This window comes from Anser anser, assembly GCF_964211835.1.
Source record: "Anser anser genome assembly, chromosome: 3".
Taxonomy (NCBI): Eukaryota; Metazoa; Chordata; class Aves; order Anseriformes; family Anatidae; genus Anser; species Anser anser.
The window spans coordinates 36,688,398-36,760,486 of record NC_139722.1 but is presented as its reverse complement, the minus strand read 5'-3'; the positions used below and the strand labels follow the sequence as shown (position 1 = coordinate 36,760,486).

The 72,089-nt window shown below is 38.8% G+C and overlaps 1 long non-coding RNA gene across 3 annotated transcripts; it reads right to left on the bottom strand.

The window, feature by feature from the left end:
- Positions 1 to 20,314: 20,314 nt before the first annotated feature.
- On the bottom strand, positions 20,315 to 49,068 carry LOC310897146. Of its 3 annotated transcripts, none has more exons than XR_014582098.1 (5): positions 47,052 to 49,068; positions 40,081 to 40,172; positions 25,442 to 25,553; positions 20,773 to 20,827; positions 20,315 to 20,587 (listed from the first exon to the last, which is right to left on the bottom strand). It is a non-coding gene; the product is annotated as an uncharacterized lncRNA (long non-coding RNA). The 3 variants fall into 3 exon arrangements; XR_014582099.1 differs by lacking the exon at positions 47,052 to 49,068 and adding an exon at positions 42,881 to 45,509; XR_014582100.1 differs by lacking the exon at positions 47,052 to 49,068 and adding an exon at positions 40,611 to 41,122.
- Between the last annotated feature and the right edge of the window lie 23,021 nt (positions 49,069 to 72,089).

Below are 72,089 nucleotides of genomic sequence, written 5' to 3'. Positions count from 1 at the left end.
ACTGAAGTTTGACAGTAAGATGCAGTAATTGTTGTTAAAATCCTGAACTTCTAGTTTTCTCTTCAAAAGGTTCATCTTAAAAACATTTTAAATGAATATTTTGAATGATAATTGATTAAAAAAAAAAAGAGTTAATTTGACATTTATTATTTTTTTATATATATATTTTTGGCTAGCAATGATAACATAATGAAGTGCTCAATACCTGTGTATATCAACCTGTAAATACTTCCTTATGAATCTGCCTTGGTGAAATGTCATTTCTGGAACTATTGCCTACCTTGTATTCAGAGTAAAATTGTCCACTGCAGGTGCACAAAAAAATAGTGTTTTTCTTTTTTCCTCTGGTCTGACACATCTCTTTCATCATTCATTTCCTTATTAATTAATCACACAATAACATTATCTTGTGGCATTGCTTTGAATCAGGCTTAGCATGGACAGGTGCTGTTTAAACATTCCCTGCCCACACATCATGACTGTCAATAAGTGATGATCCTTATCTTCTGCATCCCTCTGTTTTTACAGCTCAGGCCAAAATCTGGAGTATAAATCATCAATCATACTTATGTGTATCACAGAATATTTTTAAGGTAGGGATTAACAGAGATTAGTGTGTCCATTTTTTAGGTTGTCAGTCAAAGACTGTCATTAAACTTCTTCCTCTGGCATGTGCTGTTCGCAGGACCTTGGAAATGTCACACTGGCATGAGCTGTCAAAAGCAGCCTGATGCTTAGCACCCACACAGCTAATCCTCTTCAGGGCACTTTGGGGCTATGGACAAATAAACATTTCTAGAATGCAGATAACATCATCCTAAAGAAGACATCTAGAATGGATTGTGGTGGTATAATGCCAGTGGGCATCTAAACTGCACCATGCTGCTCTCTTACTCCCCCTCCTTGAAATGACAGGGAGAGAAAATATGATGAAAAAAGCTCAAAGGTTGAGATAAGAACAGGGAGATAACTCACCAGTTATTGTCATGGGCAAAACAGATATGGTATAAGATTAATTTATTGTCTACTAATAGACTACAGATTAGGGCAGTGAGAAACTAAAAACAAACAAAAAACACCTTCCCCCCATCCACCCTCTTCCCTCTGCCGCTCCCTCACAGTCCCTCTCTGCCCCTGCTCCACGCGGGGTCCCTCCCACGGGATGCCGTCCTGCCCGAACTGAGCCTGCGGGGGCTGCCCACAGGCAGCAGCTCTTCAACAACTGCTCCCACACGGCTCCGTACCACGGGGTCCATCCCCCAGGAGCAAACTGCTCCAGCACGGGTCCCCCACGGGCGGCAGCTCCCCCCAGACCCCCTGCTCCTGCGTGGGCTCCTCTCCACGGGCTGCAGCTCCGGCCCGGGGCCTGCTCCTGCGGGGGCTCTCCATGGGCCGCAGCCTCCTCCAGGCCACATCCACCTGCTCCACCGGGGGCTCCTCCACGGGCTGCAGCGTGGAGATCTGCTCCGTGTGGGACCCGTGGGCTGCAGGTGGACAGCCTGCTCCACCAGGGGCCTCTCCACAGGCCGCAGGGGAACTGCTGCTGCGAGCCCGGAGCACCTCCTGCCCTCCTCCTGCACTGACCTGGGTGCCTGCAGGGCTGGTTCTCACTCCTCACTCTCCCAGATGCACAGTTTTTTTTCCCTTCCTTAAATGTGCTCTCACAGAGGCGCAAACAACATAATTTATTGGATCAGCTCTGCCCAGCAGCGGGTCCCATTTGGAGCTGTCTGGAGCTGGCTCTATTCTGACATGGGGCAGCTGCTGAGCACTTCTCACAGAAGCCACCCCTGCAGCCCTCTGCTACCAAAACCGTGCCATGGAAGCCTCATACATAGACTGTCGAATTCCACCGTCAAAATGCCTGCTTAGCTCTATTGTCTATTGCAGCATTCCTCAGTGAAGGGGTTTGCTGCAGACATGACATCTTACAAGAGTTGGGGTGGATTGACCCATTGGGGGTATTTTCCTAACCTAACCTGTCACTGTGTCTGCCTTCCTGGTTCTGATTCCTGAGCATGGGCAGAGCTGGCCTGAGAGTCAGCAGAGCAGAAACACTCTCCAACAGACTCAAACCAAGCTATTTGTAATCTCCACAAACAAGGGGGCAATGCATTATTTTGTTTTCTGTTCTCTTTGTAATTGATGTCCTCATTCACAAAACTCCCATTAATTTCATCTGCATCATTGCTTAAGGAAGAATTTCAATGGCAGCCTTTTCTGCTATTGAAGAACCTTAACCCTAAACCTTATCAAGTAAATGGAAAAGACCCCCACTAACATAAACAAGCTTTGGATCAGTCCACGTTTTGTATATTTGCTATCTGAAATGGATATCAGAAAAATATTTCATGGAAGAATAACATCATGAAATTCATGAAAGACAGCAGAAGACCACAAGGATACATTCTGAAGAAATCTTGATAAAACTACAGAACAGGTGAGAAATTAAAGAAAAAGAAAGAAGAAGGAGAAGGAGAAGGAGAAGGAGAAGGAGAAGGAGAAGGAGAAGGAGAAGGAGAAGGAGAAGGAGAAGGAGAAGGAGAAGGAGAAGGAGAAGGAGAAGGAGAAGAAGGAGAAGAAGAAGGAGAAGAAAAGAAAAAGAAAAAGAAAAAGAAAAAGAAAAAGAAAAAGAAAAAGAAAAAGAAAAAGAAAAAGAAAAAGAAAAAGAAAAGGAAAAGGAAAAGGAAAAGGAAAAGGAAAAGGAAAAGGAAAAGAAAGAAAAAGAAAAAGAAAAAGAAAAAGAAAAAGAAAAAGAAAAAGAAAAAGAAAAAGAAAAAGAAAAAGAAAAAGAAAAAGAAAAAGAAAAAGAAAAAGAAAAAGAAAAAGAAAAAGAAAAAGAAAAAAAAGGAAAAGGAAAAGAAAAAGAAAAAGAAAAAGAAAAAGAAAAAGAAAAAGAAAAAGAAAAAGAAAAAGAAAAAGAAAAGAAAAAAGAAAAAGAAAAAGAAAAGAAGAAAAAGAAAAAAAAGAAAAAGAAAGAAAAGGAAAAGGAAAAGGAAAAGGTAAAGGAAAAGAAAGAAAAAGAAAAAGAAAAAGAAAAAGAAAAAGAAAAAGAAAAAGAAAAAGAAAGAAAGAAAAAGAAAAAAGAAAAAGAAAAAAAGAAAAAGAAAAAGAAAAAGAGAAAAAGAGAAAGAGAAAGAAAAAGAAAAAGAAAAAGAAAAAAAAGAAAAAGAAAAAGAAAAAGAAAAAGAAAAAGAAAAAGAAAAAGAAAAAGAAAAAGAAAAAGAAAAAGAAAAAGAAAAAGAAAAAGAAAAAGAAAAAGAAGAAAAAGAAAAAAAAGAAAAAGAAAAAAAAAAGAAAAAGAAAAAAAAAAGAAAAAGAAAAAGAAAAAGAAAAAGAAAAAGAAAAAGAAAAAGAAAAAAAAGGAAAAAGGAAAAAGAAAAAGAAAAAGAAAAAGAAAAAGAAAAAAAAGGAAAAGGAAAAGGAAAAAAGGAAAAGGAAAAGGAAAAGGAAAAGGAAAAGGAAAAGGAAAAGGAAAAGGAAAAGGAAAAGGAAAAGGAAAAGGAAAAGGAAAAGGAAAAAAAAGAAAAAGAAAACAGCATGGAAGTAGGAAAATCTCCTGTTCTGCAAAAGACAATGAGAATTTTGCCACAGATTTGAAGCTTATTTGTGTTTTACTCTTTCTGAAATCAAAGTGATATAAGAATTCCCTCTCTGCTTTCTATAGTCATAACTTAAAAATTATGGAGAGGTTTTGGCAAGTTCAAGAACTCTTTACAAGATGTACATGAACTGCACTCTCATTTCACTTTGATAATGGTCTGTTGTCTTATCCCAGGATGTGTTACAGAATAGGTCTGTTAAAGATGAATGTGTTTAATTTAAGCTCTCATGCCCTCATTTTCTCTATTTAGCACTGATTGGGAGCTCTGTTTTTTCAAATGTGACTTTCACGTTTCAAGACCAGATCTAACCTTCTAGTATGCATAAAATTAGACCTGTGATTCTTCTTTTTTGTATCTTGCGAAGTCATGGAAAGATTGCCAACAGGAAAGCTTACTTACACACACACAGACACAAAAAAAAAAAAAAAAAGTTTCTTGGACCTTGCATTTAAGAATTACGTTGTGAATAGTGTTAGTCAGCTATCTGTGAGCCTGATAAGGTCAGCTGAGCTGTCCCATTGCATGAAGCAGAGACAGACTCTAAAATTCAGTGACTGAAACCTTGCTAGTATGTCAGCAGCACAGCCTCCCTCTCCGAGCACCTGCAGCACACTGCAGTCTCAACTGAAACAGGGACAGCCCATTAAAAGCACAGGAATCCACTGCTAGTCTGATACACAGATGCGTCAAATTATAGACATTTACTGTTCAACTTTGATATTTATTATGTTGACTGAAGAGGTGGACTAGCTTACAGAAATGATAAATAAAAAGTGAGGTAGACTTGTCTTCTGTGGAATTTTTTCCAGTTTAGTCAAATGGAGCTTCCTGACTCTTCTTGGCATCTGTCAGAAAATTACAAGCCAGGGTAAATTGGGACTCTGTTTTAGCACTTCATTGTGATGCATCATTTAAAAGGTATGACAGCTTTGCAGTTTTCCAGTAATACCAGGAAAAAATGGGGGAAGGTTATACTTAGGCTTAGTAAACAGGATTTTGGTTGACCATTTGTTCTTGAAACCAAAACAGAAAAAAAAAAAAAAAAAGGAATTTTGTACAGTACTCCAATTTAAGAAGTTGTTTAACTTCTACGGATGACTTTCAGGTGTTTCGACCCACAATGTGTGGAGTAGAGGGGGGAAACAGAGAAAAAGAAATGATTTATCATTGTGTGAGACCCAGATCACTGAAGAAAACCACAAAATGTAGGAAAAATGCAAGTGCTTATATACAGAGACACGAGTCCTCAGTAAAGCCTTTTATAGCAATGGTGCTCATGAGAGCAATTCTCCCTATTGAGAGCTCGATGCCATTTGAGAGGTAGGCAATAGTAACAGCCAAGCTATTCAAGTACACTTTTAATAAAGAAACTGAAAGACAAAGCAGAAACTTCCCTCCACTTATGAGAGGACCTAGGGTGTTACTGGAAGGTAGTGGAGTTACCACCTTGCTTAGCCAGCAGCACACCTCTATTACATGATGAGCACACATCCTGCAGCAGATGTGTCCTCAGTGTCATCTACTATGAGGCCCATCTCACAGTGAGAAACACAAGCCCACAAACGCTGGGTTAAGAAAACTTCAAGAGGCAGACTGTGTCAAGGATAAGCAGGGCAGGTGGAGCAGACTTGGAACGTATGTCTGAGACTTGCATGAAATGGCCTGGTTGACTGTATTTGTCACTGAGGCTGAAGTTTTCCACCATTTCAGTGAGCATCACTGCACAATACATAATCTTACTAACGGGTCTACAGCATATATAGAACTCATGGAATCCTTGTTTCACAAAATCTTTTAATCCCACATTTGAGCAAATGAAAGATTATATTGCTTACATAGATTAATATTTCATTATAGCATAGAAAAACAGATTGTTACATATGAACAGACTAATTACATGTGTAATCCTTATCAAGTCTGAGAAATAATCCCTGTGTTCATAGTTCTACTTACTGAATGATCAGTGTATGCTTTCGTTCTGACACTTATCCCACTCCATGATACCAGGCAAATTTGTTAAACCATTGGACCGTTCCTTCAAATAATTGTATTTTTTAAGTAGAAGAACATAAACAACAAAGGTCATTTGAAACCCACTTTACTGCTGCATTGAATTTGAATTTCTTGTCTTCTTACTCAAATTCCCACACAAATCCTTCCTTTTCTGTTTATCTAGCTCTGCTCCTTGTCATGATGCTGATATCTCTACTAAAATAAATGTTATGCTTGATGCCCTACTGTCTGCTTTCTACAGCCATTCTGTTCGCCATCAACACACTTTAACTCAACAGATGATATGCTCTTACTTTTGCCAAGTTAATGTTCCTTCCTCATAATTCTCCCTTCTTGAGATTCACTTCCATCATGAAGACTATGAGAAATGACTCTATTTTCACATACGCAAGCACCTTTAAAGAACGGAACTAAATACTAGAATCTTTATATATGATGCTAGAGTCCGTATATTGTTGAATCAACATGAGCCGGCAAAGTGCGCTTGCAGCCCAGAAAGCCAAATGTATCCTGGCCTGCATCAAAAGCACGACCATCAGGTCAAGGGAGGTGATTCTCCCCTTCTACTCTGTTCTTGTGAGACCTCACCTGGAGTCCTGCGTTCAGCTCTGAGGTCCCCAATATAAAAAGGACATGGATCTATTAGAACCAGTCCAGAGGAGGGCCATGAAGATGATCAAGGGGCTGGAGCACCCTTCCTATGAAAACAGGCTGAGAGAGTTGGGGTTGTTCAGCCTGGAGAAGAGAAGACTCTGTGGAGACCTTATAGAGGCATTCCAGTACCTAAAGGGGGCCTACAGGAAAGCTGGGGAGGGACGCTTTGTCAGGGACAAAGGTAGGACAGGGAGTAATGGCTTTAAACTAAAAGAGGGGACATTTAGATAAGATATTCAGAAGAAATTCTTCACTATGAGGGTGACGAGGCACTGGAACTGGTTGCCCAGAGAAGCCGTGGATGCTGCCTCCCTGGAAGTGTTAAGGCCAGGTTGTATGGGGCTTTGAGCAACCTGATCTGCTAGGTGTCCCTGCCCATGGCAGGGGGATTGGAATTAGATGATCTTTAAGGTCCCTTCCAACCAAAATCATTCTATGATTCTATGATATGTTTTAAAACCCTAGTATATAGAAAGAATTACCTAGAAAAATAATAAAATTAATTTAAAAACTGTAAAATTCTCCGCTGCTCACTGAGCAATAAAGTGCATTTCTAAGGTAGATAAGGTTTCCATACAAGTTTTCAAACCTCTCTAGACCGATCTGAACATTTGGATACTGAATGAGGACGTCAGGAGATACTACCTATCCTTCTGCAATACCATTTTCATTTGTCCTCTCTTTGATCCAGATACTTACCATTCATCTAACAGATGACAAAGATTACTCATTAAATGAGTAATCCATGAACAAAGTCTACAGATCTGCATCTGTGATCCTATTCCCTTTCAAGTCCACTAGTGTCTTCCAGAAGATTTCAGTAAATAATGGATTCAGGCTGCAAAATGGGACTACACCAATTAGAAATGTGCATATTTTGATTTGTTTATGAAGCAACAAATCACATAGTGCATCTATAACATTTCTTATGGGCTAAAGCTTATTTATGAGATTAAAATCTATAGTGAACTGATGGGTTACTGTAACTCAGTAAGCTTGAGCATGAATTTTTAAAATTGAATGCCAAAAGTTACTGTATGGGTGTTGTTTTCATACACATTGACACAACAGCACCTATTGACTTTAACAGTATTTTCAGGGCAGAACAGTTCTCAGATTAAACTGTGTGAATTAGCATCCAATGACATATAATTTCCTGTGTTGTTGTCAATAAGAATATAAATAAGGCACAATGTGAGTAAAAACAAGTGTCTGTCTGTTCAACTACTCAGTGACCAACTTGCAAGTTTTTTTTAAATATTGAGTTGGTCAAACATTGATGCTGTACTTGTTATGATGGTCCTCTCAAAAACTGAAGTCTCAATGAGACAAGTGATTTTATGTTCTCCATGCAGGGAATTATCACACTTGCCTTTCCCCAGTGAAACACAGTGCCCAATTTGCAGACTCTGCTTTACAACTGGTTCATAATATTTAGGACTTCTTAGTTGTTCATTTTTTCTCCTGAGAATTGTGGAGAAGAAATATAGCTAATCTAAGGGCTTTCACAGAATACTTAATAAAGCTACTAAAGCTGAACTGAATAAAAAATAGAAGGCAAGGATGCCAAAATATATTCTAAACATTATACAGTGGATTTAAAGCACATTTTGTTACATTGAAATGTGTCAATATTATCTATAGGACAATATGTAAATCTCTAGTGATCCTTTTTTTTCTTTTTTAATCTAAATTTCCTGTATTATATTTGTTGTGCTGGTGAGAAAAATGTTAATACTTATTAAAAATTTTAATAATTATTAAACCACTGAGCAGCCAGTAATTCCAAAAATGTGAATGGCATGCTATAGCATACATGGGGATTTAAGGCTTCCAGTAGGATTAGGCACTGAAAGGAAAAAGCAATGGAACCTAGAAATCTTAATTTCCAAGAGCATGTCTACATCAGTGCAATGCTGTGTTAAACATCCCAAACATATTTCCACGTGTGCTGTTTTCGCAAGACATGGGTTATCAAGCATGATGGGCTCTACTGTTTTCAGGCAACTATTCTGCAACCTGTTTTGCTTGTTGCTTCTCCAGTACTAACTTGTAAATTTCTTCATGATCAAAGCAGGCATACCCTAAAATACATACCTGTGCCTAACTCAGATCAGTGGTTTAATGCCATTACACTCCAATAACATATTCAATATAAATTTGCAGCCTCTTATCCTCATTAGGAAATGCTCAAGTGATGTAGTGATGAAGAACTCTCCATGACACAATTAAGACAGCAAGGCTGAGGTTTATAAGACAAGGCTGAGAAAAATATACATTTAGGAATTTCTCTCCTTGTATTTTACTCTATTGAAAACTTAGGGCAGATCATCATTTTCCTTCTGTGTGGCTCCTGTATAACAAATATAGAAAGGTATTGCTGAAAGATATCTTTTGGATAACATTAAAAGAAAGTTTTCTTGAGTATCCAGTTTTCTGACTAATGTCAGTTTCTATTTCCTTTGTGTTCAGTTTAACATTTTGATGAACACTGCACTTTTAAAGGTAACTGCAGTGTCCTCAAACAATGATAAATATCTGGGGAAATATATTGATAAGTCTAATTCCAATTATTTGTGGTTGCTAAGTTCAGGAAAGCAGAGTAGCAACATTCACCTGAGTATGTACAAAGCACTGTTTTACTTAAACCTACAAAATAGGAGAGTAGCAATATCATTCCCTGTTAGGAAAAAAATAGAAGGTCCACTCTACTTCAAAAATACCTGTATTCACTTTCTATTCTTAATTCGTACTCTCCCTCACTCACTTTTGTTGGATAATTCACTGAGCTTACTGAATATAAGGTTTGTAAGCAAGAGAATGCAGCAAAAAATAAAATTTTAAAATGCCAAAATTAAAATTATTTTAATCGAAAACTTTTGAAAAGATTTTGTATATAACTGTGCCTGGCTACACAACGTTTCTAAAGCATTCAGATGGAACAGAGAAAGACAAATGGTATTTATTCACAGCAATGAGGGAAGTATTCAGGGACAGGCTTGCATAATTTCTATGGTTAGCTTTAGCCCATAAGTGGTGGAAAATCAGAGGGACAGAACACAGAGCAGACTGCCAAAGTCAGCACTAGGGCCTTAGTGTTAATATGCGGGGGAGAGAGGATTAGAAATTAAAGGGAGATGTGGATAATACACTTTTAAAAACAAAGAAACCTAAAGAACAGAGATGTGAGCCGGAATTTGGAGGAACAGCAAGATGATTTGTGTTTCCTTATTTACTGTGGTGTATTCTTAAACATTTCTGTATTTAAGAAACAAAGGAATCATGTAAACTGGTGGCCAGATTCATCTCCCAGAAGTGTTAAAAAAATCTCTCATTATAAATCAATACATATGCCTTTACTTGCAAGTCATTTGTTAACCAAGAAGGATAAAAAGGACGACAAAATAACTCAAGAGCAAATAGCAGTGATCACCAGAAGCCTTGCAGAAGGTATAGAAGGTTTGCTCTTCCAAAATCCCTCTAGATTTTCTACCAGGCACCAAGAAGAAGACCATCTTTCTGGGCCTTACCACATTCCATGGTGGCTCTAGAATTAGTCTATTTTGGTCTTTTAGACAGCCTGTACACGCAAACATAAGAACCAGCCAACTGAACTGTTCAAGAAGAGCTGGATGGTTGGGGGGTGATGGTGTTAGGGTTAGGGTTCAAAGAAAAAAAAAAAATGAAGCTGGAACACCATCAGAGATTATGCAACATGATAGTATGTGGAGACAACAGTTGCCAGGCGCCATTCAGCTCTGTATTCTATACTCTTTCTCAGCCTGTACAGGTCCCATGTTTAAACGTGTTATTTCTCATGGGCATGTCTGTTCTCACATTTCATGAGAAACTTCACTGTGTTTTGCACTGGCAACAAACTCACTCCACTGACTATTCCCTTTTCCTCCCATTTTCTCATTTTCCTCCACAACTACTCCAGAAACAAACAAACAAAAAGATGAGATTTTCTCTGCAGATATAAAGATATATTTAGATATACGAGAGCACACAAATTGTCATGTGAAGGAGGTGACCTGGAGGTAAGTCTTATGTATTCAGCCTTAACAACAGGTAGAAGTTGTGTCCTTCTATATCCTACCGAAGCCAGTTTTTACTGTGAAACTGAACAAAGTGCTCATAGTAATGCTGTGAAGTGCCTCAGTTCTCCCTGTGCAACTCAACAGAAAATCACAGCTCCTACTACAATTACCCTGAAGAGAGGAGCAGAAAATTATACAGGGGTCATAAAAAAAGAAACTGCCAGAGTACAACAGATTTATTGTTCTTAATTTTACTAGGCCTATAATATATTTGTTTGAAATTAATATATATATATATTATATTTTTTCAGCTAACGTAAAAATGAGAGAAATTGTGTTTGGCTAGGACAATCAGTACTCGGATATAGATCTTTTGTTATTTTTGTCTACATTCAAAGCTGGCTCAATCTGCCAGGGACTGGAACTTGCTACCGTTTGGCATTCCTTTTGCAGTTCATCTGGAAAGAAATTGTGGTCTCAGTCTGGTTCCTGGTGGACAATTGTCCCCACCAGTGGAACCATAGCCACAGTTAGAATTAACTGAGTTAGTTTCAGACAGTTTCTGAGGGCACATAGCATGCTGAACAGGCACTGAAATTAAAGTCTCCTTGTGCTTGTTAGGACAGTCCTTCCATACCTCTTCTGTGTATTTGGACAAGGTAGATTAAACTACCGGTTCTCACTAAGGACATCATCATCATCATCATCATCAAATAGTAGGGGTATGCTGGTGGGATAATAAAAAAGTTTAACTGCAGATACTATTATTTTCTAAATATGCTGGAGTCTGTCTTTTCCACCTACCTGTAATATGCAATGAACAGAATAATACACTAGAAGTATTTTATTTATTTATTTATTTGTCTATTTTAATTCAGTGCTGCTGTATGCAGTCAAACAATCACAGAATCGCACAGTGGTTTGGGTTGGAAAGGACCTTAAACATCATCCAGCCTGACCCTCCTGCCACAGACAGGGACATCTTCTAGTAGATCAGGTTGATAAAAGCCCCATCCAACCTGGCCTTGAACAATTCCAGAGGTGGGGCATCCATAACCTGTTCCGATATGTAACTACTCTCATAGTAAAGTTCTTCTTAATATCTAATATAAATCTCCCCTCTTTTAGTTTAAAACCATTAGCCCTTGTCCTATCACTGCATCCCCTGAAAAAAAGTCTCCAAAATTGCCCAGGAGTGTCAGTATTAATTTTGGTTTTGATTTTTGTCATTATGAGCACCTGGAAGATTCTTCTTTTGTCGCTCTGCATTCCTATTGTGCCACATCTTTTATGACAGCCAATCCAAAATTTCTTTTGTGTTATTCTGGTTTCATAGCTTTGAAAGAAGGAACACCTCCATTAATTTAATGGGAACTCTCCTGGAAAAGCCAGCAGGATCTGTTCTTTTGTGTCCACAGTTCAATTAGGCATTCCAAGATTATGTAAAAATTCTTCCTTATCTGAAGTTGTAAGATCAAATGTATAAAAATTATGGTGTTCCTGAAATACCACTTTTTCTCAGAAACACCAAACAAAAGGTCTGTGAAATGAAAAATAACTATCTTAAACTGTCTGAGCATGGGCCTGTTGTCATGTCCTTAAAGGAATAATTGATAAAATACTATAAAGAACATGTAGAATTAAAAAAAAAAAAAATAGATTAAGGCACACATTAGAACTATGGTAGCCAAAAGTAATATATATATATTATATATATATATGCTGTTTCCCAATCTATTTGCAAAAGTGAACAAATTTGGCACAGTCATCCAAATTCTCTCTAGTTTATGTTTTAGTCAGTAATTGTAGTAACAATTCTGACAATATCAAAGAGAACCTGGGATCTACACTTTAATAATAAGAACAAATCCCAGAACAAGGTACAACACACTTGTCTACCAATTTATACGTCCCCACCTGAGCTTGAAGCGCTATGCTCCCTTTACAGCTGGTACTGCATATCTGCTTTAGGATGACTTGCACTGTTCCCTACACTAAATGATCAAATTGACTCCTTTATAATAAAGAGATACAGAGCTTTCAGTGCACTGGAAGAAGAATTTGGCAACTGGGAGGATTAAAACCTCATAATTTACAGGAAAAATAATAGGAGTCACATAAAAGGTGAATGAAAAAGTATGTGTATATGTTAGCTGAACATTTAGGTCTCTGTCCTTTTTTCCTTCATTAGCTATTAACAGATCACTTTAATTCATGTTTATCACTTATTCCTTGAACATTGATTCCTGCTTTCTTTAATACCAAATGTAACAAATTTAGGCAGTACTAAAGAGAATAAGTGTTCTTTTTGTATTGTGTCACATGTCTCTAGCTCTTTCCAAACTAAATCATATAAAAGTATGCATTTCTGGAGGAGGTGGTCAAATACTGACTAGCTCACATAATCAAACAATGTTATTTTTTCTCTTGCTGTTATCATGTTTCCTCCAAATGCAATTAAACACGGATATAAGCATGTAATCCAATATGACCTAGCAGACTATTTCCTCAAACAGAACTGCAGACAGTTTGAGAGAAGAGCATTCAGATTAATTAATAAATCAAATGCTTTTAGCTTCTCAAAGGATGTTTTCATTTCATTATAAATGGCTTGACTGTCAAGTAGTCAAGAAATACTATATTCTCCCTCCACCATTAAGGATTTGGTACAAATTGCTCACAAGTGCATTGGTGGGAATAAAATCCATTGTGTCTGAAAAAGGAATATATATCATTTAACATGCAAAAAACATGAGGTGGTATTAGCTTGTAATATAAATAATAATTATTTTTACTGATATTATGAAAATAATTCATTTTCCTTTGCAACAGAGCATGAATTTTATAGACTGGTAACTTGGAAAGCACAATGGTAGTGTGTGGTTGGATTCATTCAATCTAGTTTGGATGGGCTGAAGTTATATACATAAAAATGTGGTTGGATTCATTCAATCTAGTTTGGATGGGCTGAAGTTATATACATAAAAATCCAGCTCTTTTTCATAGGGATTCTGTGCATAAACTTTGGTTAAACAGACCAATTTCTTCCTAAGCCTGAAGAAGCCAAGTAGTCCAAGGTTCTTGGGAAGATCCTGGACAAAATCAGCTGTAGAATAGGCAGTGTTATAAGCTTGATTCCATGGATAAGTTATTTACGTGACAACTGCAGGGCAGAATAACATAACTCCCACATAAATATTAGGCATTTCCTACTTTGCAAGTAGCTCAGAAACATTTCTAGCTGAGGGCCACATGCAGTCTGTGATTAGACCACCCAACAAAAGAAGAGAAAGGCACATTTACTAAGTTTGGATGTTGATCTAAATAGTAACAGTGATCATCAGTATTTGGCTGAGAAAGAACAGTGATCTACAGTCACTGTGATATAAGGGGAATTTGAGGAAATCTTTCAAATAAAAAATATGCACTTTTTTGATTGAGAGCTCTTCACAAATATAGGAAACAGACAATTACAACACATCTGGCCATTGTAGCTTTGACAGCACGTTGATTGCCCAGGGGTTTAAAATTAAAACAAATTACGTTCCATGAAGGAGAAAACAGGGGACGGGGTAAAACAAAGCAACTCAGGTGATAGGTACATTGGTTAAATATCTTCCCTTCTTCCTGTGCTACTGTCAACAAGATCAGGGCAAAATGCAGTTAAACTATTGAAAACCTACTGTGAAAAGCACATCCTAAACCTGTGAAATGTTCTGTCTTTAGCTGCCTTAATGTTGCCTCTGCTTAGTACATCTAGAACAGCCACTGATGTGTTCCCCAAATGCAAAACGTTATGATGGACAAGTATATTTAGGAAGTAAATATATGCAGTAAATGCAACATTTTTTTCCACCTTTCAGTGTAGTTCCTATAGAGGGTTTGAAAATACACACACACAAAAAAAAAAAATTCTGACTAGACTTCTTCCTCCCGATTGCCTGATGGCACGTTCACATTGGGTCACCCACAGGTACTGGCTGGCAGGAAAAATATCAATCTGAAAAAAAAATTCAATCTGAAAGATTGAATAGCTAGAAGGAGTGATGCAGTCTAGAAATCCTGGTGCTTCCAAAAAGTCCACATTTTGTTACAATTTTTCAGATTTTTTTTCTTGTTTCTAAGTATTTTTATTCCCCCTGATCTGTTAATTAGAGAAGACAGTGGTTAAACCCACAGCTTAGTCAAATCTTCACAATTCCAAAAAGCCCTTTGGTCTTATAATGTGAGAAGATGTTAGCTGATATTCTGTGGGGGTTCCCAGGAGTTTCTCATGGTTTTTTGATCTTTTGTGGGAATGACTCCAAAAATATTTTATCTGGTCTTTTTATTTATTGATTATTCTGCCTAGTACAATATTGCTCTGTTTCCACTAATCCATTAATTTTTAAAATCTTAGTTCTGAGGGATGCTCTGGACAATGGATTAATCCCAAATTTTAATTACTTTTTAAACATAAATGTTTTACTTCATTCACTAAGTTAAAAAATGGTTTCTATCTTGCTTCATCTTTGTCCTTAAAATGTGAGGCAAAATGAACTTCCAAGTTTATTGACACCCATAAATTGTCTCCTTTCTTCATTAAAAATCATGCAAAAACAGTAGACCTGGTAGTACTGTTTCTCCATTCATAGCTCAGCAACAGCCTAAGCTCTAAAGGGTCTTCTGGGTCAGATGGTCTAGGCAGGCTCTCAAGGTACATCTAAATCATGCAACTGTTAAATACTCCCAGCTCTAAAGTCCATGACATATAGATATTAGATATGACATACAAATATTAGACTTATAGATAGTACCATATTAGGTACTGACTTCATTTCAGGACAAGATCTGAGTGGACCCTCTTGCTTTGGTGCACTCTGGATTCCACCAGAAGGCCAGACTCGGAAGTAGTGAGAAGGGCAGCAGAGTACGCTGACGAACCCCAGCATCCAGATGCTCTCAGGGGCAAGATTGCTAGACTCCTTTTTGTTTCGCAAAAGCTTACAAAAATGTTGGAGATGTAGTTGTACTCTAATTGCCACATGAAGTACTGCAGTTTAAGTATTTTCCTCTACTCATTTTCAGTCAGGATCACCATTTAAGATCAATTTCAGATTAAAAAAAAATGAAAAGAAAAAAGAAAGCTTTCAACAGAAATCCAAAGAGCCCCTCAGCATGGCTGAGGAACGATTAACTATTTTATGAAATATCCTGTCTCATTTTCCTTTATGAAAAGCCTGTAAAAACAGTGCATCCTTATCCATGATAGCCTGGCAACCATGGTTACATTCTCCCACATTTACCTCATTAACAATCAGTAGCAGTGTACAACGCTCTTATTTACAACTAATATTTCCAACGCGATGTGAAGGAAACCACAAGATCTGACAGACCTCTGTGTCTTCATGTTTTTTACTGGAGCTGGCTGAGCAAACTGGAGGGTTTTGGAGTGTCCAATAAAGTTTATAAATAGCTCCCCAAAATCCTAGCTGCTGCAGAGATTTGAAAAAACAAAAACTGTAGACCAAATTGGGTTGGAAGAAAACTTATCAAATAATAGGATTTTTCAGTTTAAAAATCTAAACCATCACTGATTCCTTGAGTTGAAAAAGGTAACCAGCTTTGATTTCAGCATCATTGACCCAAAGATCAAACAAGTAGCTCCAGTGTTTGATACCAGTTCATTCTGCTTCAGCTGAACCAAGGTATATCACAACACCACAAGTAAAGCAACCACATAGTTCAGGTACTTCCATGCTCTTATGCATTCTGACCTTTCCTACCCCCAACACCACCATCGATGTCATTTTGCCCAAGATCTTTCTTATTATTTTTTTTTCCCTTGAGTGAATAATTAGTTAACTATTGGAAATGGAACTTTTGAGTGTAGTGCATGGAGGAATAGCAGCGGTAGTTGTGATCACAGCATGGCAGCTGGAATATTTCCCAAAGAAAAGAGCAGCCCACATAAATAAGACACCAAGCAAGCACACCAGCGCCAGCCTGAAGCACTGTTCACTGAGTTCTGGAAGGAGGGGAGTTGTTAGGTTTGGTTAGTTTGGTTTTCCAGAAACTAAGCACAATGGGCTAAATTCAATCCTCTTATAAGCTGATATGTTCTGCAGCTGAGTTTCCTTAAGCTTCATTTAGTTGGTGGGTTTTTTGTTAGTTTGTTTGTTTGTTTTCCCCAAAAAAACAGGAAAATATAGCTCTGGAATTTATCCCAGCAGTTAGACCACTGTATGGTATGGATAGAGCACCGCTTTTGCTCAGAGTGTGTTTTTCAATAATAAAAGCAGCAACAGGATAAATCTAACTGCTATTATGTCTCTATTTAAAGAGAAAACTTAGGTAACCAGGATTATAGGAATAGAAAGGAGAAGTGGAATCAGTGAGATAATTCCACAGTAAAAAGCAAAGCAGTATCTCATGAAAGGTGGGATGATATCCCTATTTATTAGTTTTAGAGTGATTTCTTGCAAAGCTATCTGTTGCTAACAAAGGAGAGAATCTCTGGAAATTTGAACTAAATACTTCATTTTTATCTATGCCTGCACTAACTCACAACTGAAATATCTTGAGTAGTGAAACTAGAGTAAAACTGACTTCATGTGTTTTGTCAATTTAATAACAGATTTAAAAAAAAAAAAAAAAGTCTATTTAATAACAGAAATTTAAAAAATAAATGTGATTAGGTAAATAGAAAATGACAACCTCCCTAAAAATTCGAGCCAACACTTAAGATCCTTTCTAAGAATTTATGTAGTTCTGTTTATGAGAGGGAAATGTATGCCAGAGTTTTGAACCAAAAGCTCCTGGTTTCAAGGTCTGGTAAAGCTCACTTTAGTGAAAGACAAAACTTACCTTTATATTCCTTTCATTTTGAATATATATTGCCCCAGGGAGGTTTGCAGTGGCAGGAAAAAACTGAGAGGCCTTGCAGACCACTCACAGTGGTAGTTTTCTGTCATCTGCTGATCTCTGATCAGATGGGTGTGAGCGTGGAGAGGCTGGAGATGCTCTGATGATCCCCCCTGGGGACAGGTATGCCTCTAATCCCTCTGAGTGCCAATGGTGAAGCCCTGAGGAGTACTGGAGTGGCTGGAGCCAGAGGGCTCTGGGGGACCCCAAAACATATCATTGAGGGACCCATCACAGCTTCTGTCCTTACCCACCTTCCTCTAGTGGGGACATGGGCTGAGCAATGGGTGGGAGCTGGAACTGCTTCTCACAGTTTCCTTTTCATACCCACATGGGCCTCTAGTGAAACCCAAATGTGGTGATTTACCACCACAGTAAATAGCAAAGTCTAAATTAATACCTCATAAAGAAAGGCAGTATTGTTTTTTAATGAAGGAATCATTTTGGCTACATCACTGGTAGTTCTAGCAGCTAGGTTTATTCTTCTAAAGAAGTGCTTAGTGGAGTATCAGTTCATCCATTTCCCTTCAGTTTTCAACAAGAAGCCAAGCTTGTTGGGAGAAGCAATATCTTCTGATGGAAAAAATAGATAAAAAATCAGCTGGTCTGCTGGTAGTTATTCTCCCTGAAGGTCTTGTCTCCCCCATACCTATTGGTATTCCCATTTACAGATCCCAATCATACTACAACTCTTTGTGTTAGGCATTTCTGTGCTTCCTGAATTTCACTTCTGGTGGAGGGGAGAAAGGCGTTAGTTGTTACAGGTTAAAATCTTTACATATTTAAATGTATCATTTTTTTGCTTTTGAATATGACTGAGGCAATGTTTAAAATCACAATCAAAAGGATAAGAGCAAGAAGTGTTTCCTCATTTTTGCAAAGAATTCTTGCAGTAATCTTTTCCACACAGAAGCCACTTATCTGTTTGAGCACTAAAGGAGAGGAGGGATAGAAATAGTCAAAGCAGAATGAAGGAAACTGAAAGGAATGGTCTGACAGTACCACCTTATTTTTTTAATGTCTTTAACATCTTTAATTACCTTTGTCATTTGGTGCCTATCAGTGTAAAGTGGAAGAGTTACATTCCCACAGAACATATTTTCTTAACCCAGCCCTCTGTTTGTACGTGTGCACACAGATGTGCTCCTCTCCCTCACACTTGCCATTTAAAGCAGATTATGCACATGTATTAGATAGCTATTGACTGAATGCTGAAACAATCTTCTGGTCCTTGAGTTATATATTTATCAAGGAGTGTGGAGCCTGAACTGGAATTAGAAGTAATTACTTAGTCACAGACTGAGAGAATTCACAAGACAAATTGTTGCTGACAGTCCCATGATTCAGACAGTGTTTTATAATTATTGATTTAAGATAGCTTTTAACTTGTTTTTAAAATATAATGGTTTGAGAATGAAATAAATGGAATTATATTATATTTATTAAGTCTAGAAGACTCTTGATTAAAATGTCATTTCTTCTTTTGTCTATGGCCAATAAAACACCCACTTCTTTATTCAATTGCTGGTGGTAAGCATCAGTGAGTATAGAGGAAAACAGTTGTGGCTTTCTGCTTCATTTTCCAAATCCTGGGCTCACGTGAGATTAATGTAGGCTACAGACCAGTGTGTTTTGCACTCGTGCTTGTTCTTTAAACATTTTCTTCCACACTACAAGACCATTCTGGGCTTTTGAAGCAGCCTGTTCAACAACCAGCATGACACATCTTTCTCTGCCTGACCTTCATGTAAGAGGAAAAAGGGACAGTTTGAGAAAATGAAAGAGACAGTTTACAGGCATATTTGGCCTTATTTGCACATTATGACACTGGAAGTGGATAATTGTGGAGTAGACACTATTTTTTTTCAAGCCATTTCAATTCCCTAAAAAATGCTACTCTATTTGTTCCTACTCCAGTAGAGTTCATTTCTAACCAGTTGTGACATACAGAGGAAAAAAAAAAAAAAAGTTTTTTTATCATCTGAGATTAGTTTTTTTTGTTTGTTTGTTTGTTTGTTTTTGACTGGGATTTGGAAAACACAAATTTCATCCTATCTGGGGAAGTTTAGCACTTTAGGCCCAAAGCTCAGGGGTAGCTTTCTTCATTTACAATAAACAGGGGAAAGCTTGAGATGTAATGTCAGAAGTGAACAGAATAAAATCACAGTAGGAAGGATAATGTTTTGTTTTGTTTTCAGAAGGTGATGCCAGAATTCTTTGCCTGCTGCACCAGTTTCTTAACTCATGAAATAAACTGAGTTCTGACATAAGTGAATATAGCACACACTGGAGTCAATAGGATGTCTGCCATTTATACCAGAACTTCACTGATGACTTATGCGTGTTATCATTTACATTTTTCCCCTGTAGTAGATTGAAATAGGACAAAAGGAAAGGAAAAAATGTGGGAAAATGTGAGGAAAATCATGAGAATAACATGAAATTATAAAAAAAATGAATAAAATACAGCAAAACTTATTTTGAACCTGAGAATTCAGGATAAAGCTGAAATGGCCTATCTATTTTGATTTTAAAAATGCACATTTCCCAAACAATTTCAGACAGGAATCTATGGACTCTACCTGTTTACTTCTTAATTACTACTAATAAAACATCTTTCCATTTGCTAAAGCCCATTCAGTTTATACTGGACTGCTACAGTGTACAAGAATTTCCTGAATATCGTGATCTGCTCTTATTCCCTTTTTATGAAAGCCTACACTCAGCTTGGCTGTAGTTCTTTATCACATAATGGTCAAATTAAAAAGTAAAAAAACAAGCAGAAAAAAATGTAAAACTTTATTTGCAGATCTATCCTTTACCAGAGGAACATAGGAGTTTGGTTATTTTCATTTTATTTCCATTACCAACTAATTTGCAATTTGTTTATTCCTTTGAGAAATTCTGAGTACAAATATTATGCAAATCAAATTTGGTTTTGGATGTACTTTTGTATGTTTGCCAGAAAATGGGAGTAGGGAATTCCTTAACCTTGAGCACTTCTTGCCACAGGAATTCTCATCTGTTTATGGTTTTGAAGTCCATTCTAAAATCTAATTAAAAAAAAAAAAATACACTACTAATATTAAACTCCAAGAAAACCTTTAAAACAGAGAAAAATTTAATGATCTAGTACGTATTCATCCTGAGGCCACCTTTTCACATCTTGGGAAGGCATTCCTGTCAGCAGGATGTGCTATCATTTCACGTGTAGAAACAACACAGAACATCAATTCAGAAGAGGAACATTTCTTCCCTTGCTATACCATGGAAAAAGTTACACCACAAGCCACTCCTCCACTCAGATTTCCTCAAAACAATGTCCATATCTTGTCCCTCCGTCACCCAATTCAGGACTGCTGTTCTTGATTTCTTGATTGAAGAATTATGAACCACAAAAATAAAAAAAAAAAAAGTACAGAGAAGGTAAGGGTAGTTTTCTTGCTCCTATGAACTCATGCCAGAGCACAGGAGTCACCCAAACATCTCCATCTTTTCTCCCACCTCCCACTCCTCTAGTCTTTGTCTGTCATGAGGCCAAAATTAGATCCAACTACCTTCAGTTCCCTTGCAAAGTTCATCTGTAATACTCCTCCAGGGACCAGCATGTTCCTATAGTAAAGAATAAATGAATGAATGAATAAATAAATAAATAAAAATACATTCAAAAAGCAAGTCTACAGAAGCTAACTTGGCTGGATCCTGTTAGTATGGCAAAATCTGCACGTAATTTTCATAGAGGAAGACCAAATACAAGAGGCACATAATTTGGCTTTGTTTTTTATGTCTGAATATAAGTTGAAAAGGCTTGTTTCCTTTGTTTCATAGGTACATGTTACTTATGTCTGTCATGGCACACTGACACTGTTGCAGATTTAGACCCCAGCTGACTTTATTTGAACTGGAGATTTGGACGCTCCACCTCTGCTAGTTTAGTCTGTTTTGCTCCACAAGTGCCTTGCAAATATGGCATGAAAGTTTTCAGAAAAGAAAAGCAAATCTGGTAATGGCTGATTCCAGAGGCTGATCCTTGCTCTTGCTTACTCATAGACTTATCATCTAAGTTCTGTTTCTTTACCAACTAAAAGACAGTGCATTGCACGAGTTTCAGTAAAAGTAGATACAACTGCATAATGTATAGTCCATCCCGTAATATATTATTTTTTGACTACTCCCAGAGAGAAGAAAGAATAGTTAGTGCAGAAACAAATTTATTTTTTCTTTCAGGATAGAAATAAAAATATCTTTCCACTGCCACCAGGCTTATAAAAAATATTTTGCAAAAGAAAACTTAGCCAAAATAACATACAAGAGAAGGTTTTACAATGATGGTATCTAATTAACTCCTAACTATAAAAAGAGTACAAAAGTCTCCCACAGTCCATCGTGTTCCAGTAGGAACCCATTCTGGTCCAGAAATGTACTCATGACAACTTCATTCACTGAGAGGTTAAGAGGTACTTGGTTTTGTGACTCTTGGTTACTGATAAACTAGAGGTCCCAAGCATGTATTACTTCATTTTTTAAAACCACTGTGCTCAGCCAAGCTCTATGCTCTCCACCCAGGGTGGATCTCCCTGGGTGCAGTTGAGAGCATGCTATATAATACAGGATAATGCTATATTATTACAATCCTTACTATATACAGACAAATCAAATTAGAAATATATTTATCCATACCACATTTTCTAGTAAGCCATGTAACCAATTCCTTATATGTTTAAGGTTTGAAGGAAAAGAGTGGGAGAACTTGGTGTACAGCAGACTACCACTTTGCACCACATATTGAGCCAAATTTTCAGGGGGCTCAAATCTCCTGAAGACTGATTTTTTCCACCTTTCCAGACCATTGCAGGTATGTCTGGATGCCAGATGGGTTCATAGAGATGAAACATAGGCATCCATCTGGGGGAGATTTTCTCATAGTTTTGCCAGAACACAAAATAATAAAACATCCAGATTCAACAACATTTGTAACTGACTGTTCCTCCCAAATATTCTCTAGAGCTGTAGAGACCACTAAAGCTGAAAAAAGCAAAACAAGTCTTGAGCTTCATTGTGCAACATGCTAGACATACCCAAGAAAGAAATTTGACTATAACATGCCTGGAAGGAAAAATAACAGAGACGGGTGAGCCTCCACAGCACCCTGGCTGTTTTATGTTCCTAAAATGCATACAGTCTCAGAGAATGTAGATTTCAAGCACATATTCCATTCCTGATGAAAGGATTTTCCTGATACTAAGCAGCAACTATGCTTCTGGACAGATAGTGATTGAGGTTCATATTCATAACTTTTAACATCCACAAGCAGAATCTCACAGTCCTGGTCTGGGGCTTCACTAGGCTCAGCTGTTAAGTTATGGATCTTGATTTCAATCTTAATATTACTTATTTACTTGGGCCAGATATCTAGGTTGTGAATATACCAAGTTCCCTGTGAAACGCTGTAAAGACCAGACTGGTCACCTCATGAGATCTCCCTCTTGTATAGACTACTCAGAGTAAGTGGTGTTTGTCCCCAGTTGCATGCAGTACAATATTTGGTTCTCAGTTTGCTTGCTCTGGTCATTTCCAGGGTGGGTGAGTTGAAGGGCTTTTTTTTGTTGTTGTTTTGTTTTGTTTTTTAATTTTATTTTATTATTACTTTATATTATTTTTTATTACTTTATTTTATTTTGTTTCATACATCTTGTGAAGTCAGTGTGAGACTACCCCCTAGTTTTGCCAAACTTCCTGTCTGGTTTGCTGTCTATTCTGTTCCACAGTTTTATATGTCAGCAGTTTATACGTCCACGGTTCATATATTTACAAGCCAGCCTCATGGGTTACATGGTAGTCCTTCTGCTCAAAATCTTAGATACAGAGCATGTTCTTTCTCACCTTTTGTCTGTCTTAGCAATAATGAACTTCAAATGGTTCTGTCCAGTTAATGAAGCATAGCTTCCTTTTCCTGAAAATGAAGTTGTCAGAGCCGCTGCAGACACTGCTTTTACAAATGTTTCTCCATTTGCCCTCTTTAAAATACTTCTTTACACTTCTCTTATACATGATATCAACTAGTCTTTGTCCTATTTCCTGTATTTCTATGTTCTTTGCAGGTTAGTCTGTTCTTGTGACCAGTCCTCAGGAATGTCTCCTGAACTGAGTGAACTCATGAAAATATCTGTGAAAACTTCTCCTATTTCTGTATCCATTTCCTTGAGATCTTGGAAATATTTTCTCTGGACAGAATGCCATGTCAAATTTACAATCTTACAATGTTCATAAGTATTTTTGCTGTTGCCCACACAATTTTGAATCCCTCATCCCAGAAAAAGCACAGACTTAGGAAAATATTTACTACTCTTCCCTGCAAAGTCCGGTGCCAAATTATTTTTGCTGTGATTTCTTTTCATTACAATCTCTGTTTCTGTAAAGTAGCATATTTTAAAACTGCATATTTTATTTAACAGCTGAGTTACTTAAAATTATTCTAAAGATATCAAAGACTGTTCAGTTTGCACTTGTCATTTTTCATCTTCTGTTTTATTTTTTAGTAATCTCCTCATTCATGTGTGCAAAACTCTTTATACCTTTAAATCATATCACTGTTTATATTTGATCCACAATAATAATGGGATGTTGTTATTTTTCTGTTACCATTTTTGTATTAAAAAGTATGCAGCAGAAAATAACACCTATTGGTTCATGTGAAAGCAGAAATTTCCTGATTATTCCATCAAGTTAAAAACTACTTTCACTGTTAAGGACCAAAAGAAACAAAGCAATTAGAATCTAATCTCATCTCTCATCTGAAAAAGAACAAAGAACCTAGATCAACTATTTCTACAATGACCCTAATTACCCCTTCAACTATAATATACCTTATAGGGAAAAAAAAAAAAAAAAAAAAAAGATAATTCTCTATTTAGACCAGGACAGATATGTTGATTTAAAAGCAGAGAATCCATCATTTTTCAAGATATAATTTTTGATAATTTAATCACCTTCACTTCCAAGTCTACCTTCAGTCTCTAGCCTAAGGAGCATGATAAGCCTTCTGCTATGGAATTAAATAGTTTTCTATTTTCAGAAAATACTTCCCTGTGTAGCTTTTTCTAAATTGTGATCACATTATCTCTCACAGTATTTTAGAAAAAACAGCTTCTTCAGAGCTTTAATATTCAAGCACCTTTTTCAAACTCAGGATAACTCAGGGTCCATACTCTGTGCCCTGCTTAATGTCTCTATATCTTTTGTGAAGGGCGGACAATAGAAAAACACATAACAGGTCCGTGTGTACTATCATTTTGGTTCAGTCCATTTCATTCTGGAGCACTCTTTGGTTGGTTCTGAACACAATTTAGTTCATTTCTGCCCTACAGTCTGCAGAGAACCGCAAATTTCTGTCCTCAGGGAATTTAGAATAAAGAAAAAGACATGTTTTTCATATGTCACCATATTTAGTGAAATTGCAGACTTCGCTACATTTTGCTTCTTCTATTCAAGACTGTCCTCCAGCAAAACCGCAGTGGGATGTGTAGCACAGTACATACTAAAACATCACACTGGGCTGCTGTGCAACAAGAATGCACTCCCAGCTGTACACTAGCAAAGCAAAAGGCATCTGGGCTGTGAAACTGTCTTTGCTTTAATTTGCCTCAAATTCTAAGGTGGGGGGAGAATAACAGTTCTGCAGATCTGGAAGTGACAACATGAGGCACAACAGAAATTATCATTCTGGCCATTGAGGGGGAAACTAGCCCACAACCATCATCCTTCTCCCTGAAAGGCATCCTGTAAACAATACTAAGGAGATAAAGGCCTAAGACTGATTTTTATAAAGCTGCATTTGTATATATAGCCCAGTACATCACTCTTGTATGGGTTAAATAGTATGTCACCACTGTCAAAATAGCACCAGATACCCAAGGAACACGCAGTGTCACTGCACATCCACAGAAACAACAGCTTGTAGGGCTGTATCTTATCTCCTGCCCTCTGCTCTCTGCTATTCCCTTGTATACTTTTTCCATTCACCCTGCATCTACCTTCACCGTCTAGTCCCAGCAAACATTCACACATGGCCCAGCAGGTTCTCTCTCTGCCCACATCAGACTTCAGAGGGTACTTGCACAGCAGGCACGGGCATGAGGAAATTAAGGGAATTCAATTACACCCCTGAAATTGTTTCTGGATATAAGTATCATGACAACATTCATGAAATGGGGCTCCTCTACTTACCATCTTCAGGACTTTTGCACTTCCTTGGGTCCCTTCTTCCATGGTGTGCTGGGTACGGATGCACCCAGGATGGGTGTTGTAGCCAAACATCTGCAGCAGGCACTCCAACTAGCTGTGCATTTGTAGGAGCAAGCCAAGTTTTCCAGTGAGATGACATCAGATCATTCCTGCTTGCAAACTAGTATAATGTATGTAGTAGCAGCATATTGTGCCTTCCAAGGCTACCTCTGCCTCTCAGGAGGCCACACAGAGAGACCCACAACTCTCACTATGCTCACAGCTAGATGTAAAGATGTTTCACAAAAACACTGTTGTCGTGGTACAGAGAAGCCATTTTCCTCCATTTCCCAGCTGTTATGCACACCAGCAGAATTTTCCTCCTCCCATGAGCTCCTACAGGGGTTATCAGATCAGAAGTATGCCACCATGATGCCATATCTTGTGACGTTTGAGGCATTTCCAGTAGCAGGTGTGCTCTGAGCTACCTTCTGGGAATATAGTCTGCTACCAGTGAGGTTAGCCCAGGTGCCTTCACATCAAACTCAGCCTTGGGGTTCAGTCAAGCAACACCAACGAATATTACCTTCTCCATACATCACCATCCAGTGATATGCTTGCTAACTCAGCCCCCAGACATACCCCTGAGGAACAGCAAACATCTTTGTACCCACCAGTCAGCCACGTGGCTGCAGAAGATGCTGGAGGCAGTCCTGGACTGACTGCCCTGCAGCCATTTACCCGGGATAGGAGCTGAGATGCTATCGCGAGGGCAGCTCCACAGGGCGTTTCAGAGCAGGGAGTTCAGAGCTTTTACTGCTATGGTCACAGGACTGCTGCCATCCGTCTGCCACCCAGTGCTGCAGCTCCCACCTGAGACATCTGAGACATCTGCCTCAGCCTGCTTTGGCACTGCCAAAACGCATGTTGTTCAGAGGAGCCCATGAGATGCAAACCTCTAACGAAACAAAAGCCACCTTTGTGATTCCTTTGATTCATTTCATGTGTTGCTAAGCTTTTGGGAAGAATATCATTTGTGGTTCAATTAAACCTCTTTCAGGAGCCCCCCCGCCGTTAGGGATATGTGCTTGACTGTGACTGAACACAGTTTAAGTTACCACCCATCAGCTTAGCTGCCATAACCACTTCACACTTTACATACTCTTTTCACTTTTGTAAAGTTCTCTCAGATATCCTAAACTTTAGGCTGAGATGCTTTACCTCAAAACTGGAATAGACAGAGACCACAAATCTTCCCAGCAGCAAAACGATCACACAAGTTAATAAAGGAAAATGATGAGCTTATATTTTAAGCACATTTTAACCACTACTTTTTCAATCACCTCATAAAAACTTTTATCTCCAAAAAAAAATCAGAAATTAATTATCCATGCTTTCTCTTTAATTTTTTATTACTTTATTCTTTATTCTTATTGCTTTATTGCTTTTATTCTTTATTATTTTATTGCTTTATTGTTTCTAGAGGTCCATCAAGGGTAAATTTAAAGTTGTCCATTCTCTGTTTATATGGGTGATATCATTTATCTACCTTACATAAGGACATATTATTAACTTTTTTTCCTAATTTTTCAAAACTCCCACAATATCCCATGGTATGTTAATGGAGAGCTTCCAGCTCTGTTCTTCCATAAATTTTAAAAGTAATTTGTCTACTCCTAGACACACACAAATATCCTAAAATATTTTATATATTTAACTTATCTACATATTCACATTCAGATCTTTTTCATCTCTTTGGAGTTGTCCAGGCTATTTTGTCACTTGGTGATCCACAGCTTTTTAATCCTTTACCTCAACATATTGATTTCCTGGTTCTAATTCCAATTTGATTTATACCAAAGTCAAAGCAGCCTAAGCACATTAGCCCCTTTGGTTTTGTCCCTATCTGAACACATATGCACTGGAGGAAAAATTCTGTTTCATATTCATGTTTGCTTTCACCCAACCCATCTTACTTTTATGGATAAAAACAATTTTATCACTGTTAATAATGCAAATCCAATATACTTAGGAAAGAGCAATTGGTATGTTATTCCGCCTCATATATTATTGAAAAAATTGTCAGTCAAAGTTCTCATTACAGGTTATTTATCATCACCAGTGAAGATAATAAGAAGTAGCTCATATGTTTTCATCTCATTTCCTAAATGGGCTTTGCAGTTCTGGTAGCTGGAAAAATATTAAATTTTAATTTGTGAATTCAGCACAAGTTAGAAACTTGATTTTTGACAGCTTTGCACAGCTCAAAATGGATGTAAAATTGGCATGATGATGGTTTATTGGTGTTCTTCATTCTCTTTGCATGCAGATCACAGGTTATATAAGGGCAGAGTACTTAACAGAATATAGTTGTGTGTATATATATATGTAAGTATATTTATGTGTAGGTGTCTTACTTGATTTGTGATGCATGTCAGTACAAGGCCAGCTGAAATAGACATTTTTCCCTAAATTTTCTTCTCATCTGAAAGTCAATGTAGGTCTTCTACGGTAATATATAAACAACTGTGTTACGATGTTTTAAAATTTTAGCAATTTTATCAACAGGAAAAATTCAAACAGTCTCTCTCCTTCTGAACCTTCTCCCTAGCTTTTTAATTCTTCCCCTTTGTGAAAGCCTGGAACACCTTTAGACTACACTTATGTTCTACTGAGTGACATTTTAAGCAAATATACAGCTGTCAAATACTTTCTTGATCTTGACAAAATGAGCATTTTATGAGGTTTCAAGGCAGATGTGTTTCTTCTTGTAATTTTCTTTGAAAGAAAAAAAAAACACAATGGTTTTGTAGGACAGGTTAAGAGGTTGATTTCCCACGCTAGCAAATGGCTTCACATTTATAGCTTTGTTAAGCTAGTGTGAAGTGAATGTAAAATGTCACCATTAAAAAAACCAGCAGCTCCTGTGCAAGGTTGTTGATGAAAAAAAATCAAAAAGATATAAGACATTGGCAGCTGTTTTTATCACTCCATCAACTGGAAGCATTGTGGAAATTCATTGTCCTCCCTCCAAAAAGTATATATATTTTCCCTGTTCAAATAAAGCAGCTGTAAGTCCATAACCTGTCTGTACAAAACAGAGACCAGCCTGTAGTAGAGAACTATTTCTATTTATTTGTTGAAGAACACATTGGTGCCGTGTGTGATTCGAAGCAGTACATCTTTGTGAACTGGGATAAAGAGATTTGCAGGTGAATAATACCTTTCTCCTTGTCTTTATCTTTTTCTTCTTAATTGTAAGGAAGACAACTAAAGAATTTAAAGTCTTCAGCCTTGTCCAGGCAAGTCCTGTTCTAGCCATTACAGAGATGCTTTCAGTTAAGTCCTTTGAATAAAGGATTCATGACATTACTTGAAGTGGCTTGTATACAATTCTTACATGACTTAAGCAAGCTTATTCCTCTGCCTCAGCTTAGGTGTATCTTCTGGAGAGAGAAATTTTTGCCCAAAATCTGTGGTCAGTCACCTAAACTCAAAGCATATTTAAAAACAGTTCATGAGGCTACAAAATGGCATATTCAAGGGTACGAGTCTGATTCTACCATGTTTGTCTTGCACCCTTCTTCATTAACATATCTAATGCCACTGGATCTTACTGCTAACAACAGTGAATAATAATAATAGTAATAACTCTAGTCAGTTCTTCAAAGAAATGTCCAAATTGAGCTACAAAGACTGAAGAATCACTGTATACCTTGCTTTCACTAGTTACTGAGTACTGGCCATTGTCAGAAAGAGGACCCTAAATTCACTAGAGCTCTTTTGTTCTGAGTTTTAACCAGACATTCAAACTCATTATTACTCGCAGTGTCCTGAGTAACACATTATCTTACTACAGAATCCAGCAAACCACCATCTCCACCAAACACTGACACTTTATTTGACCCCACTTCTTTTGAAATGAAGTAAGTCTGAGGATACTCTCCCAGTTCACAGGAACAGACATCAGAAGAGAAGTAGCTTCTGCTGATACCTCTGCTTGTGATCTAATCTAAGTCTTTTCTAATCTAACTTTCTGACTGAACTTCATTTTAGTATAAAAGATTATTTGTTCTACATGTCTGAACAGTGCAGTGACTGAAGAGCCACTGAAGGAAGCCATGTGTTGGTTAGTCAAAGGCTATTGGCACAAGGCAGGAGGGTGGATGATTACAGTGCTCCTAATTTAACATATATTGTTGCTGAATTGGAAAAGGATAAGCATGTTCCCGTCTCCAGACAAAGATGAAACCCACAAGCAGACATTAGGAGTGCCAGAGAATGTGCTTAGAAACTAGAGGTTGAATTCTACTTGATACATGGACAGAAAAAAATATATATTTCAGTTCAAACCTCTTTTGGGGGAGCTTGATGTATGTTTCTGGCTCCCTTGAGCCATGCTGGAGGGATGTCACTCAGCAAGTCCCAGCAGCTGCCTTCCACAAGCTGCCCAGAGGTCCCTGCCAAGTGTCTCAGGACAGAGCGGGCATGGTGTATATGAGGCTTGGAGACAATATGTGCATAGTGCTGGGCTTCCCGCTGCTCCTGTACAGACTGTTCTGGTGCTAATGCGATGTCTCATAGCTCCAGGTTAATTCAGTCAGATGACAGGCAGCCTTATCACCACCTCACTCATGCAGCAGCTTTTTTCCATTTTTTTTTGGAGCCTGAACTATTACCAGAATTCAGTTGTGCCTGGAGTTATATAAACAGATAAGAAAAAAATGACATCAGAAGGTTTTACCAATAATCAGAGGAGAAAGATAGATATCTCCAGAGGATCATTCATTTAATCTTAAAACAGGGAGAATTAGTCACCCTGTGAAATGTTGTTTTCATTCACCTTGCCATTAGACACTGTGCTGAAGTTCTGCCATCTACAGGAGGCCATGATCCACTTCCAGCTACAAGTGGAATAAAATAAACTATAATAACAGGGTTTGATTTTAGAGTGATATGCAAACAACCTACATGGCCTCTTTTTCCAGATTTTTTCCTACACTGTTCATCTATCTAAAAAGCAACCTCTGCAGTTCTTTCTTTAGCTCCCTCCAGCAGTTAAAATGCAACCTGTCCTCCAGAAAATTCTCCTTCAATTTAAATCTACACTGCAGTTTTACCATATGTTCTGAGATATGAAGTAGTCAGCAGTGTTTTCCTTGACAGCTTCACTTCATTCCATATAAATCAAAAATACTATAGCCTAATAATCTGTTTTACATTAATTGCTATTAATCACTATGTTACGTATTGTGCAAAGCAGTTGTTTAATGTCTGTATTAGGTTATTTGAATGGATGTTGCAGCACTGTGCATAGTCTGTAGTTTGCTACGACTTTACAAATTCGTGCAAAGCTCTTCCTCTTGTGAGAACAACTGCTTTAGAAGCCACGGTCTTTAAATGCATGTGGAACTACTTCAGGATTTTGCTGCACATATTCTATAGCTGCTATTTGTCAGGTTGTTTAGCTTGAGGGCTCACAGGAATCTGTAGATGAGATAACTTCACGGAACAAAATTCAAAATCTAGTTTACTATAGCAAACTTTATTCTGTAATTGAGGTAGGGTGAGCCATTGGAGTAGTGTTGTGGAGAATATACATCAGTCTACAACATCAGAGGATGTTTTTTCATGTCTTTAGAAAATATTAAACAACATACATGTGTCAAAAAAGCATTTGTTGTATTTATTACATCCTAGATTTAGGAAATTTTCATTTTTTCTCTCTCTCTCTCTCTTTTTTTTTTTCTTTTTTTGTTGTTGTTGTTGTTATCAGGTGAACTGAGCTGTACAGGGCTGCCTGAATTAAAGCTGAACCAAAGCAAACAGTAAAAGTCGATAAGTGTCCATAAATGTTATTTCAGTGGAAAATTTTCATCCATTTTAAAATACTGAGATCCCTTTCATAGTTGAATAGCACTCTGAAATGTAACCAATCACACTGTTGAATGGGGGGCTGTTATTGGAGGAAGAGGCAGAGAAAAGGAAAACATTTCTTTTGCTGTGTTTGGCATTTCATAGTCCAGGCCATGTTTTCATTTAGGGTTGGATATTCCTTTCTTCACAAAGGTAAGATCAGAGAAAACAGAAGCTCCAAAACCAGAATTCTTGGGATCGAGGTTTAGAAACAGCCATTTTTATGGTAACTTACTTGTCCTCTTTTCTTTTTTGTTAAATACCACTACTTTGGGTAGAAAAGAGTGCAGACGAGTGACCTCGCTGTTATCTGCCAAGACAGCTTGCAGGGGACCAAATTAATCTCTGCTGAAGAAATCCTCTAACATGAAAGCACATTTTCCTTGCAGTACAATGTGACAAAGTGATATGATTCAGTAAGTGTTCATGAGCAAGAGGTGAGTCTCATAGTCTTTCCTGATTATGGAGATACAAGGCCAAGGAAGAAATCTTACAGCAGAACTCCCAAGAGCTCATACAAAACTGAAGGCAATACATGACTGAAAACAACTTGTTCAAAGGCACAGCAAAGGATGCAGACACTTTTTCACTAACCTAATTCTGAAATATGTATTTCTTAACTCATTCTTTGACCTAAGTGATGGTTTTATTTGAGTAAACACTTCCTGTCCTAAGTTTAATAAGTTAGGAGTAATAGCCAAAACCTGATCTTACTAATATAACTGAAAGATCAAATCAAAAAATAGCATTAAAACATGGACAACTGAAGCTAAATCTGGACAGCCTACAAGGCATGGATGACCTGGGTGTCATGGACACTTCTGTCCTCTAGCTCTGTAAGAGATCAGGGTCTCCGGTAGGTGGATGATCTGAGACACTCATCACCAAACCCAGCTCTGCTTGGTGTTGTACCTACAGGTACTTTGTGTATAGCCTACCTCTTCCCAGCTCTACCTAGCTAGCTTTTTCACTTGTCACATGGCTGGTTTTTTAGGCAACTTCTGCCCAATAATTCTCACAAGAACATTTTTGAAGTTCAATCTTTTACATTGTCAAACTTTCAGGGACAAATGGATGAGCCAGAAAATGATTAAAAAAAAAAAAAAAAAAGGGATATGGAGATCCAGGCTGTTTTGTAAGTGACCCTATGTGGTTAAGTATATCACATGCATGTACCTATGCTGAAAGGAAATTTCTACTTTAAAGAAAATGTTGTAGGAATGCTTTGTTCAGGAGATGAATTCAATAAGACTATTGTAACTCTTCCACCCAGCCCAGTAGACCTGCTTACCACTGCAAACACTATTTCTTTGACATTGAAAGTTATTTTCCTCTTTTATTTTCAGTACAAAAGAGCAGTTCTGTGGTTTTCCTGAAATATATGAATGAGTTGAGTCATCTATGATTCTGATAAAGACTGAAGGTAATATGTGAAGAAGCAGCATACTGAATAGATATTTATGCTAGTTATGAATGATGCATGAAGGTTCTCTTCTAAAAGAAAAATGTAAAGCTGCTGTCAAGTCTCTACTTAATACTAGAGTAGGTTCAAACATTTTTCTAAAGTTGTCTTTATCTTTTCTTTCATTATTAACGGTTAAGCTATTTATTCACCCCCTCAAAAAAAAAATTACATGTCATTATGGATAAAGCATATTTTTATTTCTCTTCAGTGATCTCAGAAAAAGATATAATCCAAACCAAAACAAAAACAATTCTTTTTATTTTCATCAGAAACTGGTTAGTATCTCAAAATCACTGTTATGTATGGGTCATCAGTGAAGTAATTTCCAACACTACAAATTGTTTATCTGTCTGATAACATAAAACTCACACATTACAAGAAAGTAATACAAGATCCAAACACTCCCAATTTCTGTATTTCTTCACTTAATATCTAAAACCATTTTAAGAGAATCCTAGATGTCGAAGCAAATAAACACTGGTCTCTTACTTTGGGCCTCTTCCACTAGCCATGCTGATTAATTAAAAAAGCAACAAAAAATGTCTGCAGCTGGCACTTTTGCAGTAGCAAGGATGATTTACAAATGTAATCAGACTTCCTGCTTCCAGACATAAAGCAGTCACCAACATGCTTCTTTACACACACAACATGAGGATTAATATCCAGACAAAATAAATAGGCCAAACTAGGAAGTTTCGCCCCCTGCAATGAGAGGTGATAGAAAACGGGGTTAGAACAACCATGTGAGATGTCCTGGTTCTAAGACAGACTGCCCTTGCTCCTAGTCATCCTTAGCAAGCTCTTTTCCTTATGCAAAATAGCATATTCTGCTGGTAAGTAGCAGATTCATCAATACTCATGCTAACCATTTACTGTGTTTATGATACAGAAGAAACCCCCTGGAAACTGCCTTTTTTAGAACTAACAGTTGGCAATAAACCCCTGTTCTGAACATGGCTTATAAACATATAAACATATAAACTTATCTATAGGAACTTTCTATCAAATAAATCTTTCATCAAATAAATATATGAGAGAAAGATATTTTTCCTGAATCAATAGGAAATGTCTGGCTAAAGCCATTCCAGTTTTGAAATACAGTTTCAAGCAACAGAAGTGAGGAGAAAACCCTGCTGTAAGCTTTGCTCTTTTCATTCAACAGGACTAGAAAGCCCTGCAGGACTGCTCAGGTTCCCTTGCAGCACAAAGTGACAAAGCCTGGTGAGTTATGTCACATAATGCTTAATCTTCTGTCAGGTCACTAAATTATCATGCGTCTCATGAAAAGGATGTTAGCACAATTCCAGGCAATCCCATAAGTATCCAGAGTATAGTAGGTGTGATCAGGTCAGAAATATTCTCCCTCTCAGTTCCCTGACCCAAAAAAAAAAACCCACTGAGCATTCACTTTCTGCCAGAAATAAACTTTAATGCCCTCCTGGGTTCAGCCTCTCTTGTAAATCAGGGTCAAGCTGTCTAGGCCAGCTTCTGCTAGGGCTGCAGGGCAGTCTTCAATGGGAGGCGATGGCAGTAGGAGTGAATTAGGGCTCTAGTCGGAGGGAGAACTCTGTAAGCACTGCATTAACATTCACAGCAAAGAGCTGTGGGCAAGACAGTCTCCATCTGAGATAATAGGCTTTTTCCAGTGATTACTCCTCATCACTTAGGAACACATCAGTCCTGCACATTAATCCCACCTTCTGCTACCATAGGCTGTCGTGTCATATATTGCTTTTCATGGGCTCTATTCTGTGAGAAATAGTTAATGTCTACTTCTCCTACCAGCAGGCTTCTCCAGAGCCTCACTGTGATAGTGAGAAAATTGTTTCTGTCTTCCAGTTTCAATTTATTCATGTCCAGTTTATAACCATTTCCTTCTGAGCCAATATTGTCCTTTAACTTAACTAGCTCTTTTCCCTTCCTGATGTTTATCCTCCTGATATATTTACACAGGACTGACGTATTCCCTGTTAGCCTTTGCTGAACAAGGTAAACTCTGGCAGTTCCACTCATGGGATTAGCTGAATCACTTCTCCTGCTGCCCAGCACTCAGCTTTCTTAAATATGTCTATTTGCTGTTCTGTATTTGCTTTTCTTCAGGCACGTCATACCACCCCTGTCTTGACAGAGTTATTGCAATCTGGGTACTAGATGATCCCCACCTGATTGTATCTTCTTCCAGTTCTTCCAAAACACAGTTTTTCTGTGCTAGTCATTGATGGATTTGGGAATCCGTGCATGGTACAGAACCTTGGAGCCCAGAAGCTCATGTCCCTATATCAGTTAACCCCAGGAAAAGCAGAAATCCTGAGTCTTTGGATGAATTTAGTTGCCCTGAAGTTCTCTTTTTCCTCCTAATCTGACCATAGCCTATAATATTTGAATCTCTCTCCTTTATATGTTAAAAAAAGTAAATAAATAAATAAATAAGAATGGGTTTCTTAGTCCTCTCAAGAAATGTAGTGACATTATGAATTTAAGAATGGGGATCCTCACCCTCCTTTATGCCTATATCCTACATGGATGCTTCAAATTCAGCTTGTCCTTCTGAAACATGAAGACACCTGTACTTACTGGGATTCTAGCTGAACCAAGCCAGAACTGTTCAACAAACATAACAATTTTCAGTTAAATGAAAACCCAAGTCATGCTGTAGTTGCAAGCTGCTATTTGAGGGTCTTTGAAGCTCAACATATCCATCAGAAAATTGTGAGCTGCCAGGACCAACAGGTGACTCAGGATGTTAATTACTGCTGCCCGGATGGCAAAGTGAAATGAGCTGATTAATGTTCTCACGAGTGGGATGAAGGACCCTTCCCTGTGCTCCTCTGCAGCTGCTTGGCCAGTGCTGCAGTTCCCTCCTGCTGGCCAGCACTCACTGGCATGGGCTGTGCCCACAGAAGCCCAGGAGGCAGATTTGTGACTCTGCTTCTCCCACCCCCAGCCACCATCCATGAGGCATGCCAGGGCTGCAGCACTGGAAAAGGTGCAGTGCTCCACTTGCTTATTCTGGCTGGTTTGGGAAAATGATGGTAGTGAGGAGCTACTGCTTTCCAGGAGGCCCCTGGGAGAGACTAATCCTGCCCTCTGCATCCAGACTTCTTCCCACGTTTCCCACGGAAGAATTGGTTGGCAGTCAGGGAAACTACTGTGCAGGGGGACCAGGCTCTGCCTGGATAACTCGCTGTTCAGCTCCTCTGCCACAAATTGTCCAAAGGAAAGGCAATGCAATGTTAACATCCTGTCTGGAAGAATAAAAATAGAGGATAAAATGTCTGTTTTGGATGAGAAATGCTTCAAGAAGCATTTGCCTGTTACTCACAGTGCTTTGCCACCATACCATTATTAAATCCACAGCCAAAGCATGTCAGTATCAGAAGTAGGAGCCAGGGGACTGCCAAACTGAGGTGCTCAGTCCTTTCCTGACCACTGTGGTTTCAGGTACCTCAGTCCTTTCATTAGCTGTTTAATTGTCCTGCAAATGTCTTGAGTCAATATTTTTATTTCCTGACTCTACCTGCCAGTGGTGAACAATCTGCTCCCCTTTTCAGAGCATCTGACTAAATTTAACAGGCAGGACGAGGAGGACACGCCTATGCTTGCTGGACTGGAAAACTGTAAGTATATTTAACAATTTAAAGTATGCATGCAGACCTTGAAAACAACTACTTTGTTCTGAATTGGACTACTGTTCTGCTGACTTTTTTTTTTTTTTTAATGTTGTGGAAATAAAAGAGTTCAGATTATATTGGAAATATGTAAAAAGAAGAACGTTGTAGCTCCATAAACAGATTGAAGTATCAAAATGAATATTTGGAGGGTCTCATATTTTATATTTTCTGAAGTGGGAAATCAAATTGGTTCTTCATTGCTGACCAATGACAGCTGGAAATGAGTGATTTATTTTTACTTCTATCTTTCATCCTGTTCTGTATAACCTACACAAAGTTGATGTGAACTAGCAGTTCATCTGAAAAATCCTGAGTGACTTCAAAAGGCCCATCAGCTCTGCTGAGCTTACTCAGAAGAACACAAATCAGTTCCTCAAAACTTCATAATACAAAAAAATACAGTATAGCAGAACCGTATTGTAACTAGCATGTACTCCATGTGATGTCCAGGTAATCATCCTTGTCTTTCTGACGAAATTTTTGAAAATGTGAGATAATGCAATGTTGAAATCTGGTTTGTAACAGCAAACTTCAGGTATAGAGCTTGCCCTGTTGGATACCAAATAGTACCAAACTAAAATACTTTTCCTTAAAACTCCCTGTCCAAAATCTAGGCATTAATGCACTTTCTTTTTTTTTGGTCATTTGGCATTGTTATTAGTGAAGAAAGGGAAAGAAGAGGCTCGTAAGCATGCTCTACTGCACTGATTCAACACTTGTATCAACAAAATTGATCCGTTATTCTTTTTTGGTGGAAATCAAGTCTTTTAGAAAGCAGTGCTGCAGAAAACAGCTGGATTTATACTCAAAGGAAAAAGATGATTTACTGTATCTTTGTTTTGGAGGGTTTAGAGGAATTCAGTGGGCAGGCTCTGTGGTTCCATAGGGACAAGCCAGCCCTGCCAGTTCTGAATTAAACCCAACAAAAATGGGAGCTGCACATATTAGTGAGACAGCCATCACATAAAAATATGGATCGGATGGGTTTCCCTTGTTGTACATCCAATTTTAACAATCCCAGCTTTTTATTATTGTTATTTTAAAAATCCCAGCTGAACTGTGTTTTCAGGAAAAGAGGAACAGAAACGGCAGAAACAGGTATGGCTGGGGCCTTTGCCTTTTAAATCTTGCCTATGGTATGTCGGCACCTCCACGCTGTGCAGCCACTGACATTAATATCTTCTGAAGCTGCTGGAATCTCCCTTTCATAATCCAAGGAAGCCAGAGAGCATGCTGTTGACCTACAGACATGATAGTAGTGGACAAAGTCTGGACCTTGGATGTTTGAACGTGTAAGTGGGCTCTCAGGAACAGAGCCCTGCATTCGATCAGTGGCACAGACTACAAATGCCTATGAACAGTGCTTGTCTGACTGCTGTTTTTCACCAAGCCAAACAAAACACTATTGGCAGACTACAAAACAGATGAACATGCTCCTATTTTTTGGCACATGAAAGGAAACCTGCTTTACCCAGCCACATCTGTTTCTTTGATTTAACTCCATGCTCATTCCTGTTAGCTTTGGACGAGTGGTTTGGCAAATACACTGCAGCCTGCTCCACTGAAAAAAAAAAAAAAAAAGAAAAAAAAAAAAAGAAAAAGGGCTTCCCGGGGAAATAACCCCTGTATGAGACTTTGATGTGAATATATTTAACAAATTGTTTGATTAACCCCTCCTCCTCACCAGTGACTGCATTCTGGGGTGGAGCACAAACCTTACTTTAAGGAACCTGGTTCTTCACAAATAAATTGAAGAGGAGACCTTTCTCTCCAGTCACCCTAGATGCTCTCACAGCAGGATCATGATTGTTCACAAGATGCTTGCAGAGAAGTAGCAAATATATCCTGCTGGTTTGTAATGTAATTCCAGTGCAAGAGGTAAGACTCAAATGTAGCACAATTCATTAATCTCTAAACCGTGCAATTGCACAAGCTGCAGGAAAATTATAACTTCTGGAGAGGGCACTCAGAAAGGGAGAAGAGAGAAGCAGAGAGAAAATTAGAGTTTCAGAACACAGAGGTTACTAACTTAGAGCAGAAAACCAAAACTAAAAGTAGAACTGGACACAGGGTGCACATACCACACACACTTTTTAAAGATAAATTGAGCAGATCATAAGAGATGCTCATAAACTCTGCATTTATCCTGTGCTCACAAGCTGGAACTAGTCAAACAATCAGCTAGCAGCTAAACATATGCAGCACTGCTCACATCACTTTGATGCTAAATGAACCCTCGATAGAGACCATTTAATGCACAAATTGCTGGGTGTGTCTGAAGTCACAACAACAGACATTTGAAAAATCACTTTAAGAACACCCAGCATCAAGCTGGGAGCTGGGGGGAGGATTTTTCCATGATTAAAAAAAGTGACTACAATTATTCTGTCAGCAAATATTTAGCCCAATGCTTTCCCCGAGAGCCAGCGGCCAGACCCCACAGTACTGTGCTCGTACACCAGAACTGGGCTGAACTGTGGGAAAATAAAGCATGCCAAGAAGGGGCAGGCAGTTATCTTGAATTCACGCTGATCTGGGTTGACAAGAGTACCATCCCTTCTGTACATGGCCCGTAAACACCCATAGGAATGCAGTTTTGGTGACAGAAACAGAGAATCCCGCAAATGTGACTATAAATATGATGTGGGTCAGGGAACTTGTTTAAACATACTTTATGGCTTGAGGTGTCATCCAGACAGAAAGCACAAACAAGCTGCAAATAGCAGGCCCCTGAGCCTGAAGACTTTTGAATGAGCAAATTCTTCAAAACAGGGTTTCAGCATAATTTTGATGACATGCAGGCCTCGAACTAGAGATCTGCATGAGGGTAAATTCTACAATTCCCTCAAAAACTAATGGTAATGCCAGTCTCTGGGTAACAGGCTATGACTGATGCAAACTCCTTTAGATGGATGATAGATAGATAGAAAGATAAAAAGAGTGGCCAACTAGTAAACACTGGAGCCGACAGTGTCTAAAATGTGAGCTTGAAACATCATTTCCTTGGGTTCACACCCACTCCTTAGTCATCCTTTGTGTTAATTCCCTGAATACATTTGTCCTGGTTTCAGTTAGGAAATTAACTCTGTCCTAACTGAAACCAGGACAACATTCTTCTATATAAAACCACCCCCTGCAGCCAAAATGCAGCAGGCTGGACCTTCAGCGCTGCACAGTCCTTCAGATATCACCATTCCTTGAACCCATTCCCTGCCTGTCTGCCACCAAGGGCATGACACTGGCATCCCCCTGCTCCTTTGTCTTTTTTGAGTCTGGTGACTCTCTGCTCCCTTTTTTCTTTAGAAAGTGCCTTCTCTCACTGGCAACCTCACCCTCTATTCTGCTTTCCAGTACATTTAAATACCCTTCCTTTTACTCATCTGACAAATGCTCCCTCTGCCTTCAGGTTCCTCTCTAAAGCCTTTGAAGACTGCCTATTTTCAGCTCCTTGGTGGTGCTTAGCATGAGTATAGTTGGAGTATGAGCTTACTGGGACAGTGGCTTCCCTTACCTATGTAATTTATAGGCATCATGTTACACTGCAGGGCAAATAAATACTGTTGAAAAATGGGTCTGACAGAAAGACTTACCTTTCTTTCTGTTTTCATAAGCCAACAGGTACTCTGAGTCTTCCATATGCTGATACTCCTCTATTTTCCCTTTTTTTAAACTGAGTGTATTCCTGAAAATAAAGGAAATTGAGATAAAAATATAGCAAAATCTTACTTAAAAATATTAGTTTTAATGTCACCATTGGATCCAGCATCCCATTCCACATGATCTCATCTTCATTGTCTAACTACTTATAGAGCAAATGTGCTGATTTTTCAAGCTAGTATTAGAATCATATTTTTCCAAGTACCCACCCACTGATACTCTCCACCTTGACATAATGGGATCACTTTTCTTTCCCTTATTATAACGTATAATAAAATATTGGCAACCAGACCCTGGGTCTCTACAGTTGTTGAAGGATTTGGAAAGGTGTCAGTATAGATATTCTGGGATTTATTTTTTTTTCATTAATGAACTGATGCTGTCAGCATCTTCTATGATGTTTTATCATTGAAATTAAACAAAAACAAAACAAACAAAAAAAAAAAGAGAGGGAGAGACATACACAAAGCCTAGTTTCTCTGAAAACAGCAAAAATCAGAAAGGGGGAGGCAATCACTATTTCCAGCTACTGTTCTTCCTCCAACTTGCACATTTGTCTGAATGTTTTCTCTTTCTCTCACACAGATGCCTGGTTTTCTGTTTGTTTCTCTCCCCGTTCCCTGTCTGCTTCTGCTCTTAACACACATGCACACACACATTTTCCTTTCCCCAAACAGGAGAATCCTAGTGTGGCTTTGCATTACATTCCCTACAAATGCTGTCTGACCCAATCTCTAATTAGTCTTGGACAGCCCCTGCTCTTCTGAAAGACTCTGTTCTCATTTCAGCTAGGGAAAACTCTGAATGTTTGTTTATTTTTTCATCTATCCTGAAGAACAGGAGGCTCCTTCTCTGTCCCACTGTCAGGCAGTGCTGCATCCCTGTCCCTGGTTTCCTGCAGCCATTCTCCACCTTCCAGGCACCCGAGAGCCAAACTGATTAGGTCCAGGGCCAACCCCTTGCCATGAGCCCAGATCACTATGACCGCTCTGCACCAGCCCCCAAAAAAAACAGCTACCTATTTTCTAGGCAGACAGAGAGAAAGAAGGAATTTTGTAGAAAAAAACACTGTCCATCAGTGGTGATTTGGGCATCATGGAAGCAGATGGGTCAATGCACTGTGCTGGGTCTCCCACAGGCTCACAGCCAGTCCTACCATCCCCAGCAGGAAAGAAGGCTGGGTGGCAAGTTTGGCCTCTACCACTGAGTTGGCTTCAAATTTTGTCCTCAAAATCTGGAAGGTTGTTTTCATCCTTAAGTATTTCACTGCCCCTTCTACTTTTCACAGTTTTGTACTTTTCTCATAAACACATTCTTTAATTGCTTCATATTCACAGGGATTTCTCTGCTCCTCAAAGGCAGTTTCATATCTACACCCCTCAGACTTTTCAGAAGTCTCTGAATTTTTCTCTGCTGAGAAAAATTAATCAGCAATCCCAGTTTTTTTCTTTGACACTAACTACCAGTTTCAGTGTTTACTGTTAGTCAATGTATTTGGACCACTGCTAAGTTTCTTCTAACATGAGTGTGCTGTCTGTGAGCTGTTTATATATAACTTCTAAAGCAAACATTTTTCAACTTCTATATCTTTTCCCCTTGTACTCACCATTTTCATTTAACTTAGTTTAAGTCATTTTTTTAGTTTATTAATATTTTATTTTTTTAATTCAGAGTAATTTCTTTGTTCAGTTTTTATACAGAAATACACTGCTCTGCGTTTCCCTCAAAGACAGGGACTGGGAGAGGAAGCTGTGCAAGTGATACCAGTTGCTCTTTTGAAGTTGACATCTAGGCTGGATGTAGTACTGGTCTGTTTCAAAGTTTCATCTTTAGGGGTAGTTTTACTGATATTTCTGTTCAAGATTAAGTCTCTATCATAGTGGCCAATTATTGACTAAATTCGAATTGTTCAGAGTCAAGGCAAGATTTGACTTCTAAATCTTTGCAATACTATTTTGAAGTGTTAAAAATACCATAAGGAAAGTCAAGAAAATTAATTTAAGCTAAGTACAAAACAAAGTCTAGGTTTTATTGGTCTATTTTCGCACAGAAAAGGAGAACCGACATACAAGGGGACACGACTCACATGTTGCAGCAAATCTGCCGCATGTTTAGGAACTGAATCTAGACCTCTGAGTCCTTTTGCAGTTCCTTGAAAACAAACTTCCATGATTCATGTATGGAAAAATGTTCTTGGTGTTCATTTCTAACTTACACAACTGAAGTGGCAATAATGACCTCATTTAACTTTGCCATCAGCAGTATTCAAGTTGTAAAGACTGTTTTTATTAAAAAGAATATGCCTCTGAGCAATCGCCCAGGTGCTTTCACTGGGAAAGCTTGCTATGTAGCTTTATCCAGTAAATCATTTCTGTGTCCTTGTCTACCAGGTCAGAAACTATCAGGAGAAACACCAGCCTATGGCATGGTGTGGGAGCTCCTCCGTGCCTCTCAAGCTTTGCACCTTGCTGGCCAGTGCTCACTTTTATCTCTGTTTATGTGGCCCAGGGGACATGGGACTGGACAAAGACTGTCTCACAAGGCTGAGCTCTGTGTTTTCTGAGCTGGCAATGTATCAGGCATGAGGCTGGCTGACAACCCATGCTATCCTCATGTATGCAGCCATGGATCGTTACACAGCAATGAAGTACAATATCTTGTTCAAAACCTGTCTTGTTTTATCTGAATCCCTGCTGACTCCACTGGCCCTGAGCCACACTGGTGTTTACTGACCTTTTGGAGCAGCACTGTTGACTGTAGGAACAAAAATAGCTTCTTTCCACGCCTGTGTGCAGACACTGAAGCTGTGGGGTGCACAGTGGCCTTCAGACCCATTGTCAGACCATCACGATGGTCTGGGACAGCCAGCCAGCACTGTCCCTGCTGCAGCAGTTGCCTAGCTTTGAGTACCCCGAACATCTGTGTACTGATAACACGCCGGCTGGTCCCACGCTGCAACATGCAAAGTCTGCGTGGCTTCCAGGCAACAGCACTTCCAGGCTGTGCCTGTGCTACAAGGCAGAGATGATCCCACACTGCTCCCTGCAGACCTGGCCCAAAAACAGACGGTGGCAGTATATAGGATCCCACTACACCTGCGTCCCAGGGCATGCATGGAGTACACAGAAGAAAGGTGCTCACAGTGCCAGACTGTTCATAGGATCCCTGGGTGGATGAAGCAAGCACCCCTGCTACGCACATCAGCTCTGCAATACAACACAGCCTCCGAGCATCTTCCCCAGGTGCCTATGGATATAGGTTAGTGACATCAAATACACTTGCTGAGTCATCAGGTGGCCAACAGTGACCACTGGTTAGAAAAACCTAGACTCTAGTTAGCCAAAGTCCTGTGGCAAGGGGTAACAGCATCTCCCCAGTGAGGAGCCCTGAAGTTGTTCTTTTTTCTTCTCTTTTTCCTTCAGCCCATGGGTTAGGAAGGTTTTGCTGCACACCTATAGGGAAGAGGGCTTTGGCTACACCAAGGGTCTTCCTCAAGCTGGCTTAGATGAGACATGTAAAAGTAAAGGGACCCCAACTCAGTCAATACATTAAGACCACTGTTAATTATCTTTTAATGCGGTGTGTCTTTTATAAATTCATTTTTTAAAGTGAGCATTTTTTCAAGTAATAACAAGATTTCTACCTGTCTGTGGTGTGCCTGCACATTGCAGCAGGGGCTTGCCGATGGTCTCTTCAGAGACACAAAGGCCAACACATATGCAGAGCTAGATTTAACTAAAACAAACAAACAAAAAAAAGCAATCCTTGCACTTTGATGTGAGAACACAACTATTTCCTCAGTAGTTTATGATCATCCTTCTATCTCGGAGAAGGAGCAGCAGTATCTGGGCCACGTTTGCTGATTTGTGCTGAAAGGCTGGGCTAACAGGGGGTTAGCAGGAAGACAGTTCCAGGATGGATTATCTCTGTGCATAATGGTAAAGAAATGTCACTTATTGCAACTTGTACTGACACCAGGCTTGGAAGGCTGCCTCTGGCTGCAGTTCTTCGGGTGAGCACTGTGGTGTCCTTCCAGGCCTGTGAAAATACATGAGGTTTTGTCCCAGGCATCAGATGTCTTGTCTGATGCTCTGGTGTCCTTGCAGCCCCAACAAAACCTCCCTTACTGTCATTGTTTCCTCTTGAAAACCCACAGCATGAGGAGGCTTCAACTCCCACCCCATAAGATTTGGTTAGCTCACGGTACTCCCACTCCAGGATGCTTCTCACGAGCGTTGAACTGATACTGTCAGACAGAAGAGCAAGACAGATAGCAAGAAGGACCAAGATAAATCTAATTGTTTGAGACATCTGAGACGTGCTGTTTAATTTGTCCATACCATAGAACATGACAAAATAAATTAGTAGCAGAGGAGAATATTGCATAGTGCCATTAGAGGGTGAAGATTTTTGTGTGTTTAGTCAAAGTACTGCCTAAGAAGATATTTGAGTGTCAGGGAATATCCATTTCAGCTATGCACTTAATTCCCCATATTCTGCATACCGGGAATTCAGATGTCTTCATTTAAATTCTTCTAAGAGTTTTTGCATTGTAACTGTTCCTGTTTGTTTCTCTCTTTTTAAAGACCACAGAACTTGCTAGAAATGCATTGCTGAGACTTATTTTGTTTTTCCTCTTTGGGGGATATAAGCGGTATTAATGTTTCTGTAATAACCAGAATAAAGTCAAGACACAAGAACCCAGAATTCATATTCCTTTGTCAGTTAAATAACCTACTAGAAAAAGGATAAAATAAATTATAGAAAGAAAACAACAGTATGACCATAGAATCCTAGTATTTATTCCTACATAAGCGACCTATATACAGTTGGAGAAATTCCTGTTTTGATTCAAAAATGAGTTTTGCATATATGGTGACCAAATTCTATGAAGTAAGTTACACGTTCAGCTGGTCGGAAGCAAGTCACCGAGTGAATGAGAAGCAGTTAGAGGAGGAACTGACTGATATGCAACCTGTTTTCATTGTAGTCGTGCCATATGGAGCGTTTTTCTCTCTCAACCTGTGAATGAATGAGAAGGTTTCATAATATTTGTGCATTGGGTTCATTAGAGGCATCTTCACTCATGTCCCACCAGAGAGTGTCCTTGCAGAAGCAGTCCTGCTTTGACTGTTGCCAACACGTGAAGTCTGGAGGAACTATATTTTGGCCTCTTAAGTGAAGGAACTTTATTTTTGCTCCCCAAGTGACAGCACAGAAAGTGTTATCCATGACTGTGCTCCTTCCCTCACATCACAGGCTGTGCTGCCTCATTCACCTTCTGTACCTGACTGGGAAATGTAAATGACAAGATCTTTACGTGCTCAGAGAAAAATGATCTGAGCTCTAAGAGACATGAACAGGATATCAAATAGCACTCATTTCCAGCAATGACATATCTGTTAGAAGTGCTAAGCATCTGTGTTGTACTAATTTCTCTGACAGTAACCTATCGAGGTAGCTGAGAGAGAGAGAGAGCAAGAAAACATAAGGCAAGTTCACAGAAGTATTTTAACTTGGACTTGTAGGATATATGTAATTGCCCTTTGAGAGAAACCCCTTGACAGCATGTAAAGAGAACTTTACAATTGCAGAGCAGGTGTGTACAAGGCTGCTTTCTGCAGTACATGTGCTCCCCAAATCTCAGTCAGACCCAAAGGCTTTGCCATTGGCATTTCATTAGGTGACTCCATGCCTGTAAACAAAACTGTGCATAGAAATTGCAGAAGGTCTTCTGGCAGCTGAGGCAAAAACGATCCTGTCTTCCTTTTACAAGGGACATAAACACATCTCATGTGCTTCCTATGTTGATCTTTCTCAGGAAAGCATTGAGAAACTGCTCAAAGGGCAGACAGTGAGCTCTGTAGGGACTGTAGCTTAATGGGAGATGGTTGCTCTAAAGGTGGCTGATGCCCATGCCTCTGCACAAGGAAGTCCTAATTCTACTCATCCATGATAAGTCTTCACACAGATGCAGACCTAGACAAAGCACTCCAGGCTCGTTTCCTGTCACACAGTTGCTGTGTGCTAGCTAGGAATTTTAATCCTTCATAAAAACAGTCTCCTTGGATTCCACAAATGATATAGAAATATTTCTGCAGATGAGAAAAAAAGAGAGGTAAGCTTTAAAGAAGTCAAGCATGAAAAAGATCCACCTATTGCAGAGTCTACAATTTGCTGCACTAAGAGATATTGAAAGAAGTTGGTCGTTTCTTTAAAAGGCACCTATACCCAGCAGATATACCATATATATATATATATATCATATATACCATAGCAGATTTTGCTATTCGGTGTAAACATGTGGAGATGGTAAGACCACTCTGAGGAAGAAAATGTTTTCTCTCGAAACACTGACATAGCACATAGGCCAGACATTTCTGTTAATATTAGTCAAAAGGACAAAGAGAGCTTTAGAAACCCAGTCTGTGATAGTAGAAGCAAAGGAAAAAAAAAAAAAAAGGCAGGACAAAAAAAAAGAAAGAAAAAGAAAAAAAGAAACACTGAAAAAACAGCTCCATTGAGATCCTGGGCTTCAGGCCATACCCAGCACAGCTGCAGCAACGAAACCAAGATACCACAGGAACAGAAAAGAAGGGTCTACTTATCCAGAAACAGGGAGAGGAAAAACAAGTCCCTAGGAAGCTGGGGAAGCAGCAGGGGAAACATCTTGAAGCAGAGAGCTGCTTTGATCCTAATGATAAATCAACATCGCCAAAATGGATGAGCCATTTGGACCAATTCCCTGCTGTTTAAGGATTTGTCCTTGAAGTGATGAGCGCATGTGAAAACCCACATATGCACTGAGGAAGGGAAGGCAGATGACATCAGGCTTGAATCCAGATTAGAAAAATGTGCATGAAAGAGCAAGGGGAAAATAAAAATAAAAATAAAAAGAACTTACATTGCACCGTAGGAAAGTTTGGTGTTCCCTTCCATCCCTCCAACAGACGGGTTTTTTGGCCCCAAATGATGAACACCACGTGCTATGGATCATCTGCCTCTCTGTGTACCCGGGCTGTCTTAGATCTCAGCCTAGCAGGAAGGTTGAAAACAATTGGTAGCACTGGTGCTCTGCACAGGACTAGTGTTCCACAGTGCTTTGGCTGGCACAAGCTACCCAGCTGTCCGGGCTGACAGAGGCCACTGTCTTGGGCTCATCTGCTTCTCTGTGTCCATCACATGGACCACAGTGGTCATTTCCTGGGCATTCATGACAGTTGGTAAAACAAACCTTAAAAAAACAAAAAACAAAAAACAAAAAACAAAAAAACAAAAAAAAACACTTCCAAGACATGTAAATGATTTTCCCTCACAGATTAAAGTTCATATTTCACCTTAGCTTTGCTTCTCTACAAAGGGCCATCTTCACCCAAACAGGAATTTAAAAATTAATATCAAAAGATGTACAAAACCGGTAATTTACAATGTCAGACCCTGACATTTTCCAGCACCTGATGGATGCTACTGTAACGATCACATTAATTTCTAAAATTGACATCATAATGGTTCACATAGGCTTTTTAAAAATACTTCACCCCTTTCAAATGATCCATTAAAAGTTATTTTCAAGACAAGACACTTTTCATTTTTATGCTGGTGCCATCACCATACAACATACATAACAGGAGGTTTTTACACAGGTGGTTTTTTTTTGTTGTTGTTTTTTCTAATATAAAAACATACCTTAGATAGCTGATTTTGCAGCTCGTGTTGGATTGTTTGTTGCTTCCAATTATTAAAAACATAAATTGTGATAGCAACACTGCATGTGTTTTAGCTAGGAAGAAGTTAGGAGACAAAATGCCGAGAATTGTAGACTGTATGCATCCAAATCTCCCTACGTTCAGGAAAATAAAAATACATCTAAGTGAAAATGTTATCACATCTTTGTCATCATTTCATTACCAAAGTCAATGGGTAGTGATATCAGAATACGTGCAACATGATGTTTTGACTGTTGCAGTACTGTTAAATAAACATAGGGATAACATTCCTTCTCAAGGATAATAATAATGTTTTCAGCAACTCAAATAAGTTCATTTTTCTAAAGCTCGAACAGACCCAGCTACCAAACATCCATATCAGAAAGTATAATTGTGTTCACAGGGGTATTTTGTAGCCTTTATCTGAAGCATCCCCTCTCTAGTTGATTTGACTGAAGTCCTTTTAACTGGAATTTAAGTTAGAGAGAAATGCTGGGGAGTTACCAGCCAGTCCTTCCTGCCCCACATTTAAGATATAAAGAAGTGCAGAACATGTGTGGATCCAAGAGCTCTCTGCAGCCACTGAATATTAAGAGGAGGCCTGAGCATGCCCCACCTGACTCCATGGACTGCTACACCTCTGCCAGCCCAAGCATAGCTGACAGCTGCTTCAGGCCCATAGGCTCTCTGCAAAACCTGGACACACAAAAATATGTTTTGGTTGTTTACTAAACATAATGATATTCTTTTTTAAAAAGAGTGGCCTCTTGATTGGTTTGCATTTCAGTGTTTATATCTCACCGGTTCCCACAGGAAATCTGCCATAAGAATTTGAAACTGAAGCAGACTTGATTGTGTACTTCTGAAGATTACAGAAATGTGGGTTGAAACTGATATAAATAAAGAAACACATCACTTTATTTTTCCTTTTTGCTTTAAGGCTTTTTGTCTATATAAATTAAAACATGGAGATTTTTTTAAAGATGTGTCTATCTCATCCTAACATAATTAATATTCTGTAAACTCATCTGTCCTTATAGAGCATGACCTTTAATGTTATGTTTTCATTATCTTAATCACCGTGAAGACAGGCTGCCTAGAAAGTGAACAGTGGCCATGGCAAACAAATATCTTAATGAGATCTTGAAGATCTGTACAGTAGAGTAAATTAGAGAAGTTTCATGTATGATTTCATTATATACATCTCAATAATAGCAGCAAAGAAATCTGGCTTATTTTGTATATGTTGAATTAAAGACATTTTTCAATTATCCCAGACACTGTGCAACCAGATATCCATGCTTTTATAGAAACATATATAAAGCAAGAACTCAAACTTACCCACTGTTGTGGTGATCTACTGCATAGATTTACATTGGCAATGCCATAGAAGTCATGCACACTGAAATAATTAATTTGAGTCTAATTTTTCTCTCTGGATTTTGCCATCTGATTACCATTTTTTCGTTATCTTTTTACAGGCTCTTTGAAGGTGGTATAAATTGCATCTATCTCTGATTAATGGGGGGAAAATGCTAGAAAATAAAACCTTCACTCCAGCTGGAATGTAAATGAAACCTTTCAAAATAGTGCAGTTTTTAATAGAAACAAAATGGATTAATTTAACCTAGAATCTTACATATGCAGACAAAAAATTGGTTACCTAAATAATCTCAGTTTGTCTCTGCTACAGTCCTTGATAGAAGGCAATGGCTATATCAGTTTGTTGTGCTGCCAAGACAATAATCTTGTTTTTCAAAGTTACATGTAAAGTAGACAGCACCAGCAGTGTGTCAGTACTGTGCAATCTGAAGGCTCGAGCTGGCAGCAATTACTGCCAAGTGTATACCACGTGAGGGCAATCTTCAAATCCGTAAATGGAAATCAGATGCCTGGCCATTGCTGGCTGCCTGGAGGGGCTGGGTGCTGAACAGCCCCTCACCCTAACGAAAAACCCTTTGCTCCCCGACTTTGGGCTAGCTGAATCCCCATTTAGAATTACAGCAACTGCAGCAGAGGTTGTAGTCCTGACATAAAAACAGTCATTAATGTGACTATTTGGGGTGGCAGAGCAAGAGAAGCAGGTGTAACATCTATAAGTTGAGTCACCATCAGAAAGTTTAGGAATCATTCTTCCAATCATTTTGGATTGGTACTAAATCATTTGGGAACAAGGAAAATCCTGTCTCTAAGGTCAATCCCTCTTTGCAGAATGAGTAAGGCTATGAGAGGAAGATGCTTTTCAGGCCATATTATAAACAAATGTCAGGTAAATACTGGATAACCCTAGAACATGAAACTGGTAATTAGCTCCTAAACTCTCTCTTTCAACAAAAGAGAAACTTGTCCAGAACAAGGTATGAAAATGTGTAAGTACCTTCTGCAAAGCAAAGAATGAGTGGGGAGAGAAGGAGTACAGGGAGCATGCCCACCTCTTCCCTGTGCACACCAGGAGAACAAAAGCTGTGCCAAGTTCGACTTTTCTCAAAGGTGCCTGAAGTCAAAGTTGGGTGGTAAATATGAGAAAACTCACATTTCAAATCCCATTTCCCGCATAAGGAAGTGTCTTCCATCTCCAGACCTGTTCATCTGGTATCTCTCACTAGGACTGAAGAGCAGGAAGGGCCTTTGCTTTCATTTCTGAGGTGGATCCCACCACAACAAAATGAGGCAATGTCCAAGTAAGAGTAACCTACCTATCAAAACACTTTACCGAGTTGTAGAGTTCCCCACTTTAGCTGGGCTGATTTTTTTTTCATGATAGCTTATTCGTCATGAGGAACCTGAGACAGTGTGAGACCCCTTTCCTTTATTCCCTCATCATTTACACGTTCACCTTCCTTGTTATTACACTGAGGACAGGGAATTCTCTTTGACCACCCTAGAAATGCAAGTGCGGGAAACGCACATATTTGCACACATGATCAGGGTATGAGAAGCAGTATAATAAGCACAATTTCCTTATCTCATGCCTTCCTCCATGCTCTGCAAAAGCCTTTCCTTCCAGCGCACATAGGAGGGTACGATGGAACCGGACACATCTGAAGAGAAACAGATGGCAGAATGAGGATGCTGCACACTCCTGCCCATGTAGCTGGTAGAACAGGGCTTAAGGGTATGATTCCCTTTGATTCCCTTCTTTGCACATCAAAGCTCAAGTTCAGTACACTGCACAGAAAACAGAAATTAAATTTAGCTTTGGATGTCAAAGAATTGCTTTTGTAATGAGCCAGATTAATTTCTGGCATGAACAGACACAATTGTCATTGATTTTGATGATTTATGGGAGTAATTTATCCTCAGTGTAACAGCACTGACTTTGCTGCAGTTACATCACAGCTTAATTTAGCCTGATATTTTTATCAAGGAAAGGAACAGAATTAAAAGACCACGTGTCTCAGTTCAGGCATTTGTTTCCTACTTTCACATTTTACATAGAATGCACTTCTTTAAGCTATATATCCCTCCAGCTGTCTGTTCTCCTATACTGTGATAGCATTCTCCTTTCTTTTTTCTTTGCCGACTGTTTGCATCAGAGCTTATTGAAAATATTGTCACCTGTGATGTGTTAGCTGTCTTACAAGATTATAGATGACTACTGCCTTGCACTGCTTCTCTTCTCCCTGTATCTCTTACATACTGACTAGGTTGTTTCCTGGACAGCAAACAACACCAGACAATCCATATAAAATGTTTTTTATTCATTCCTCAGCCCCACACTGCTCTTTTCCTTTTAATGACTTTATAGATAATGTCCTGAACAAGTGCAGGGTAAAGATCTTCATGTAAATTGTTGACAACTCTAAAACATATAGACTCCACACATGCTATACAATTAGTAATAAAATCTCTCTTCTCTTTTTTTTTTTTTTAAAAAAAAAACTTAATTCTTGGGCCATTTGTAAAATTATCATTACAGTGAAGAACAAACACAATGCTCAAAATGGATGCCATGTACAAGGACATAAGTATCTATTCCCTCTGTAAACCAGATTCTTGGAAACTGCACAGTTGCCAAATCCAACAGCTTGAACTATTTTATCCTGTCTGCTTAATTCATATTCTGGGCATATACTGGCATGAGTGTTTAACAAAAAACGATATTCTGTTTCATTGCAATCTCTCCCACCAGGGGTATGGGTACCCCTGGGAAACTCTGATTTCTCCCTGGTTGGGCACAGATTCATTGAAGAACCAAGCTATCAAAAGTACTTGCATGTAATATAGCTGGACTGCTATAGACCAACAAACAAGTGAAAGCCTCTTAAAGTCTCTCTGAAATCCTCCCTTCAAGCTTGCAGGAACAATTTTAAAAACTGTTAGGATGCAACTACGCATCAAGGTATCTGCAGAGAAGTCTGTGATGAGGTTGCCACAGACCTTGGACCATAGCACACAGCCCTTCAGGAGGCCAGGAGAAAAAGAAGGAGGCTCTGAGGCAATTGAAGGCATCCTCCTCGCATCAAAAATCAACCTGCAGCTCCACCAGCTCCTCACCAGCTCGTCTGTCCCCACACCTGAGCACATTGGCGCTGAAGGGAATTAGCTACAGCACGCAGAAGGAAGTTGTTGCTGTAGAAAACTACAGACAGCATTTAACGGGTAGGTTTACATATGTGTGTTCTGCTGTTTGTGTTCTCTGTGCATTCTCGATTCCTATCAGAGATGCCCTATCACAGTAATTAACTGAGGTTATTAGTTGATGATATGTTGATATTTTCATACACAAACGATCCCATTCAGTAGATGTAATGTGTTTTCTTCCTCCAAGCTGAGTGATGAGACCTTGCACAAAGAGGTTGAGGTCCCCTCCGACAGGAGGCCTTCGAGGTGCACGGCCTGATCCTTTGTGTCTGCTTGCTCGTTGCCTCTGCTCCTTCAGCTCCACAGCAGAGGATTTTCAGGCACTTCTAATTATATTTGCATGTAGCAACCTTCTGCTGAGCTACTGTTCAGAACAACAGCCATAACAAATAAACAAACAAACTCAGGGCTGCCAGTTCAGGCAGCCAGCGTGCTCACTCTGAGGATATCTGCCCTTCCCTAGCACCAAGATCACTGACTATCCGCAGTGGCCTTTCAATTCACAGTAGTCTTTGAACATTAGGCTAGCATGTCCTTGGCCCCGCAAAACCAAAAGTCCTCAGAGACTTTTTTTAACTTTTTATTTTATTTTTATTATTTTTAATTTTTTCTTCCATTTTCTTTATTGGGCTTTCCACAGCCCTGGAAAAATGTCTGCAATATCTTTCATAAACATCATCATTTATTAATGTACTGCAAGCCTGAAACAGCCCAGTTGTTTGGGTGCTTGGTAACGTCTGAGGTTAGCTCATGTATAAAGAGGAGCAACATTGGAAAGTGTTTCTCTTCAGAGAACCATGATGATGAAAAGTTGTTTAGAGCTCATCCAAAATTCTGTCTCACATCGGACCTTTAATATAGTTTATTTTGGATGAACTTACAGTATATTTTTTATTTTCCCTAATAACCACCAGTATATTTGTATGCATTATTTTAATGCAGAGATTTTTTTTGATGTTATGTGAGAGATGGAGAAACTGCACCTGGGAAATTTGGCTGGTGGATCTATGCGAATGTAACAATAGTGTGACAGCTTAACCAAGTGGGTATTAGTATTTAACTTGCTTTTCTTTGCATTTAGTAGTTTCAAATGCAATTTGAGTATTCATAAGATAACAAACCAGTGACTCATTAAAAAGACATATCATCTATAGAGTGAAACACTGCAGAAATAATCCAGCAAGTCTGCAGGTTGAACAGATCAAATACAGCAGAGGCCAGAAGAGAAGGACCCACAAAAAACATCACTTTTTTTTTTCTAAATGTGTGTGCATAAGGGAAGGGTTAGGATCATCATGTAATATTCAGGAGTTACACGGGAAATACATTTCCCGTAGCAACAGCTGGTTTAGACATTAGAGAAAGATTAAAGAGAACCTATTTCATCTATATTTTGTTTTAAATGAATGGTTATCTGCCAAAGCAGCAGGTCAAAACAGGCACTTCTGTGAAGACAAACATCTCTTCACAAAAATTATATTCTTTCTGTGGTTTTGGTTTTCTTATCTGATGATGGGCAATCATGTGCCATACTGCAAGTTTCTGTGTGATTACTAATTCACCATTTCAGTTCTACATGGTTAGCCAAAAAGGCCCTTAAGTAAGTAAAAAGCAATGCAAAAATGTTAATAAATTCAAGATGTTAAACTCTGATTTGTACCTAATTTTGTTAATAGTTGCAGTCCAAATTAAAATGTAGCATCAGACTTTCGGGATTTGTTGGCTTTAAAAAAATCCAATAAAAAACAAGTTTGTATTATAAAAATATTATAACCCAGTTTTGTTCTTAGCTCTAGCTCTGTTAAAAGAAAAGTAGAGGCAAGTAATAATCTCTATAAATGAGTCATTATCAGAGATTATTATTTTTAAATAGCATCCAAAAATTTGTCAGGCAAAAAAGAGGGAGGTTTGACTTCTCTCCTTGTACAAAGAGATTAGGCTCAAATCCTCAAAAGCTTAGATACTTAAGCCCTGCAAAGGGTCCAGACTCATCTCATCTTACCAAAGGATCCTAAGTTAGGAGTCAACACAAATTCCCTCTGAAAGTTCTTCTGAGGAAATGAGGAATACCAGACAATGGCCCAGCTTTCTTAAAGGCTAAATAAACTTCTGAAGGTGTCTGCCTCTTGCTATTAGGGTGCTCTGGGGGGGGGGGGGGGGTGGTCTTTTCAAAAGCAACTCAGGAAAACTAAATTTAAGCCCCTCACTGGAAGGTCAGTGGCTCACTAGGAGTTTGGTGCTTGTGTGAAGCAGGACGTCTGCTGTGTGGGATGCACTGGGTGTCACTGATAAACAAGGGGAGGGGCAGAGAGAAACTGGGAAAAAATTATGTCAAAGGACGATGTACTCATGAATTTTTATATAGGCATGTCCTGATGGTACTTGCAAAATTATTAACTGATTTATTTTACTTATGTTAAACAGATCACGTACTGCAGGCAGCATGGAAGAGGCATTTGTTTTCGAAGTAACTTAAATAAAGAGCAGATGGCGGCCTGGTGATTAGGGCCTGGATTTGTTCTCAGTTCCAGGTTTGCAGTCACAACCTATTTATTAGACTCTAAATCAGATTATATCATAGTTGAGCCAATATTCACAAAAATCTACATGGAAAAGCTTACATTTGATAGCTGAGAGTCAGGGTGTTGATTAATCTAATTTTCAATAGAAGGAACTTAAATATCCTGGCTACTTGGGCTCTGGCATATCTGATTTATATCTGTGGAAAAAGAAGTCAGTTATGGGGCCACATTGAAACAGATCAAAAACCTTGATTGCCCACCAGCAAAGGTTTCCACTGGGTTGTGGGAGACTCAGGTTTAGGTCCCCATTTCATATATTTCACAGCCTACCTCTCCACAAGAAGAGTCTGAAAGCACCAAACTCCCAGAGAAGGTAGCAGAAGGATATTTGGGAAATCTGTCTGTATTGCAGGATAGCAGAGTTTCCAGATCTCTACCTAAATCAGGAGGGGACAGTGCTTGAAACAGCAACATCCATATCTCAGGAGACTTCCCTAACCACTGAGTTCCTGGACTCTCATTCTGGCAAGTTTGCCACTTGGTCCTATGCAAGCACAAGGGGATTTGCAGGACAGAAGTGTTCCACAAAAGAGCAGCAAAGCCTGCTGTAGAGAAGTCACTGAGCACATGTACAAACATTACAGTGTATGGCAGGTCCTCATCTCAGACACCTTGCACGGGTTTTTTGTGGTTACAGCTTTTAAGCAAACTCTCTTCAGCTCTTTTGGTGCCCATCAGTACCTCTGTTGGTGGCCATGGCTGAAGCTGACATTTGCTCTCTTAGGAGACATATCTGAGTCACCCTTCTCTCTTACATTTTGTTTTGGTGATACAGGTCATAGACACTGACCTCTTCAGAGCACCTAAGGAATGGCACAACTTCAGTCAGGTACATCTCATCTGGCACTGCATGCCTCTTGCTGTTAGCATGCAATGTCCTCTCTCACTCACCCCACCATCTTACTAAAAGCTGAGCTCAAGACCAGCGGCAGGCCCAGCCTGAGGCACATGGGAAGCAAAAAAGAGAATTAAACTACTTTGGAAAGATCCTCTGTACAGCACATCCTGAAGAATAGGCCAGGACTTCCTGACTGGTTATTTTTCAGTGGCACAGGGGTATGTCATGTGTTCGCACCAGTCCAGGGAGGGCATTTATGTATTCCCACTAAAAGGGCTGAATTCCTCAGGCAGAGGAAGCTGCTCAGTCTGTCTGCCTGGCTTGCCAAACCTCTCCTCTCTGGGGAGAGTTTTGTTACAAAGAGGGTTTCCCCCTTCTTTCTCAGAGCACTTTCAGTCATTTAAATGTGAGCTCTCTCTTTGGATCTTATTATTGCTAGAAATGCGTACCTTTCTTGGAGCTAAAATGGCCATTGTTAAAAACAAAAACAAAACATCTGCATGTGTGGGAAAGTAGGAGCTAGCACAAATAGTCACGACTGCAAATGGACACCGCTTTTCTTTCCAAGTGAATATGACCCCAGATGGTAGGACATGACAAAATGCTGGCAGTCCTTAAAGTACTAAAATAAAGCCCCACTTCAAATATATTTGCCTCTAGAAATAGAAAAGTATCCTCTATATTTATGTTATATTAGTGGTTGGTTTTGGAAGTTTTGCCAGAAGACATCCAGAAAAAAAAAAGAAAAAAAAAAAGAAAAAAAAAAGTTTTGCATGAATCATCCATGTTATGGTCTTTATAAACCTACATCATTACCAAAGTATGTCCCAAATTGCTGCATGAATACCATACTTGAAACACTGGTGGGAAAAGGAGGGTATGAAGTTATGTCACAGTACAACTGGTACTAATATGATGGCAAAACAATATCATTCTGTTAGTCTATGAAATTTCTGTGGTGATACTCTAAGACATATGACTTTGATACAAAAACAGATGTAGTAATACTCTATTTTACATACGATGCAGTGCCTCCATCAATCTGTGGCAATGTAACCTCAAACCATAAGAGTAAAATAAGGCTGAACTTATAACTTTCTTAATACTTATTATACAGTGCAGCATTGCAAAGGCAATACTCACTATAGATCTGATTGAGGGAACCTCTTAAAAGAAGCCACCGACACAGAGATTCTTCCGACGGCATCTTAAAATGAAGAAGGCTAATATATTGAAAACAGTTGTCTTTCAACAGCTATCTCATGAAATGGGTTTTGCATGAGCTCTTAGTTGTAAAAAAGAGGTTTATGAGCACTTGCTAGTAGACTTATTAAATTGTCACCCACAAAAAGAAGATAAGCATATCCGTTCCTTCTGCTGCTTTGTCTGTTTGTTTTGGTTGTTTGTTATTAACCTTAAGAAAGTGAGGACAGTCAAGCACAGGTACGGGTAACCCAGTGAAGCTGTGCAGTCTCAGTGGAGTTTTCAAAACCTGTATGTATAAAGACCCGAACAATCTGGTCTGATCTCATAGCTGCCATTGTTTTGAGATGGAGGTGGACTTCCTGAGGCCCCTTTGCACCTGAATTATGCTATGATCCTAAGATTATTTATCTATACAATTTTATATCTGAGATAATCTACACTAGAGTCTCATAATTCAGCATTGTATTTCCACTGTAACAATAATTCAATCATGCAAAAGTGTTTGGATCACAGACCCTGAATCCCAAGGAGAGCTGTAACCTCCTTCACAGCTGCCAGAATAGCAACATGGTGGGACACAGGCAGTCAAGGGGATTTGTGGAAGAGGATAACTTCTTGGCTCAGGTGTAGGATGGGCAGCTACTGTTGGATATACTATTCACTAAAAAGGAAGAGCTAGTTGGGTATGTGATAATCAATGGCAATACTGGCTGCAGTGATCATGAAGTAGTGGACCTGGAGATCCAGAGGAGAGTAAAGAACGAGGTAGCAGAGTACAGGAGAGCAGACCTCAGATTATTCAGGGAACTGGTAGATAGCAACACCACAGCTCTGAAGGGTGAAGGAGCTCAGGGAAGCTCACAGGTCTTTAAAGAGGGGTTCATTACAATACTCAGGAAACCAAGCAGACTTATCAGGGTACTCATTTGGCTAAGCAGAAAAGCCATAACAGAGCTCCAGTGAAAAAAAAAAAAAAATACAACCTAAAGTGGAAGCAGGGCCAGACTATAAAGGAGGAATTTAGAAACATTGCCAGGAGATGCAGAGATGGTGTCACAAAAACTAAAGGTCAGCTGGAGCAAAGACATTCAAGGGATATCAAGGATTCCACAAAGAGCTTCTAAGAATAAATTAGCAGTAAAAGGCTGAACAAGGAAATGTGGGACTGTCAATAAAGGGGGCAGTGATTTAGAGATAGTAGACAGGCTGATATACTCAACACCTTTGCCTGTCTTTAGCAACAAGGTCTCCCAGGCCTCTACAGTAGACGAAAGAGTTCAAAGAGGAGAGAGTAGCTAATAGAAGTGAATGAAAACTGAGTCAGAGATTACAGGCAAAATCTTGACCCAGAGAAAAATTTGGCCTTGGGCATATGGAGGAGCAAAACCTGACTGCCAGCATGGATTCACCAGAGGTAAATTATGCCTGACAACCTGATATCCTTATCTGATAAATTGCTTGGCTTTCTAGATGAGTGCAGGGTAGTGGCTGCCATTTACCTTACTTTAACAAGGCTTTCAACTTTGCCTTCCACAACTTAAGTAGGAGTAACTTAAATTAACCCAAGTCAAGACATTAAGGTATGGACACATGGAAAAACAAATGAGTAAAAGTTCAGCTGGATAACTGTGCTCACAGGTTAGTGGGTAATGGGTTGTAGCCTACCTGCAGGCCAATGACAATGGAACACCACAGGGTTCTATACTTGAACCTTTCCTGTTTAACACCCCTGTTAGTGACCTGGAGGAGGTAACAGCACACCCTCAACAAGTTTGAAGTTCACACCAAACTGGGAGAACCAGTCAATATGCACTCCTGCCATCCAGAGGGAGCAGGACTGGCTGGAGTGATGGACCAATTTATGAAATTCACTGAAGAATTGCTAGACTCCCTGGAAGAGGATAGCTGTGCTCCACGCTGCAGCTGCAGAACTGCTGAATTTCAATGCTGGCTCCTTCCCTTCTCATCAGAGGAAATACCTCTGTATTGAGCCTTTCCACATGCATGCAATGAGAACCAATATCAGACCCCCACGCCCAACCTGTGTATCAACGTTACTGAAAACCTGCCATTGAGTTCTTACTGCACAACTTCATTACAATTTGCTCCTTATAAACTGTTTAGTCTTTCCATACACAAGTGGGTCTGATACAAAACTCATTAACTTTGCAGCAAATCTTTCAGAAGAATGTAACAGACTTTAGATGAAGACCTCTGCAAGTTATTCTTCCCCTTTGTGTCAATATATTAATAACTGTTTCATGGCTTGCCCTATTTATACCCTTGCATTCGTTGGTGGCAATGGCTTTTGTTGTTTTTTTCTTTTGTTTTGTTTGTTTTAACTTTGATCATTTTATATGAATGTCTATAATCAACTCAGATCTTTCAGCCTTGACCCTATTTTCATTGCCCTTCATAACTTTGTAGCTGATCCTGCTTTGATAAGGAAGTTTAACTCCTGAAGTCCCTTCATACCTGCATCTTCGTATACTCCTGTGAACTGCTCTTCTCTGGTAGGATTGGGGATGAGAAATTTCATTTTCAGGCTGTTTTAAGGAAGAAATCAAATGCAGCTGCTGCACTAACTGGCCTCCTTTTCTCCCACCTTCATCTTTCTCCACACTCTGCTAAGTCCATTAGGCTTCTTCATGAAATTTTCAGCTGATGAACTATTTATGGAAGCTTTCATGACATAATTGTAGCAAATACCTTGAAAGCAAACAAACAGGCAAACAGACAAAGAGTTTGGCTCTACTACTAAGGGCTAGACCATGTCTTTGTTCCAAGACCCAAGACCCATGCCCGGAGGGGTACTCAACTGTGCTGTGCTCAGCAGTAGAAAAAAAAAAAAAAAAAAAAAAAAAAGGAGTTATCCTCTTAAAAGATTCACATTCAGCATGCTGCTACTGTGGGAGAAAGACGAAGAAAGGGGGAATGGAAACAGAAGCACATGAAAATTGTTACTGTCCTATGCCAGCATCCACTGATGTTGTACATGTACACATACCCTTAGATTCCCAGCCAATTCCTTTTACAATTTTTGTTTTTCGCATGCTTTGAGGAGGTTGGGGGGGAGGTGAGGGGGGAGCATCACATGAGGATGAATTAAATTTATCTTGTTCCTGAGCCAAGGTATTGTACTAGGAATTTCAGTCTTCAGTGATCTAGCCAAAGAGAGCCTAGCAGCTTTCTTACGCATCCTTAGTCACACACACTCTTCATACCAGGAGCTAAAAATATTAAACTCACCGGCACAGCAAACTGACAGAACAGCTAAACATTTGGTCTGCTAAAGTCATTAACATGGGGAAAAGTTACCCTACAGATATTGTCAGTATATTTGAGCACCTCTAGCAGAGTCTAGAGAAGGAAATTTAACACTAGAAAGATGCAAAAAATATTTTGATTTTCTCAAGTATAAAAGTTGCTTTACTAACCAAAATAAGGAGCAAGGAGAAGAGTGGAGAAATTTGACAAGACTCACAAAAAATCTCTGAGACGTAAATAACCTTGTGGTAGGAATCTCACAGTTAGGAACTCACAGGAAATACCCATGGCCAGATTTCCAAGGGTACTAAGATGTCTGTGAGCCAGGCCTGAGGCTCTATGGAAAAAAAAAAATGGATAGGGACCAAAAGGACTTAAGGAGGAGACCCATGACCTGACTTATCATGTTAGATGTCCATGCTAAAAGTATCAAACCACAAAAGAATTGGACAGCATTTTCCAGTTCTGGTAAATATATATTTATCTGTTTCTTTGATACCAGAATACATTGGGCATTTCAAGTCACGTCCTGTGTATCTCCAGAAATGCCTCAGGCATGGCAATGCCAAGCAACTCTTCAGGTTGAGGCAATGCAAGGCAGCTTCACAAACCAATATTCCTCCTGCCCGCCTCGTGTCTGGCAGCAGACCTCATCTGGCAGCAGTCCCAGAGCTCACCAACACATAAGGGGGAGGAGGGAGGCTATGTTTTTAATCTTGATTTGGAGCTGGGAGATAATCTGGATCTAACATCTAAACCACATCTCAATCCTTCACAAGCATGCAGATTACAGAGCCAGAGGGTATGCTACCAATGCAGAGATGAGAAGGGAGATGGCAGGAGGTGCTACCACTCCTGTCAGTTGCAGCTGTTTGACTTTTCATCCTGAGTGTAGGAGAGACATTTCCTGACATCTTGGATAAAGTGCCCAAGACAGGGGCAGAATATAAACATTGTATCATCTCTTCAGAGATTCTCACTGTATCCTCACCCCAGCCAGCACCACAAATGGTCTTGGAACACAGAGGAGATTCCAAATTCTCCTGGAGTGGGAGTTCCAGACAAAGTCAGCATACCTAGCTTAGACTGTATGAATCCCAGCAGTTGAAGAGATTTGCCTAAATCCACTTGGCAAATCCAGCCTGAGGAATGACTCTGACCCCAAAACCTTTTCACAATGCTGTTATTTTCACCTAACATAATGAGGAAACCACTGAAGATAAAAAAAAAAAAAATCATCTCTTGAAAGAGGTTTTAGACTTCTCAGGAAAGTATGTGAGTAAAACCTGTTTTTGCTTCAAATGAGGACAAAATTCCAATCTCGGGATTATTTTAAAAAGCAAAGCTGATATTGGTTAAACTGCAGGTCAGGCAGATGTTCTATCCAAGGAGCCAAATCATTGCTATTATAGTTGTGTTTTATTGCAGAGCCTCAGAACCACAGTCACGGGCCAGGACCCCACTGTAACGGATGACATACAAAAACAGAGCTAATGTCCTTCCTGAGAGAAACCCACTGGCTTCAGTGTGATTATTCACACCACAAAGAGGCAGCTAATTTGCCCTAATGAATAAACCACCTATATATTTTTACACAAACACACCTGCACACACACCAAACAGGAAAAAAAAAAAAAAAAAAAAAAAGGTCCACCATGAAAACGAGCATATACATCTGAATAAACAGCAATTTGTCTTTCTTTCTTGGAAACAAAGAGATCCATCTTTTTCTTTTTCTTTGGCATTTTTTTTTTTTGTGTTGGTAATTTCCAAAGAGGCAGAACGGTTCCATACTTAGAATAGCAAATTTAAGCAGCATAAAAGTTGATTATAAAATTATTTTAATTCAGTGTTGCCATTTCTTACTTGCAAATATGATCGAATAGTAAATAAAAACCTGCTAGTAAGTCCTAAAATATGACTGTGATTATCAGAGCAAAGTATTTTAATCTGTAGGCAAGTTCTATTAACCATACACACTAACTTATTTTGCTCATGGCCATGATCAGTCTTTACCAAGAAGCTAGCCAAAACATGCCACAAAATTAGAGATGTCCTAGAAGTTGCATGAGAAAACTACTTTCTTGCCTTCTTTCAGTCTTAAATAAATAGCAGGGTACTGTGTGTGCTGAAAGGAAATCGTTTATGTTGGACTAAAGCAGAGAAGGAAAAAAATATGCAAAGGCCAGAATAAAAGTAGGCTGGATGCCTGGAAATAAATATGAATATATTAGAAAAAATATTTCAAACTAAGGATGTGAAAAATGGAAAGCCCAAACCAAAACTAGGAAAGGAACTTAATATAATTTGGTTTTATGGCTAAGAAGTGCCATAATATCAGTCCAAAGAAGGGCAAGACTGCTTCTGAGATCTCGAAAAACAGGATACATTTCTACTCCTTAGCTGCTCTGGTGTGAGCCTTGAACAACTCATTTGGTTTCTGCAGATTTGCTCTAGAATTTAGCAAAAATATTTTGCCTTAAATTCCTGCAGATGTGGGGTGATCATGATGTATATCCTTGCGGATGTGCAGAGACTACCTGCCAATTGACTTGCAGGATCACAGGTTTTATCTGACTGAAATGATGAAAGCAGAATCTGGGCCTACAAAATTGTGTATTCACCATCACCGTGTCTTTCATTGGCACCAGTATAAGTGTTTCCCACTTTAGCTGGAGGAATATTCTTGATCTGCCTGGGCATGCCAGAAAAACACCACTACCCTCTGAGGCAAAGACAAAGTGAGATGACAGCATACACCAGAGGACAATTGATAAAAAACTCTCCTTATTTGCTTCCTACCGCAGAATCTGGGAAGATGTTTTCTTCTAGTGCTTTCTACAGCTTTACCATTGCAAAAACGGAGAAACAGCAGGCTAAAGCTACTAGTTGTTACATGGCCAGCTGGTGATAGAAGGCTGAAAATTGCCATGAAAACATGACTGAAATGAGGATTTTTTGACATTCTGCTTCTGTTTTGAAGCTAATATTATAAGCTTTTTTTTGTTGTTTTTGCTGTTTCATGATGAGCAATCTCTCTTTTGTGACCGCAAAATAAAGAACTAGGTCATCAGGTTTATAAAAATGCACCAGAGAAATAGGGGTCTCTTTAATATAATGGAGTCTGAAAATGTTAGCAACAGAAAGACCAAGAGGCTTTATTGAGAAATTATCTGTAAAGGCAAAGATAGAGTGACTGCAGAAAAAAGATCAAAGGAAAGAGCAAGGACAAGGAACACAGGAAGGCCCAGGGAACAGAAAATGTACTGAACTGTAAATACTGAATTGAGGGAACGAAAATTATCTACAAATGGAAAAGGTAAGAGTGGCGAGAGATGGCACAAAATATTATAAGTAACATATTTTCAAAAGATGATATTTAAAAATGTCATATAAAAAGGATTTTGAGAAAAAAAAAAGAATAAAGAAACAAACAAACAAAAAAAAGCCTTTAAAAAAATGAATGAGCAGGAAAACCCATCAAATTAAACCAGACAGAGATAGAGAAATAGGCACATCTGAAGCAATGAATGGTGAGATAGGTTAACAGAGAGAGGGAAAATAGGATTTTAGACAAATACTGGAGGAGTTGTACTGTATATAGGGCAAATTACATGACAGGCAAAGGAGCAATTAGTAGAAAAGACTGTCATTTAATCCTAGGAGCTGGTTAGGACCCAACCGGATGAGAAATGTGGTTTAAGTGGTTTTTCTAAGATCAGCATCCCAGAAGCCCAGCTAAAGAACATAAACAGAAAGATGGTGTCAATCACACTTGTTGGAAGCAAAATGGCACAGAAATGGTTTAACTTCATCCCAGAGGGTTAAATGTTGGTTCCAACTTTGTTTTCAGTTTTCAGCCTGCATTTAAGAAAACCCCTCTGTTCCATTTGTTGCCCAGAGCCTCTGACATTCCACTTCTTAACTTTCTTCCTTTTTTCATAACTAAAAAAATCACTGATCAAACCCAATTCAACAAATGTCAAAGGCATTCAGTCAAAGCCAGTATGTGGTCTCAAAACACCTCACTTCTTGGCAATGACAAAGAGCAAGATGACTGGGTCTAAGACAAGATGATCTTATTATTTTTAAAGAAAGGTATTCATATTTAGTCATACATTCCATCTAAGACATACTATTCAAAGGTTGTTTGTAATTCTAGCAGTCTTGCGCTTCATTAATTCCCATGGGACCCTTGGGGTTTAACTGTCATGTTTAGTCACTGGAAAACTCTCTTCCACACAGACATCTGTTGGCCTGTGTAACTAAACACAGGCATAACCTCTTACTTTTGGGGGAGATTGCACCAGCGCTTCAGGCTACAGAGCATGTCAGAATCCTCCAGGCTCATGTTGGTAAGGATCACCAAAGGCAGAGGGCAGGAATGCCTTGATGCCAGCTACGGCCCTGTAAACTCCAACTATTCATCATAAAGGCAATTAAAATTATTGAGTTATAAATTAAAAATAAACAGGAAGAGCTTATCAGAAATCATAATCATAAGTGTGCATGTAAGTGCACATATATGCACTCAGTTTTATGTACGCCTAGATGTCTTTCATAGATACACTGCAGCATCAATCAGCACAGCTGTATCACCACATAGGATTAGCAATTCTATAGTGCTCAGAGCTGTTTATAACCAGTTGTAATCTCCAGGATCAAGAAATTTAGAGGTACACCTCAGAGGTGGGGCTGGTATAATATAGCTGCATACTGCACTTTCTGCTGATTTAGGAGCGTGTGCAAGTCTACGGCAACAAAAACTTTAATGGGACACAGGTAAACTCACAAAGTGATCTTTCCTCCCATCGCTCAAGAAAACACTTGGCTAAAGTAAGGCCAACAGAAGAAAAAGAAGACAGAAACCCTCTGAAGTTATGTTGGATCAGGAATGGTCAAGAACTTTTGGGTGCCCCATATACTGCGATCTGACCCTAACTGCTTCATTACAGAGGTTTGGCCAATACTGTCCACTGTTGTGACTTCTTTGGTTTGCAAGAAAATTATCTGTACACCCTTTATATATATCAATCTTTACACTTCCAGGCAAAATTCAAAAGCCCAACATAATCTACTTCCATGTGCTGTTTTCCATATGTGCAGGATCTTCATCCTGGTTAGATGAGACCTGCTGAGTGCACATCTGAGCTTTGCTTGCAGTGAGCCCCAAGAGCCCAGAGCACCCCTGTTCGCTGCACACTGGCATGCAGCAACATCCTGGATCTCGACACGTCCAGGAAGGCAGGTGGGCTGGAGTCTTCTCCCAAAGCCGAAAGAATGAGGAGGACTGGTCCTGCTGGCAGACTCCTATCTACATCTCAAATAATGTAAAGAAGTGATTTTGAGATGTTGCATCTCATAATTAACAAGATTTCCAGTACAACTAAAACTGAGCCACTTTTTTTTTTTCTTTTCATTGCCTTTTCTTATTTCCAGATTTCTACCTGCAGTTACCAGTTTGGGGATTATATATAGTGACTGCTGTGCACAAACAGCACCACAAAGTCTGTTTGAATGTGCATTTGTTTCTGTAGGCGCACAGAGCTATTTTTGTTCACATCACTGATAAATACAATTTTCACAATGCTTTCCAGTGTTTTGTTTTTGTTTGCACTATTTGTTTCCGAATTACTGAATCTTATTTATCTGTACCGCCTTAATAACAACACTCTACTGAAGCTGATGTAGGAAGAGACTGGCACAAGTACTACTCTTACCACAGAACTTTATTGAACTTTCTGCACCAACTGTGATTTTTGGCAACCCGTGCCAGCCTTTTCCAGCCTTGGTTGATGAAGTCATACCCACAATATCAACAAAGAGAGATTCAACTTCTGCTCACTCACATTAGGTGGGCTCTTCAATGTGCTCCTAAAAGAAGGTGACGCCTCCAGATACCCCATGAGAAACAGCTTCGGTTTATTTCTGCTGTCATTGCTAGCATCTGCATGCCACATATTCTCTGAAAAGAACACAAAGCAGTGCTTGGAAACTTAGGATCACAAGAGTAGATATGTTTTGCATGTCTCTAGTTCACTGAACACCACATGACTAATGCTGATGGCTGGTCTTCCTGGGTGATTATGGGAAGCAGAGCTTTTGTCATCTCCATCTGCTTTCCTAGAAAAGCCAGGGAGATAGTTGGGATTTCTGTGTTGTAACTTTATGTCTTAAGACTTGTAGTGCTTCAGTAAGTTCAGTAGGACAGTTGACAGTCAGTGACTGTGACAGTCATTGAAATGTAGCAAATTAATAACGATGATGATAATAATAATAGTAATAATAATAATAAATCACAAAGTGTTCTTCCCAGTATTAGTTTTACATTGTATGTACAGTATGCATGTATGCAAATCTGTCTGCTCATGCACCCCCCCAACCCATTCTTGCCCAGTCCATTAGCTTTTGAAGTTGCTGGATCATCTCAGTTAAATTTGACAAAAGCTGAAGCTCTCAGTGGCTCTCCTTACTGTGTTTCCACAACACATAAGCTAAATTCTTGTCCCCTGATCAATTACAGAGTAACCTGCATCCGCTCTTACTACAGAGCATAGTCCTCAAGTCCACTTCCCCAGCTCCACATCTTGATTTCTCCCACTCTCTTTGCCCTGGACTGGAGGTAGGGTGGACATATCACTTTTAAGTACAGGTGGACACCTCGTTCTTCAGTTCCTGCCAGTTTCCCTGGATGTGGGTGGAGAGACACAGTTGGTGTCCTCAAGTAGAGAAAGGTTGCTGCAGGTGATGACAATTCAGGCACACCAGGGCACTTCACTCTGCTAGCTCCAAGCTATTTGTTTCAGAGTTTGTTGCTTCTGCCAAGTTCTTCTTACTTTCACTGATGGCCTCTGTCACCATAAAATATTCATGTGCATTCATCTCCCATTTCCCCAAGGAAACACAGAAAAAAAAAAAGTGAGTCCTCTCTTAATTTTTTTTTTTGTTTGTTTGTTTTGTAATGCTGCTGAAACTTTCACAGATCACAGCAGATCAGATTTACGCTGTCACAGGTATAAGCTTTCAGTGGTATTCAAAAAGAAAAATGTTCACTCTTCCATCAAAAAAATGCATTTTTATCAAGTATGAAACATTTGGGAGTCGTGTAAATTTTGTCAGGTTACAATGGAAGATAATAAAAATTAATAGTACCAAATCTTCCTGTCTTTTTATGTCAACAAAATTTATTTTATTACAATGAAATTTTGCATTTCAGCAGTTTTTCCATTATTTCATTTTAACTTCTAGATTATATTTTTAGTATTATATTCCTATACATATTTCATTTTTATATTGCAGTTTTGATGTTATCCAAGTGAAATATTGCAATGGCTCTAAATGCATTTTTTTTCTGGAACAGCAGGCCCATAACTCACTTATATTCTCTTTATAAACTACATTCTGTAGATCTCAGCAAATAATAGAGTTTGTAGGCTGGTAGTGAACCAAAAAAAAAAGTTAAAAGAGAAATTTAGTTCAAACCACATCAAAACAGAAACTAACATTACAAGAATAAATGAAAAATGGGCTAGGTTATTAGCAAAAATGAGGTTTTCCTTTTCTTTTAAAGATGTTAATGTCTCTGCCCTGATATGTCTTATTAGTCATTGATTTTCCACGCTCAGCACAGCATCATAAATGGTTTTTGTCCATTTCAAGCCTCCTTTTTTGTGAACACAATGGGAAAAGATCTTCATGACTCAGACTTTCTTCTCCAGAAGAGGATTTGTCCTGTGCCTTCCTTGCTAAGGAAGGCCTGTGATCTCTAGAGATACCCAAGCATGGGCTAGTCCCACTCATGCTCTTGTTTCCTATTTTTCCTAATGTTTAAAATGATCTGGAAGCACTGAGGAGCACTCATTTCATGTGAGCTTCTGTCTAGATGACACCTTCATTGCTGTCACCGTCCTCGGCCAGAAGAGTCACATAAGTTTAACCTGAAATTTGACAAATCTTGGTGAGTGGGGAGCTAAGGAGTAGTTGCAAGCAATCAGATCCTCTGAAAAAGGAGGTTTAGGAGCTTTCCACCTCCTAAAGTGACTTACCCATCACCAGAAATCCTTTTGGTCTCTGTAGTGACCACAGTGGCAGCTTGCTCACATTACTAACATTGCTCTGCCTAACTGAAGAGTGAAAGAATTATGGGACTTGCCTGAGAAGGAAGTTCTCGAGGCAAAAAGAAAAAGAAAAAGAAAAAATTATAATGTAAAAGGTTCACCCTAACAGGAAGATGGTTCCAATAAAATAAAAACAAGCAATTCCCTGGGTAGTCATGTTCACAGACCCAAATGTCGTACGTTGTCTTGTCTTGGAACTGAATTCTCCTGTGTCCCCCAGATTTTAAATGCCTCATTAAAACACTGTCTTGTTTGGGGTAGTTGTAATGCTTCTTTCTTGTGCAGGCCTCTGGTGTCTAATAAAAAGAGATTGGCAGGACCTTTGGAGGGGTCTTGCTCTTTCCTCCACATAGCCGCTTATCTTTGGGAAGATCACAAGAGTCTTTCAGTTTCCACTAAGTTTTGTGAAACTAGCCAGGGAACAGCAGTAGATGCCAGAATTCCTAAGGCTGTTCTTTCCCATGTTTTTGTTGTTGCTTAGGCTGCAACACAGTATCAAGAAGCAAGAAAGACCTTGAACAATGTCTGTCTGATTCAGGCAGTGCTCCTCTTGGTCGATTTAAAGTCTAACCCTCTTCGGTATGATTGTCCCCATTTCTGGCTTTTCTTGTTCAAACTTTCTGTAGTATAAAAGAGACTATCTTTCTTCCATTGACCTGCTGGCTGAGCTCCTCATAATTATGAAGACAGGATTTCACATTTACCATTTTTTTATCTGAGACTTTTTCTAAAACTAGGTGGAATTTGGTCCTTACTGAGATGTTGAACTCATGGGTTATACCCTGTCTTCTGCAAGATATTCAGAATCAATTTAAATTATCTAGAAAGCTCTCCTTTCTCCTGAGACCTGCACATTGTTCTGAAAAGTATCTGCTTTGAATGGTGCTTAAAGTGAAAAAAAAAAATCTCATTATGGTCCTCTAGCAACCAGCTTCTGTTTCCACCAAAATTATTGTAACTTTTAATTGCTTATTTAACAATTTCCAGCAGGATGCAAGGTACTTCAAAATATGTATAAGAAAAAAACAGATTACTGCCTGCTGAAGCTTATAAATCTGATGTGGTAATAAGGCTGACAATAGAATAAAGTAAGTCAGTGGGAAGGAAAAATCAATTATTAACTGTAAGGCTGCACTACTGTTGATTTATTGCACAGAGTAAAGGAGTAGAGAATCAAGAATTTCTAAACATCTAGGAAATATAATGACTTGGTTTTTTGTTTTGTTTTGTTTTGTTTTTTAAGCATCATCATAGAAGCTCAGAGCTTTTAAAGATGAATTTAAATAAAAAGAATGCAGAGCTCTTGTCACCAGCTCAGTATTCTACTTTAGCAGTGACTTCAATGGTAGCTCGATCACACTAACTTACTTTTTTGCCAGAATGGCAACAGGCATGGAATAAAGTCTGAGTCAATGATTACTCTGGAAATATTGGCATCAAAAATGTTTTATTTCTCAAGCATTTTGACATTTTGAAATTTATTGACAGCACTGCATTTATAGAATACAAATTAACTAGTGAGGTGTTTTTTTTTTTTTTTACCGATGAATTTTTCTAAAGATATAATTTTCAAATGGAGCTGTTGTTTTGGTTTGGTACATTGTGGACAGAACAAAATAAGTGCGCCCTTTTGAAGAAAAACTGTCATTTTAATAGATGTTAATATTATTCTACAAACAAAAGAAGTGTTTGACTGCAGAAATTACTTTAGGCTGGTCAAACCCCAAGCCTGGCTTGGGAAAACAGATGTAGGAAGCTCTTTATTTTCATTTATTTCTCTAAGTGAAAACTGTACCATTGATTCCACAAGATTTAAAACTTGCTGTGGTGTGAGCCACAAGATTTTATATGGCTAGTGTTATTTCAGTCTGAGACATCACCAAAAATAACTAGTATAATCTCATTAGTTTTAAAGAACTTTTAGTTTTATACTTACTTTTGCAGAAATGCAGAATACATTTTATTTTTTTATGGACGTGTAATATCAGTTAAAGGTTAAAGACAGTACTAAAAATTAAATATCCTTTAAAACTATATGCCTCATTCCTGTAAAGAACTCGATGAATCCATGCAGCAAGCCAGTTTAGATTTCTCCAAAGAATGGCATTCTAATTGTGATTATTCATATAGCAGTAGCATCTAAATATACTTCGATGATTTTCAAACCTCAGGGCTTTAAGCAGTGTTCAAGATTTAACAAAAGACAGACACTGCTCCAAAACACTCAACAAAAGACACTGAGGGAGGAGTGACCACACAAGGTGTGCATGGTCCACGCAAATATATTGTCCGTATGGTAATTACATAATAGTAAGGATGAAATCCAGCAGAATTTCTCCCCAGTTTCAGACAAAGAATTAAATGGAATTTAAAGGAATTTGAAGACCATGACGCTTCATACATCCAAGTCATCAGTGAGGTTCCTATTGACTGAGTGACGAAAGCCTTGTATTTCAACCTGATACGGCATGTGCCTACTCCCAGCACTTGTTCACTGAGTCTTTTTTGCAGTTTTCTACTATGGGATTATTGAAGAACTTTTATCAATATTCAGTCATTCTTTCTATACAGTCAAGTTTTCTGCATTTGGAATTACTGAACGTTTTAAGTACACTGGACTAAATCTTTTAAGTATGTTTATCAGTCTTTAATAAATACTGAATTCCTGTAAATTCACCTACTCCTTCATTTATTACACACTTTAACATATGTAAAATTGTGTTTTGATATCCTAAAATATTTTCTACATTCTGATGTCTATGAGACATATTCTGATCACAGTGACACACATTTTTTTTTTCAGTACTCCATTGTCTGTGAATAAAATATAGCAAAATCTAAACACAATTTAAAAATCTTTTGGCAGATTCCAGATTCAGAAAGATGGAGAATCCAGCAGAGGGAAAAGCCTGTTGTAACCAGAAGTACTTTAAATTTGAACTGATTAAGTTACTTGTCTGAAATAATATGATTACATGTATAATTATTTTGTTTCACAGTGAACAGCTTATGGACTAGGGGACTAACTCATTATTAAATTGTTTTTTACCCATAAATATTCATAGAATAATCAGAATCATCTGCAGATTCAGGATGTTCACCAGATGTTCACTCTGACCACTTTGTTGTTGTTATTTGTGCTGTGTGATTGGCCACTCAAACCATATGGCATTGCTTCTAATTGCTGAATCAGTGACAAAGGTTTAAATCTGGATACTGATGAAAAAGTAAAGTTCACTTCCATTATGAATCTTCAAATGAAAAAATCATGTCCAAAAATCTTTCCTTTTTCATGAATTGTGAATATTTTCACCCATTCCATGTGGACATCCAAATAATGATGAATAACATAGCACATAAAATTAATCCTAGGGTACTGCTTTTTCCTCACAGTTTGTACAAATCATTCTTTTCTCATTTGATGAGCTCTAACTTTTCCCTGGGATCTAAATTTTAATGACAGCTACATTGTTTTGGAATTTATTATCATCATCATAATAATTATTAACCTTTGAACTTGTTATTTCTTCAATGAATTTAATGTATTGATTCAATCAACATATTTACTTTTCAAAACGGGCTTTCAAATAAATATTTCTGGGCAAGGCAGACATATTGGCTCTTTTCTTCAAGAAAATAAAT